At 36.2% G+C, this 72089-nt stretch overlaps 1 protein-coding gene across 1 annotated transcript; it reads left to right on the plus strand.

The window, feature by feature from the left end:
- The first annotated feature begins 21689 nt into the window (after positions 1-21689).
- Positions 21690-27364, plus strand: LOC149242390 (inactive leucine-rich repeat receptor-like serine/threonine-protein kinase At1g60630). The gene is made up of 2 exons (XM_089374233.1): positions 21690-24835; positions 26280-27364. The coding sequence occupies exons 1-2, from the start codon at positions 23482-23484 to the stop codon at positions 26843-26845; spliced, it is 1920 nt and encodes a 639-aa protein (XP_089230359.1). The 5' UTR covers positions 21690-23481; the 3' UTR covers positions 26846-27364.
- The last annotated feature ends 44725 nt before the right edge of the window (positions 27365-72089 follow it).

The following is a 72089-nucleotide window of genomic DNA, read 5'->3' on the forward strand; positions in this document are numbered from 1 at the left end:
TATTGGTGCAGTTATTACTCAGCAGGGCCATCCAGTGGCATATCACAGTGAGACACTTTCAGACACAGCCCAAAAGTATCCCACTTATGACAAAGAGATGTATTCCATTATGTATACCTGCCAACAATGGAAGCATTACTTTTTGGGGAAGTAAATGATCATCCACACAAACTACTGTCCCTTGCAGTTCACACAGACACAGGGGAAGTTGCAGAATGATCGCCATTAGAAATGGTCCACATACCTACAACAGTTCCATTTTAACATTAAGTACAAGAAGGGAAGAACCAATAATTTTGTAGACTACCTCATCCAACCATCGATCATGGCGATGACCACTGTGCTTGACTCTTGTGGGCACGAGGCGATGGAGTGACCACATCTTTACAAGAGTGATACAAAATTCAAAATAACATACAAGACGCTCCTGGAAGGAAAGCAAGTTCTATAATTTCACCTCCAGGATGCACTGTTATGCCACCTAGGACACCTTTGTGTTCCTTTAAGCGAGTGTTCCAAGATGATTTAGGAGGCACACTGCAGTCGGGTAACTGGACATTTTGTGGTAGAGAAAATAGTGGCAGTGTTGCAGGAGTATTTTTATCGGCCGAACCTTCGACGGGATGTTGGGAAGTACTTCAAATTCTGCACTGCCTGTTCCATTTCCAAACCAACCATTAAGAACCAAGGCTTATATACTCCTCTTCATACTCCTAGTCGACCTTCGTAATCCATATCCATGGATTACATGTAGGGCCTTCCTTCTACTAATCATGTAAACGACTGTGTTTTTATGTTCATCAACAAATTCTCTAAGATGGCCATTCTAGTAGCCTGCAAGAAGAGTATCACAACAAAATCCACTACTAAGCTCTTCTTTGAATGAGTGTGGGTACATTTTAGGATCCCACAGTCCATTATCTCATATTGGGACAGTAGGTTCTTATGTACATTTTGGTCAAGTCTCTGGTCGATGTTGGATACCAAGCTCACTAAGTCCACGACTTTCCACCCCCAAACTAATGGTCGAATAAAGCTCATCAACTGGATGATCATACACATTTTGCGTATATACAAATCGAAGCATCCACGCACATGGGATGAAATCCTCTCCTATCTCTAGCACATCTACAACAGAGCTCTCCATAGCTCAACTTGCCACATCCCCTTTTAGGTGGGGTTGGGATTCCACCCACTATGTCCCATTGATGTGGTCATACCATTTGCATCTACTAAGGAAAATTCAGCTCATGTCCAGCCTGAAGCTGAAAGGGATAACAACTTCATTAAACACATTGAGCACATTCACCAAAGGTCCATGACATATTGGACAAAGCCAATGCTAAGTACAACCAATGTCATGATCATCATCAGGTGCCACACAAGTTCTAGGTGGGCGACAAAGTTTGGTTACATTTGCAGAAGGAGTGACTAGTTGGGCCCCATCGAAATCTTTGTATGCTCTGATATGGGCATTACACCATCACTAAGGTTGTAGGGGACAATGCTTTTGAGCACAACATTCCACCATTCCTTGGCTTGTACCCAGTGTTCAATGTGGACCGCCTTTGACTATACTTTCCACCATTATTGAACACATCAAACATTGCAAAATAACTCACACCAACAAAGTTAACCCAGACTGCATGGAACATGCCAAAACTGACTGTATCATGGTGTTGAAGCCCCGAAAATCGGGTCGACAACAAGGGGGATACCCACCCGGTCCGGACCTTGGTTGGCAGCTCCTTATCCGTTTGGTATAGCGGGTCCGACTGGGGATAATGGGACCAGTTTCCCAATTTAAGGGTGTGTGTGTGTGTGTAGTTGGATGATGTTGATCTAAGAGTACTTAAAGCTAATTTAATTCAAACTTTTAAACTAACTCTATGCTATTGTAATCTAATGAGAAACAACAGACCTAATCTACGCTAACCCGGGGTGTATTTCTTCTATTATGCGATCTAAAGAGATTTCAAACAATAACTGGTAATAAAGATCATTCAGCTATCATAAGAATAGAAATCAATTAAGATAAACCACTTTGCATAAAAAGTTAGGCAAAACAGTTGTGAACAACATATCGCATAATAAGTTATTCATATATCAAACATAAATAAATGACTCCACCGTACAAAAGTGCCAAATGGTAACTCACACATTCATGCAGTAACATATAAACAACTAAAAACTGTATATCACTTTAAGAATATAAATAGAAACGGTCAAGAGATAAAAGTACCATTTATGACTGGTTCCACTCATAAGCTTCAAGCAACAATGATTTATCTCTCCTTGCTCTAACATCTACTAAGAGTACAGAAGTGCAACATCAGTAGCAGATATCAAATGCAAACATTAATAAACCGTGATCCATCCATTCATCAAAACCCCCTCCGAGGGTGCAAAAGTGCATGTTCTGAGGACAAGTTTTTTGACAAATTTCTGGACCCTTCTCCTAATGCCTAAGAAGGGTTTAAATACTGCTAACTAATTAACTTAATTACATAAATTTAGGATACGGTTTTAAATGACCGCCCTTCTGCTAAAGCAAAACCATTTCTAAAAATTGAATCTAATTCCTAACCATTTCTGTATTTTCTCCTTAGTGCTGCAAGCATGCAACATTCGCCTGGGAAGAGTCAACTGGTCGCCTTCTGCTTTCGTTTGAGCTATGAAAATAGAAATAACAAGCGCTGGCACCAATTTTTGGTAAACTAGAAGATATTTTCGAGAATCTTCCTCTGGCTGGGTGTATTCACTGCGTGTATACTTGGTAATAACCCAAATTTCTCTCAAACTGATTCTGCTTTTGCTATTTCGGTTTCTGGCCTTGCGAATGACTGAATAAGTCAGGGACTTTGCTCTCTAAACAATTTTCTGCATCGAAAACTGCCTCCGTTCTTTGTTCCGGGCTTTTCTAGTGCGTTTTCCTTCTTTAGCGCCTTTTTCCCTTTACCGGGCATAAGCTTCAGGATCTTTTGTAAACATGCTACTTTTGTGCACCTTTGACTCTGAGCTTTGGATGGCCTATTGACATCAGCATCTGTTGAGCGATACTCTGGAATCTGTGGTCTTGTTGCATGTGGCATCCGTTTATGAAGGCATCTCTTCTCTGTTCTCCGAGCATTGACGCTTTCCCCTTTTCCTTAGATGTTTCCTGCACATTGCTTTATGTTATTTCCTGTCTTACAGTTTACGCAAAGGAAAAGAGTAATGATAATAAAGATTGACATGAAAGCTTTAAGCTCTTATGAATGCATAATCATGACACCCATAACGAACTGACTCTTCGAAAAACACAAAATTTTCCTTCTTGAATACTTTGGCGTACATTCATTAATTTCTTTTAAGGCGCGCGTCCACTTTTGGTTTACGGACAGCTTTCCTTGAATACTGCGCCGAGGAAAATTTGTGATGGGTGATTTCTGCGACTCGCATCGCAGCATCGCGGATCGCGTCGTCAAGATGTGTCATCGCAGAAATTTATGATCGCATTTATCGCAAATCGCATTCATCGCAGATCGCAGATCGCGCATAGTTATTCAATCATTGTGTGCTGCTTACGCGATGTTGCGATATGCGACGTCACATATCGGCCGTCGGAGATTTCTTAAGTTTTTTCATTTAAGAGCGCTTCATAATGTATGCGATGCATGAATTTCGCAGCTTATTATGCTCATAGGAAAACGTTTCATTCTCTTCTCACGATGCGATACAGTTTTAGGGAGTTGAATACAAAAATTTTCATAAAATGTTTTTTGGATTTTTTATTAAGGGTCCCCATTTTCTTGGTGTTATTGCTAAAACCAAACAAAGAGGGGGGTTGTTGGTGGCCACAACACATGGACACGTAGATCAAGAACACTCGCCAACAGAATATCTAACTGTATCGGGTTGTCAAAGCTGGCCAACTCCTGCACCAAGGAAAATTGCTCACCAGGGACCAAGTTCAGCAGAAGTTTCCCAATCTCATGGAGGCACTCAACATAATGGGAACCATTGCTTTCTAAGAGGGGAGGAATGATCTAGGTGGATATTGGTGGCCACCCGCCTATTCCACTTAGACCCCCATCATTGTTTCTTTTCAGTTTCCTTAATTGTAGCATAACTTACTATTTTTGGCAGTTTTTCGAGTCCTAAACTTCCAAAGCCATTTTGATGGAACAAAAGATGTTTTTAATGGAAACGAAAACACCGAAAATTTACCAAACTAGTTTACCACTTTTTTTTGGCCTTCTCTTCGAGATCTTCAAAACGAGGTATTATGACAGCGAAATAGAGATCGTATGCCAAAGTTACGACCCTGGAAAGTTGATGTACCAATTTACCCCAATGGGGCCCACAATTTTGGCACTTCATCTACTAGGGTTAGGTTTTTGGATGTTTAGGGTTTTCCATTGTTTCTAAATAATAAATAGGTCTTTGAGCCTCATTGTAACACATTTCAGAGGCATGTAGCTACCACATCTCTTCTTAGAGATAAGCTACTATCGCCTGAGCTAGTTTATTTCCATTTCTGTATGTAAGCACATTTCAGTTCTTTGACATTAATGAAACAAAGTTTTATTTCTGTTGTATCTTTGTGGTTATGTGTATATCTATAATTTTTTTGTTAATGCATAAGTCTGGATCAACCTACAACAAAAGAAGCATGAATATTAAATGCAGGAAGAAGGGATGCAAGTGAAAAAGACATTCAAAGGAAATAAAGAGATTGTACAAGAGGGCTCTGAAGCTCCTTGGATGGCCAAGCCCAAGGAAACTCAGAGTCCTAAGAAGGAAACCAAGCTTTAGAAGCTAAAATTGGCACCAAACTTCATTATTTGAGTCAATCCAAGTACATCCTTGCTAGAAATAAAAGTGGAGCTACTAAATAAGAATTTTTCTCCATAAGAAGACTAAGAAATACACGCCCCTAGAGGAAAATCCAAATTGGTACTTATACAAAGTGATGAGGAAACATTCTCCTTTAAAGGAAACAAACTTCCCCTCCAAAATCCCTCAAAAGGTGGATCTAGTTCCTAACACCATGAATTTGCATTAAATTACAGGGAACACTTTCCTAAATTTTCTCAATCACCGGAGCTCCAGAATTTGTACAATAATTTCATAATATCATGTTCATTCATTATCCAATCTTGGTCCATCCTATAATAGGGAGAAAGTCCCTATATTATCTCATTCATAATTTACTTCATATTCTCTCAATATTCTGCAAAAATAAATAATATTAGGCACATAATACGAAATTATCTCTAAACCTTCCTAAGAACATATTAAAGCTAAAAAAACATTATTAAGTGTAGAAAGATAGATTTAATATAGCCTTCATGTGCCTAAGAAAGGTTAAATGGGCCCTAATTTGTGTCTAATTTGGAGGGCCATTAAGCACCTTCATCTCTATCTCCTTATATAGATTTTGCCTTAGCCAATACCTTAGATAAATCCTTTGGTAATGTCGTTAGTATTCCTTGACGAGATAAAATGAATGTTGTCTCTCCCATTACTATGGGCCAATACCATGTTAATGACCCCATGGAATCCATAATTCCATGGTTTAGATTCTGTACACGACTTTTACTCACAGGACCTGCTTATGTACGCGACCCTTCTTCACATAAACCACATATACTTTCTCAAACTTCACTTAACTATCATCCATCTGCCATTTCTCTATCCACATCATCTGTAACATCTATACCAATCTACATTAGTTCCACAGTAATCAATGTTTACATCAAGTACACCTTTATCAAGTAGATTTCCATCAAGGTCAACACATTAGTCATAATGCCGACAATATCCCCCTTTGGACTTGGTGGCAATCACTTTGGTGTTTGGACAACATCTGCAAACACCTGCAAACACACCTGCAAATACCATGTCTTTTCTCCAAATGCCAAACTTCTCTCCAAACATTCTTCTCCAAACACCAAGCTTATCTCCCCCTTTGACATCAAGGGCAAATGGTTGTTCCAAGCTGAGTGAAGTGCTTCCCTTGCAGTGTTGATCATTGTAGGTTTGATCAGTTGATCGTTGTGTATAGATCATGCTCTCCTTGAGCATATGCTGGATCTTTTGAAGATATATAATGAAAATACAAGGCTTTATGACTAAAAAAAATATGACCTTTCCTATCACCAATGACTCATGATTACATCAGACACCCAACATATTGGGTTTATATATTGGACCCAAATATGTCTAGCACAGCTACAACAAATTTCTCCATAGCTCAATTGGCCACAACCCCTTTCATGTGGGGTTGGGATTCTAGCCACTATGTCCCATTGATGTGGTCATACCATTTGCAGCTACTAAGGCAGATTCGGCTCATGTCCAGTCCGAAGTTAACAAGGCTAACAACTTCATTGAGCGCATTCAACACATCCGCCAATAGGTCCATGATATATTGGACAAAGCCAATTCTAAGTACAAGCAGCGTCATGATCAACATCGGGTGACACACAAGTTCTAGGTGGGCGACAAAGTCTGGTTACATTTGCAAAAGGAGTGTCTCACTAGGCCCTGCCGCAAGCTTCGCATGCTCCAATATGGGCCTTACACCATCACTAAGGATGTAGGGGACAATTCTTTCGAGCTTGTCATTCTACCATTCCTTGGCATGCACCCAATTTTCATTGTGGACCTCCTTCGACCATACTTTCCACCATTATTGGGCACATAAGACATTGCAAAACAACTCACACCAATAGAGTTAAACCCAGACTACATGGAACATACCACAACGGATCGATCATGGAAACATAGATCAAGAACACTCACCAGTAGAAGATCCAACTGTATTGGGTTGTCAAAGCTGGCCAACTCATGCACTAAGGCAAGTGGCTCACCAGGGACCAAGTTCAGCAGAAGTTTCCCCATCTCATGGAGGCACTCAACGCAATGGGGACCATTGCTTCCTAAGGGGGGAGGACTAATCTAGGTGGATATTGGTGGCCACCCACCTATTCCACTTGGACCCCCACTGTTGTTTCTTTTCAGTTTCCTTAATTGTAGCACAACTTACTATTTTTGGCAATTTTTTGGGTCCTAAACTTCTGAAACCGTTTTGAGGGACTAAAAGTCATTTTTAAAGAAAATTGAGAGATTGGAAAAATCCAAAACTAATTAATGATTTTTTTTTGGCCTCCTCTTCAATATCTTTGAAATGAGGTATTATGTTAGCGAAACATAGATTGTATGCCAAAGTTATGACCTCGGGAAGTTGATGTACCAATTTACCCAAACAAGGCCCACAGTTTTGGCGCTTCATCTCCTAGGGTTAGGTTTTCTAGATGTTTAGGATTTTCAATTGTTTCTCAATAATAAACAGGCCTTTGGGCCTCATTGTAACATAGTTCAGAGGCATGTAGCCACCACATCTCCTCTCGAATATAAGCTACCATCGCCCGAGCTAGTTTATCTCCATTTCTTTATGTAAGCATATTTTAGTTCTTTAACATTAATGAAACGAAGTTTTATTTCTGTTGTATCTCTTTGTTTATGTGTATCTTTGTTTTTTTGCGTTCTTGCATAAGTCTGGATCAACTTACAACAAACGAAGCATCAATAGTAAACGTAGAAATAAGAGATGCAAGTGAAAAAGACATTCAAAGGAAATAAAGAGATTGTACAAGAGGGCTTTGGAGCTCCTGGGATGGCCAAGCCCAAGGAAAATCGGAGTCCTGTGAAGGAAACCAATCTTTAGAAGCTAAAAATGGCACCAAACTTCATTATTTGAATCAATCCAAGTACATCCCTACTAGAAATGAAAGTGGAGCTACTAAATAACAAGTTTTCTACACAAGAAGACTAAGAAATACATGCCCCTAGAGGAAAATTCGAATTGGTACTTATACAAAGTGATGAGGAAACATTTTCCTTGAAAGGAAGCAACTTTCCCCTCCAAAATCCCTCAAAAAGTGGATCTAGTTCCCAACACCATGAATTTGCATTAAATTATAGGGAACACTTTCCTAGATTTTCTTAATCACTCGAGCTCCAGAATTTGTACGATAATTTTGTAATATAATGTTCATTCCTTATCCAATCTTGGTCCATCCTGTAGTAGGGAGAAAATCCCTATATTATCTCATTCAAAATTTATTCCGCGTTCTCTCAATATTATGCAAAAATGAATAATATTAAGCACATAATATGCCATTATCTCTAAACCTTACTAAGAACATATTAAAGCTAGAAAAACATTATTAAGTGTAGAAAGAGAGATTTAATATAGCTTTCATGTGCCTAAGAAAAGTTAGATGGGCCGTAAGTTGTGTCTAATTTAGAGGCCCATCAAACACCTTGATCTCCATCTCCTTATATAGATTTTTGCCTTAGCCAATACCTTAGGTAAATCCTTTGGTAATGTCGTTAGTATTTCTTGACGATATCGAATGAATGTTGCCTCTCCCATTACTATGGGCCAATACCATGGTAATGACCCCTAGTATCCATAATTCCATGGTTCAAATTCTGTACATGACTTTTACTCACAGGCCCTGATTATGTACGTGACCCTTCTTCACAGAAACCGCGTATACTTTCCCAAACTTCACTAAACTATCATCCATCTACCATTTCTCTATCCACGTCATCTGTAACATCTATACCAATCTGCGTTAGTTCCACAGTCATCAATTTTTACATCAAGTACATCTTTATCAAGTAGGTTTCCATCAAGGACACCACATTAGTCATAATGCCAACAATCTCCCCCATTGGACTTGATGGAAACCACTTTGTTGTTTGGAAAACACCTGCAAATACCATGTCTTTTCTCCAAACACTAAGCTTCTCTCCAAGTACTCTTCTCTAAACACCAAGCTTCGCTCCCCCTTTGACATCAAGGGCAACGGGTTGTTCTAGGCTGAGTGAAGTGCTTCCCTTGTAGTGCTAATTGTTGTAGGTTTGATCGGCTGAAAAGTTGTATAATGAAAATACAAGGCTTTATGAATCAACAAAATATGACCTTTCCTATCACAAATGACTCATGATTACATCAGACACCCAACATATTGGGTTTACATATTGGACCCAAATTTTACATCAATGTCCCAAAATAATGGGATTACAAACATGTCATGACTTGACCCCAATAGCCCATACATGACTAAATTTTACAATGATTCACAACATGGGTCTTTTCATGACCTTTACATCAAGAGACATATAATACACCTATAACTAGAAACAAGGACCTCAACAATGAGGTGGCAGGACCATGATAGTCACTGAAAACCACCATGCACCATATAGGAATATGCACCTTAAACATCTTATAACAACAACATAGATAGCAACATCAACATCCTCAATATGTAATATAAGACAATGTAGCATCAATATTTACAATGTCATCAACATGTGACCAAATGTGCAATGCTCCAAGCATCATCAAGCAAATATAACAGAAGCATAAGATAGTGTAATAAAGTTGTACCAACAACTCATCACCTTGACCTCATGTCATCAAGGTCAACATGCTCTTTCTAAATATATGAAGAGACATAATCCACAAGCAAAAATATCAATATTTTAAACCGTAACATCATAGGTAGCATATGCATCAGCAACATGTGAGTAATCAAAGAGTACCTCTAGTATTACAAGAATGGATCAACATAATAACCAACATGTTTAAAGGACATAACATATGTATAATTATTTATCAAGATAATAACGAGCATAAGACTTCATCAACAGCTTCACCAAATTGCAAATAAAGTAGCATATAGGCATCATCCATAACTTCTCCACATGAAATCCAAACATCATTGATAACCCATGACATAGTGACAGTGGCATAAGTATCTTCAGTACTAAGAGTAGTAACAACCATAGATGTACTCATCATAAACCCATCACACAACAAGAAGTATTCAATAAATCATAATGCCAATAATGAACCATTTGAAGCATAGAATATGCTCCCCCTAAATTTGTGCCAACTCTATACCATAAATTATGATCACATTATATCCATCTCATCAATCAACAAAACAGTGAAAGGACCATTTCATCAATAGCAATATAGGATTTTCAACAACAACTCATAAACTTATCATGAGACAATACCCTAAGAAGCATAAGGGCATCCCCAACAGTCTGCAATAAATCAATATCAGAACCAGAATGCCAGTAATAACTAATGGAAGCATATGAGAGGCTCCCCCTTAATCTGTGGCATTCCTCTTTCATTACCGAGAGGCATACATGACTTTCTAGATCAAAACTCGCGTATACATGTGACTGTGTTTTATAAGATCCACATATAGAAAGTAAACTGCTAATTTCTCAGCTCCCCCTGAACTTGTCTTGTCTTCTCTTGTTCACTGTTACTTCATCAAATGCATTGTCAGTAATATACACATAATAGGGAATCATCATTAAGATACATATGCATAACTCCCGCTGAGATCATACATTAGTGATCTTGTGGACTTAACAATCATCACTTGTTCTCCATGAGGTTATGTACCTCACATTCACTTCTGGAGTCACTATTAGAAGAACAAATTCAACAAAAATAGACTACAACAAGGACCATATTCTTTTGATATAAATTTGAAGAAGAAAAGGAACTATACCTCTTATATTTGTCTGAATTCTTCTTTATTAACACATATAATTTGTCTGCATTTATAAATCCTCTTGCTATAACCTTTCCAGTCTCTTCTTCTATAACCATGAATTTAGATGATGTAAACACAATTATATGTTCTTTATCAGCTATTTTAGCTACACTTGGAATATTTTTCTTTAGCTACAAAACTAATAATGCATTAGCTTCTTTTGTATACTTGTCAAGTTTGGCTCTACCTTTTACTAGAACCTTTGTTGGAGCAGTATTTCCAAGAAAAACTTTATCGTCTTTGTTTTTCTTGAGAGATTCAAAATTGTTATTATCTCCATACATGTGATGGGAACATCTATTGTCTATGTACCATTAATATTCATCTTCAAATGAACATAGAGAAAGGCCACACTTAATTTGTTCTCCTTCTTTTTGTCGAGTAGTGTTGGTGGATTCATATTTCTCAGGTCTTTTGTAACAATATTCTTGTCTGGTTTCTTGCCTTGGAGGAAATCAACTTGTCGTCTGTGTGAATCCATTGACTTGTTCCTGCATTCTTTTGCTACATGCCCAAACTTGTTACAAGTATAACATCTTACATGACCAAAAAATGGAGTAGAGGAATTATAATATTTATGTTTCATATTCCTCCTATTGCAATCAATAACTTTGTGACCAAATATGTTGCAAGAAAAACAATATCCCTTAAAGAAACCTGAGTACATGGGAGTTGATGATCTTCCTGTGATTGGCTTTTGTTATTAGCTACAAAGTGTCCAAAGTTATGACAAATAAAACATTCAACATCATTGTCTAGAGGAGAGAATCAATTGATACTTCTATAGTTAGGAGCAAATGTTTTCCTTTGAAAATTCACTTTCCTTGGTTGTTGGTCTGGTTGACTTCTTATCTCTTTATCAAGAATTTCATATTTTGCATTGTTATCCTGAAAGTTCCTTGCACAAGCCTTTGAAATCGATTCTCCTTTAATAGTTTCATGAAAGACAAGACCAGATTTAATAGAGGGAGATCTTTAACTACTAAGAATGTTATCCAAAATATTAGTACTGCCTTGAAATCTCAATTTCTTATCCTTTTCTGCTAGCTTACCTTTTAGAATACTTACCTCAACCTCTTTTTCACTTCTAGTCTTTTCCAATTGAGTTCCCAACTCAATGAATTCCTTCTTAAGCCTATTTTAATGTTCTTCAAATAATTGAAGAATCTCCTCATATCTTTTGTTTGACTTCTCAAGATTAGATTTGAGAGAGATGATTTCTGCTTCAAGTCCTTCACAATAACTGGTTCTTTCTTTAAGCTCCTTGGTTGTTGTATCCTCTTCATTTACTTTATTTCTAAGTTTATTTCCTAATGACACTACTTCATCTTCCAGTATTTGAAATTGATCTTCCTTTTCCTTATACTACTTCCTCATTACTTCTTCAATTTTACATCCTTCTTCCAGCTGATTCTTTAACCCGATAATCTCTTCTTTGTAGGTATAGTCCCTTTCATCAAATAGTTGTAGTATCTTTTGATGATCTATATTCGCAACTATGAGATTTTTAATCTCTGTTTCTAGGGCCATTATAATTGAGTCTGATTTTTCTACATAATGATTATCTTCACTTTTACCTAAGAGGGAAATATCAATTGATTAATCATCATCACTACATAATATGGAACATGTGCAATCATTTGTACAATGGTTATTATGCCCATAATTAAGATAAGAATCAGTACCTGGTAATTCCTTATCATTATCTTCACTATCTTCTTCATTCTTGATCAACAGAAAGTGGGGTGTTCCTGTAGCTGAATATTTTCTTGTGTCTATAATCGTCACCACATCTGATATATCACTTTCACTGCCACACATTTCTTGAACTAACTTCTTCCTTTGAGTTTCCTTCTTCTTTTGTTTCTTTCCCATTATCCCTGATCCACTCTCGAGCAGTTAAGCTTCTGCTAGAGTGACCTGCTCTGATACCAATTGTTAGTAAAAATACTAAGGCAGGGTGGGGGGGTGGGGAGGTGAATAGGTCTTTTTAATTCATTCACATTATGAATTATGTACGCTATTGTTCTTTATGCAACCAGCATATGTACACGACTTCAGTGAATGCAAACAACATATATATAGTTAACTATATTTTCATATATTCCATCAATTGTTTATCACTATCTAGTGCATCATTCTTTCATTATTCATTTGTTAAGCAGAAACCATAAGCAGTAAAGAGCAGATACATCATCAACACACTTGAACACCAAGATTTTAGGTGGAAACCCAATGTGTGATAAAACCACCGCTATTTTTGTCTTTTTCTTCTTCTTTTATTATTAAGAAAACTTCGTTACATCTTGTGTTGGCATATACTCTTACCAGCACGCAGACACCCACTTGAAGAAGGCTACAACCTCCACTTGTTCTCCAGCACCCACTGGAAAGGAGCTACAACCCCTTGATCTCGTTTACCAACTCCTACCAGAAGGGAGCACCTACCCCTTGAACAAATTTACCAACTACTACTGGAAGGAAGCTCTAACTCCCTCACTGAAGGCTCCAACCCTCAACACCTCTTTATGGACCATGTTTCATAATATTTCATACTGGATCCACCTGACTCAAAACATCAAAACCTGTAGGCCACCTTTCATCATATTTTCAAACTGGACCCACACCCAACATTATGCTCAATACCAAACTGAACACTGAAACCGAACTAGAATCATAGAATCAACTGAATCATTGTAAACCAATCACTAAAATGATCCTAAACCAACAATTACAACCAAATCAAACCAATCCATATCATCATTACCAAATCATATCAATGCACAACCACTCATAAATATACCAAGCTATACATTGTTAACCATCATAGAAACAAGCGTTGTCACTGCAGACCTTGATCATATTTACTTGAAAATGTACACACTATTGTTCTAAAGCATGCCCGCATATATATGTGCTTCCTCTGTATCACACCTGCATACAGATTTTGGAATACTGAACATTAAATCACTGGATCACTGTAACACTAAATCAACCACTGAACCATACATAGATCATGGAACCAATCACAGATCACTGATACCACACTATAGCATCATTACCAATCAATATTCCATTCCACATCCAACCCAATCAACATTATCATACACAAATTATCAAGATAGAGACATCATTAACAGACAATAGCAAACAAAGCAGAACTCATCAAATGTCATCATCAAATCACACTGCAAACCCTAGGACATATATGCGACATCCATGAAAGATATCAACGTATGTACGTGACTACCATGCATAACACCCGCGTACAGATCCCAACATATTGAGTAAATTATCACAGAATTTATATGTTGTATTAATAAACCAGATCTGCATATATATGTGACAAACCAGAAGAAAACCTACGTATAGATCTTAAATCTTTCACTACAAGCATAACTTCACACTCCGTAACCTTTATTGTCAAATCTGTAGATTTATGAGTAATTCATTTAGATCACAACATCACTATAATCGCAGATTCATCATTGTTAGCTTACTTAGACATTTTCAACAAGTAAATCAATCAAGCATACATGTCAACATATCTTCGAATCTTTCGGACATGATTCTTCTCCTTTCTCCTTGGTACACACATATTCCATATGAGATCATTCATAAACAATTCATTACTTGCACGCCTAACACCTTGATCTCCATATCCTTATATAGCTTTTGCCTTAGCCAATACCTTAGGTAAATCCTTTCGTAATGTCATTAGTATTCCTTGACGGGATCAAATGAATGTTTTCGCTCCAATTACTATGGGCCAATATCATGGTAATGACCCCTCGTATCCATAATTCCATGGTTCAGATTCTGTATGCGACTTTTACTCACAAAACTTGCGTATGTACATGACCCGTCTTTAAAAGAACCATGTATACTTTCTCAAACTTCACTAAACTATCATCCATCTGTCATTTCTCTGTCCACATCATATGTAACATCTATGACATTCTGCATCAGTTCCACAATCATCAATGTTGACATCAAGTACATCTTTATCAAGCAAGTTTCCATCAAGGATAACACATTAGTCATGATTCCAACTCATGGTGAGTAACTTAATTAAAGAACAAAACTGGGAGTTACTCTAACCTGATAACAATCTTCCCATCTCTTCCATGAAATATGATTTTGACATCAACAAAGCTTTTCACTTTGGCTATAAATACCAAGATGGCTATAGTGTTACCAACATTGAAATAAAAACATTTTGGTTATGAGAATTGTCCTTGAACCTATGCCTATGTAATAACAACTCCAATCTAAAATAAGTTCCCACTTCTCAGTATATAGAATATTCAAATGGGTGAAATAGGAAAAAAAAAAATTAGCGATTCTGAATAGAATAAAATCTCATTACACAACGTTACACAATGAAATTTAATTTGCCAAAAATTTGTGCTAGTTTCATCTCTGAAATTACTCCATAAAATTTTAGCTTAAGATCTCCTGACTTGGCATGCTAAAATTAGTGCATGTAGCTTGTTACAGTGGATTCAAATGCATGATGTCCTACATATTTAAGGGAATTTTAATATGACGGGTCAAATTTTGTAACCACATTTACATTTCCACACCATGGGATACGAATGGTCTCCGTGTTTTGAAGTGTTGTGAATCTTTCAATGTGGAGATGTGGAGGTAATGAAGTGCGTAGAAGCACCTCTACACCTCCACAATGATTTTACGAGAAGATGTGAGAACATGTAATTTCTTAACTTTATTCAATTCCCTGTTTCATTTTATATAAGCAGAGCAACTGGATATAGTAGGTTCGGAGACAAGATAACCTCTGGAGTGGAAAGACTTTAAATGGATGAAGTACTCATGGAGAAATGTTCAGGAGACATTGAGAGTGCATCCTCCTTCTCAAAGAGGGTTTCGCAAGGCTATCGAAGACTTTACATAGGAGGGATACACAATCCCTAAAGGATGAAAGCTAAGACCCTACACGAACATGAAATCGGTATTTGGCAAGAAAATTTTATGAGATTAGCTTATTGTTGTTGCAAGGGGCATGTACACATGCTTTAGACTGTGAGCGCAACCCACCGAAAATCCAAGTATTTTAGCAATCCAAAGAAGTTTGATCCATTAAGGGCTAATTTTGTGTGATTACTAGAGCACATAGGGGATGCAATAACCTATAATATGTTGTGTGTGCGAAGGAAGGGACAAAGATGTGTGCAGAAGAAAGATTGTGTCATCATTCCCTGCAAACACTTTCTTTGGCACTTCCCGCACACCCTTTCTCCACACAACAAAATAGTAGCAGTTTGATATTGCCCCCCCCCCTCCTCCACCTCCCGCGCTTACGTAAGGGACCTTGAACCCCCATCAATTTTGGCATCATTGGACAAAGCAATATCAATGTCATGTATAACAATGTTAGAGCACTCACCAACAGAATGTCCACTCACAAAATTAGTCATTTTTTATTTTAAAATGATTTGTCAGGCATTGAAAAATACCAAAAATAAATCGCCCTCCACCAGAGAAATTATGCCACATCAAGGCTCGCTCAACCAATGGAAAATTAAAATTAAGATTTCCATAAATTAAAAAATATATATATTTTTTTAATTTATGGAAAAATAGAAATATTCAACATTTTCACAAAACTTTGATTAAAATACCCACAAACTAATCGAAAGTCAATAAAATGTCACAACAAAAAAAATGCAATATCCCTACCAGAAAAACTAATAACACAACTTTTTTTTTTTAATAATAACCTATAAAGGCTTTTCAAAATAACATTAGACTCATCATCGACAATTATAATTACGATGTTTTTGGGATAATCATCGCTTAAATATACAAATAGCAAGTACTAACAACACAGAAGATTCGTTTAAGTAAAATATCATAAATAAAGGACATTAATAACCAAAAAACTAAAATTATCTTAAGTAAAAAGTTATGTAAGGCCCTACTCAATGGTGACAATGTCATTTCACATAAAATGAAAAATGTGCATACAGATAACTTTAAACTTTTGATAAATGTCATAAAACACCCTTACTGTTTCATGTAACTCAATTTATAATTAGAAAAAGCAACTTTAATGTGACACGAATTGTAAAGTTACTTTACTCATTCTAATATAATTGGCTCTCAATTGCAAATTACGAATACTTATTATGAATAACATTTATAATTTATTTTTAATAAAAATATAAATAATATTTTTGCAATGGAGATATCATGTTATTCCAAACTTAATGAAGTTAGCATATACTTTTTTATGTAACTCAATTTATAATTATCTTTTAAGCAACAATTTATAAAATCACTTTCATCATTATGATAAAATTGAATCTTAATGGAAAATTTTGAATACTTATTATGAATAAAATTTATAATTTATTTTTAATAAAACTATAAATTATATAAATAACTTTTTTACAATAGAGATATTAAGTTAATTTAATTTCAAATGGAGCTAAAATAAAATAAAAGAATAATATTTATTCATTAGCATTTTTAATTGTGTAAAAAAGTGAATTTTGATTATAGGTACTTCATTATAGTTAGGTTATGCAATTAGGATTCCAAAATTGTTTTTTTTTGTAATTTTAATTTGGGTGTATTTATCGATTGTTTTTGTTTTAAAAGTAAAACATGACTATTTTATAGGAGATTAATAAGTTATTTGGTTTATTTCTTAAAATCGAGTTTCGTTAAGTTAAAAATCACATTGTTATTTTTGTTACAATATGTTTAAAGGTTGATATGAATGTTATGATCTTAAGATTTGGACTATGACTACATAGATTTTCATTATTGAATTTGCCAATGGACATGGTGTGTGAAATCTTTTTGTTCCACAAGTCTTTTAGGAAAAAGGTAACACTCATAAATCTAAAGGGTCACTACCGAGGGAGAAGATATACCTAGAAGCAATTACAAACAATCATGCAAGTGATTAGAACCTACCAACTGTAATGCCTCATCTTCCCTTTAAGCATTATGATGTAAAATTGTACTTTGTGTCACCCTCTTATACCATTGTAGTTTTGATTGAAAATCACACTCCAAGTTGTTTGAAGAGGAAGAATGAATTTTGATCATCTAGATTTAGAAAGTGAAATAGTTTCACCAATGATTGTCAAAGAATTAAGATGTTTGGAGCCCAAAAAAACTCCATTAGAGTGTCACCAATGATTGCTAAAGCATCAAGATGCTTGGAGTCCACAAAAAGGAACTCCATTATAGTGTCACCAATGATTGTCAAAGAATCAAGATGTTTGGAGTCCACAAAACCTTCATTAGTTTTAAACTAATAAATTCAATAGTGAGATATTAAAAAGAAAATAGAAACATATGAAAAACTAACATTTTTCTTCTTTGCAACCAAACATTTCATAGGAACAATTTCTATTCTTGGAAGTGGTAAAAGTAGCTATGTTTTTTATCGGTTAAGAAGATTTCATTATATTATCAGATAAAAATGACTTACATTACAATGGCCTTTAGCTCTCCCGCTTCACTCCAACCATATTTGTTAGCGAGGAGAGTCGAACAAAAACATAAGAGATGTGCCCATTCATTACATATATCCCATGGAAAAAATGGCCAAATGTTCCAAAACACATACAAAACTAGAAAACAACTTGCAATTTTCATATCAAGGAGGGGGATTCAGAGCTTGACCACCCAGAGCCGCTAGAGGGTCGTGACCTTCATGGACATGATAATCGATGTGAGAAAAACGCACCTCAATCTCATTCATTCACTCATTGTTGTGATGCTAGCTTCGTCTTACAAAAGCCAACTACTCTATAATTTCTCTCTAGTTGTAATACACATCGTTGATGTAGGTCATGATCTCATTCCGATCATCATACCTATGTTGGCGAAGGATGTCCAGGTTTGCTTGGATATCCCGTAGTTAATCAATTATTGTACCAAGGGAGGGTGGTTTTTCTACGTGGCCCGAAGAGTGGGCTTGAGCATGCGCTACCTCACCTCCCATATCCACACCTCCCACCTCTTCCTCATTCATCTCCCCTACCCTATCAGCCCAAGCACCCTGTTGTCCATGGAGGCCGCCACCTTATTGGGCATGCCCATGTTGGCATATCATCTCTGCCGCCTGCACCTGATGGACTCTCCACCAAGGCCTCACACTAAGGGAATTGCCCCACCCATGGACCACCCTATGCAAAGACACGTGTTCCAACCCTAGCACAAATACAAGCTCTCCCCAAGAGGCAAGACGAGCCCAAAAACCCTGATACTACCGTAATTGACAAAATTGACAACATAGACAACCAATAAAACTGGGTTTAAAAATACCTTGAAGTAAAGGACCGTCATCAAATTGCTTCGTTGTTGCCCACTCCTACCCCATACACCCACTGAAATTTTAGAATGCCAAGAGCTTAGCGAGCCCTTGAATTCCAACCATGCTAGGTCAAGAGAAATTATCCCTACTATATTGTCTTTCCTGAAAAAGACAGAGGCCTCCCTTACAAGTAGATCACCCACCAGCAGACCACAGGTTCAAAACTCACTACTCATATTTCTTCCAATGCCACACAAGGAAAACATTGACATGCAACACTAACAAAGTCCAAAATGAAGGAATTACCTCACGACAGTTACCTTCACGCAATAGAGCTGAGGTCACGAGCCTAGATGCCCGCTGGTTGAGCTGAGGGCAGCGACAAGATAGCCAAATCGAGTCAATCCTCGTTTAGACACCTAACCAGGATCCCATATGACTAAATGTTCGACTCTTACTTGTAGCGTTGTCTTCAAATGCTTGTCTCTATTAGCGTTTAAACCCCAACTTGGCTCTACAGAGAGGCCCTTCGAATGAATCGAGCAAGTGTTACCTTCCAAACTGCAATTTTTCATCTCCCAAGCAACATTTCTGCTCACTGCATCCATTGCCAGGGGAATAAGAATTAACACGAGCTCTAGAATGTTTGCCGACATGCCACCCGACCTCATGCACTTACCATACCCTATATTCATTGTAGCCATGTGGGAGGGTTTGAATTGCCCCGAATCAACGCACTTCTCAAACCAGTCACCCCGAGTGGGGAGTAAAAGTAGCTATGTTGTAATTGTAAATTTCATCTTATAAAATAGATTATAAAAATAAGTATCAAACCCTATTTTTTATGGAGTAGTAAAAATAAAATTATTCATATGATTTATTAGTCAAACATAATGGTTGATTAATTGTGATTCACTAATAAAATATAATGATTGATGAGCTAGATGTAAGACAAATATGTTTCCTTGCTAAATCTCACTATAATCTATAAAATAAAATATATTATTGAGCATTGTTCAATGTAAATGCCTTATTTTACTTTCAATGTCCACATCAAAGTATATGTATATAAAATAATAATGAAATATATCTATCTTATTACATTTTAAAATTGTTTGTGAGATTATAACATCTCCATTACCTTCTTTTCTCCTCTTCTAATACCTTATACATTTTTCATTCATATATATATTAAAATTAAATTTTACTAATTAAATATAAATTTATAAAATTAAACTTAATCTATTAATCTATTTAGATTTAAACAAAAGTATTAAATTTTACTAATTTCATATAAATTTTTAAAATTAAACTTAATCTATTAATCTATTTAGATTTAAACAAAAGTATTAAATTTTACTAATTAAATATAAATTTATAAAATTAAACTTAATTTATTAATCTATTTAGATTTTAAAAAAAATATGCATATAAAACCTTTGCGAAAATGTTTATTTATCAATAAAATTTTATAAAAAAAATAATATAAAAAACATCCATTTAATTTTATATATATATATAATTAATTATAATTTATAAAATAACATCATTTAATATTATGAAAGATAGTAAATACTTCAAAATACGTCATAAATATTAATCAATACAACAACAATAAATTTAATAAATAAGTAATCTAACAATAAATAAATACAACAACAATAAATTTAATAAATAAGTAATCTAACAATAAATAAATATAATATGTGTTATTATGTTACATTGCAGTTTAATTATAAGTAGTTTTTAAGTGTGATTTTTTGGAAAGTTTCCGGAATTATTTTGTTTCAAATTCAGGGATTTATTGAAATTATAAGTTTGACCTGTGAACTTTCACAAGAAAGGTTTTTGAGGGTGCTAAATCTATATATACAATCAACAAACTACTTTAAACAACATAAATCAAAATTTGGCCACAAAATTTTCTACAGGATTCCAAATAAAAATTCACTGGAAACTCCAAAAAATCACAATTAAAAACTAATCCAATTAATTATCACATTTTATTTTTTAATCCAATTAATTATCGCATTTTAATTTATTTTATTAATTAGTATTACTCAAAATTAAATAAAAACATTTTAAAATAATAAATATGAAATATATAATTTAAATCTAAAAACTTTTCAAAATACTAAATTTATTTATACAATTTTAAACAATGCCATTAAAATACAATATAAAATCCACAACCTCAAATCATGCCTCTGATGATGTTTTACATTTCATTTAAGATTGTACCAGTCAAAACATAATGTTGGTTACAGACTTTAAATTTCTATGTGGGTTTGGGCTGTGGTTTTGTGTACTTAGTTTTATTGTAATTTTGTAAATGTTAGCACATTTTCTTATTTATCTAAATATTATGCTGGTTACAGATTTTAAATTTCTGTATTTGTTTGGGCTGTGATTTTGTGTACTTAGTTTTATTATAATTTTGTAAATGCTTGCACATTTTCTTATTTTTTACCATGGTCTTAAAGATTTGTGTAGGGAATAACAGGGAATGTCCTTCTTAGTTGTGCCAATGAGAGAAGTTTGGTTCACTATAGGTACAATATGGATGAATCGTTGAAGACAAATTGAAACCGTAAGGAATATTTTTAAAAATTTAGAAAATGCAATCTTTATTTTGAAAGAATTCAGGGAGGCAAAACTGTCAGGGGCAGCAACAACATTTTTCGCTGAGTCCTGGCCGTTGATTTAACAATCATACACCCATCAAACTATACTAATTTGGCAAATTGTACACCAAGATTAGAATGGTACTGACTACCCTCTCAGGTTTTAGCGCCCGGATTATTTGCAGTGGGCATCTTAGCTTTTTCCCCGTTCTCACTCATGAGTATGACAAGTTGCCAGATCAGTGACCTGCATATAGCAGAGCATGGCCTGACTTGCCAGCCCACCCTTGAAGAATTCACCTGGCCAGCACTAGGTCTACCCAAGTCTGAGGAGAAGATGCACAGTGTATATATATCAATTTCCCATTGGTTTCTACGTCCTTGGAGGTACGAATTCTCTAGGGAAAGCCTGGCTTACTTTTGTCTCCAGATTCCCCTTCCCCTGGAATGTATGCACGTGACATCACCGTATGGTGCTATACACTTAGAGAGTTCTGTGTTCTGTGCAGTCCCCCCATCTGATTGATAGCTACAAAAGCGAGCTGCAAAATTGCTCAAAAGTTTGTAAAAGAATCTCTGGGTTGGCCCCAGTTGAGACCTAGTGATGATCAGGGTTTGCAGAGCTTTATCCTTTCTATGGGTGGAACTGCATCTAGTCTTCTGAATGTGTGTTGGATGCTCATCTATTATAATTAGCAATTTACCGCCCCAACAAATCTTTCATCAAATCCGTAGTACCAGATCAAAGCCCTGCTGTGTAATGCCAAGAGTTATTAAGGTCACACAATCCCAGATTGTACTTTAGTTTTTTGAATTTGTGCTGATTACCCAGTTGTTATAATCAACACTTTAGAACTGGATCAAATCTTTGATTAGTGTAATGCCAAGGTCAGACATCCCAGATTATATTTTTAGACTTCTAATTTGTGTGGGATAATCAGTTATAAATATGCTTGAGAGTTTATAAATATGCATGAGATTATGGTATACATAGCAGTGAAAATTTAATCCCCAATGTATATTGGGTTAGTTGCGAGAGGCCCAGTAAAAATGTTGAGATTGGTACTGCTAGGGATTTGATATCTCCTGACCCATAACAGTTTGAGGTGAAGATTGATCTGTGCTAACTTTTGAGGCGCAAATGCAGCGTACTTTGTTCTGAAATTTCAATATCGGTCGAACTTTCTGAATGATACAAATGAAATATAGTTGTATTGAAATCTGAATCTGAGTTGACTTTGAAGTTGGTGTGGCTCATAACAGTTTGAAGTTAAAAGGGCTCTGTGTTAGTTTGTGCTGAAATTTCAATGACAGTTGAACTTTCTGAATGGTACAAATGCAGCATTGTTTCTGAATGTAATCTTGAGATTGGTACCTTGAGGAATGTCTAAGGGTAACATATTCTAGGTGAAGATTGATTTGTGTTTGATGGAAATCACCCAATTTCTGGTTGTAAGACATGTCCTCAGGGGATTTTCAGGTAGAGTTCATGTTGAAATGAGTTGAGAATCAAATCTGTGGTAGCTGTGGTAAAGTCCCACTAATCTACTCCTGGACCATACCCTGTAGCTCTGGGGATTTTCAAGTAGAGCTTATACAGAAATGAGCTGAGACTCAAGTCTAGGCTAGTTGTGGAAAACTACCACCAGTCTACCACTAAATCACATCTCATCCAATGTTGCTTTGAGAATACTCACATAAAACTTCTACAGAAATGAACTGACGATAAAATCTAGGCTAGTTATGATCAACTCCCACCAATCTACCTCTAGATCACCACCCAACTGACTATTTGTGCAAACCATTGAGCCTTACAGCGTACAGATTCTAAACATTTTGTACTGGAAACTTACTTCAGTCATTTGAACCTACTTTGTACTGAAATCTCAGAGGCCAGCCCTACATTTGGGAAATCATGGAGTTCTACAAGCCAAAAACAATGTTAGAGCTCTTCTTGGTTTTGCTATTTCTATTGCAGCATTCCGTATTTATGTCTGCTGTTCATGTTAAAATGGCGCGAGACGCTGCTGCGCTTCTGAGATTCAAGGCATATGCAGATCCCGGGCACAGATTGGCTTCGAAGTGGAGATCCGGCATAGATTATTGCAGATGGAATGGAATCATGGGGTGCACGTCGGAGGGTCGAGTCACCAAGCTAATATTGGAATATATGAATCTGAACGGCACTTTTGCAGAGAACAGCTTGAATAGGCTGGACCAGCTGCGAGTCCTCAGTCTCAAGGGGAACTCACTCAGAGGACCTATTCCCGACTTGACAGGCCTAAGCAATCTGAAAAACTTGTTTTTGGATCATAACATGTTCACAGGTACGATTCCCAGGTCTCTTCCTGGTCTCCATCGTTTGAGGATCATTGCTCTCTCGGATAATTTCTTGAGTGGTGAAATACCTGATGACTTCGCTGGGCTTCAAAGATTGTATGCTCTTCTGTTGGAGAACAATCGTTTGGAGGGTCTTGTTCCTAGTTTTAATCAGTCTGGCATGAAAGTATTCAATGTTTCTAATAACCAGCTCTATGGAAGAATACCGGCTACTACAGTTCTGGCTATGTTCAATGCTTCTTCGTTCGCAGGAAATCCTGGGCTCTGTGGGAGCCCATTGCCCAGGCCCTGCGTGCTTAATGCAGTAGTGACCCCTTCTCCAAGTCCTATTATTACAAGCTTGCCAATGGAGCAATCTTTTAGGCCAACTGTTAAGAGGCATGAAAGGCTAAATCGGGGAAAAATAGCAGGAATTGTTGCGGGATCCATTGTTGGGGTGATTGCCATGCTGTTCCTTATTAGCTTTTATGGTAAGAGGTACAGACAGCAGAAGCCTGGGGATGAGGCTGAAAACGTTGCAGGTGAGAAGCTTTCGATCGAGGAAACTGGTTCTGATCTGTATTATGCTAATACTGATGCTAAGAGCCTTCAGTATGAGCAACAGCGGAGTGGGGTTCTTATGTTCTGCGGTGGGGAAGCTCAGATGTACACTTTGGAGGATCTGCTCCGCGCATCTGCTGAAATTATGGGTAGAGGCACGCTGGGGACTACTTATAAGGCTCTAATGGAGAACAAAACGACTGTAACTGTGAAGAGATTGAAGAATTCTAACAAGATGACTAGGGATGAATTTGAGAGGCATATGGAGATGGTGGGTAAGCTTCGACACCAGAATATAGTTTCTCTGAGAGCTTATTTCCAGGCCAAGGAGGAGAGGCTTCTTGTCTATGATCACTTTCCCAATGGAAGCCTGTTTTCTCTCATACACGGTATGTGCATAATTCCTTCTAAATGCCTTCTCTTCAAGCTGTAAAAATAGAAGTAGAGCATTTTTATTTGGTACATGGTTTTTGTTTCTTAGCCTGATAGCCACTCATGTCTTCCATGGGGTTTGAACATTGCTCTCATCTATTTGAACCCAAGATCTTTACTATTGCTTGCAATCCATGTTGACGAGTTGCAATTGTGTTGAATATACAAGCTCGGCATTGAATAGACCAGCATACAAATAGACTCTGGATAAAAATAAGTACCTTAGGAGTCTCCCTCTGTGCTCTGAGAACCCTTAGATCATAACAAACTCAAGGTCACAATACACATCACAGATATTAACAGATTATTTGTCCTCAGGAGCTGGGGTTTGGACCTCTTTGTATCCCATTCCCTTGACCATTTGGCAATCTCTATGGCTCTCTTTCTAGGTTTCATTTATACCTGAAGGGTTCTCTATGGCTTTCTTTCTGGGTATCATTTGGACTTGCTTGTTTATTTTATTTTCTTTTCCCTTCGAAGTCTACCAGAGATATTCCAGTCCCATTAACTTAGTTTGGTTACTGGGGGTCTCTGATATCAAAATTCCAATTTCGTATATAGACAATTTAATTAAATAATACAAACTTGCAGTGAATTTAAAAAAATTGGTTTGTAACTAGTTAATCAAATAAAGCTCAAAATCATCCCCCACCCTCAGCTTGCTTGTAGTCTGAATACTGATTCTCAGGATTTAAACCGTTGCCAATATGTTGAAACCCCATATGGTTGATAAATTGTTTCCAGATCCATTGCATAGGGTTTTTCTCTTTCTTCGATGTTTCGATCATCATCAGGATGAGACACATATGTTGGTTCCAAAGGTCGAAGAAAAAAGAATAACACTAATAACACTATGCAATGGATCCCAAGACAATTTATCAACAGAACTCATCTCGCAGAAGTCTCAAATCTGAAACCCTATATGGTGTTGTCATAAGTCATCCTTTTCTAATAACATGACTTTCAGACCACATATTTAGAAAACTGATATGAAACTACAATGAATATAGATGTTTCCAGAAAATCACCAGAAAACATAATTTGAGGTGATGAACTGAGAAGAGAGGTTTATAATGGCCCAAGATGGTTGTCTAAACTCAGCATATGCAATTCTCCAAGGAAATGGACTGCTTGTTATGTCACAATCAACCCAGAAAGTCTTCACTGGCACAACCTTAACTGGTTAAGGGGGATTAAACTTCTAGTCAGGACCAAGCCAGTAAGACTTGTCAAGGCCAACTTTTTGAAGAGTTACCCTTTCAATAAGGATTGCATGCAAAACTAACGGGGATCATTGAATTACACAGGGTTTATATAATTATATAATATCATCTAATTCAAAGAGACAACTTTGTATGTGGAATTCCATGTCTGATTTATGTAATTTGACTGGTTTCTCAGGCTCAAAATCAAAGGGGAAGCCTCTGCACTGGACGTCCTGCTTCAAGATTGCTGAAGATGTAGCCCGTGGCTTGGCCCACCTGCATCAAGCATCCAGATTAATTCATGGTAACCTCAAATCTAACAATGTTCTACTAGGAGGGGATTTTGAAGCTTGTATTACAGACTATGGCCTTACCGTGTTTGACACCGAGCAAGCTGAGGACACAGCCCTATTAGTCTACAAGGCTCCTGAATGCCTCAAATATAACAAGAGAATGGGACCCAAAGCAGATGTCTACAGTTTTGGAGTACTGTTACTTGAGCTTCTTACAGGCAAGATCCCATTGCAGTCCATCCTCAATGGAGAAGCCATGGATCTACAAAAATGGGTTCATTATGTTCGAGCAGAAGAACTTGAATCGGGTGTTATTGATGGCTCTGTCTCTTCCACTGACTGCCCTGAGGATAAGTTAATAATACTTCTAGATCTAACAGTTGCCTGTATAGCTCCAGCTCCAGAAAGAAGGCCAACAATGAGGCAGGTTTTGAAGATGATTGAGGAGGTCAAAGAAGGCCAACAATAAGGCAGGTTTTGAGGATGATTGAGGAGGTCAAGGAACATTCAGCTTCTTCATAGAGAGGTGGATCCCCAGTATATTATGTATCCATGGCTCAATGTCTTTATAGAATGCCATGTATTGAGGCTAGCTTATAGAAGTTCTATTATATCATGACTTCAGGTATTCAACTTATCCGTTGAACTCACTGAGGACAATTCATATTTCTGGTTGGAAGTATTGTGCACAGACTTCAAACTTCCATGTCTGGCTGATCAAACATGGTTATCACATCAACCACAACTTTAAATGTGGTTATATTGGTAATCACTGTATTTGGTGCAGGTTTGGCAGAAGATGATGGATATATCATCAACTTGTATTTGTGGTTTTCAGTAATTTATATTTATATAAAGCATAGTTTGATTTGCAAACAACCAGGAGCAGCTTTGCTATGAAGATCATAGAGCCTACTTACCACAGGCATAGAGACTTTGATTTATAAACAAAATTAGAAATAAAATATAAATGGGATTTTCCTGTGTATCAAGTTGAAAAATGGAATTCTATATTTCCATCTAGTACAAGTCCAACAAAAGTGCAATTGCCATCGCTGTTTGTTCTCTCTCTTACCATGATTTGAGGTGCTATACAATTCCGAAGGGTTTATAACTTTATATTGGTTAGATATATGCATGTTTTTATAGTTTTTCAACATACATATATATTTTAACATGTACATGTTGCTAAGGTTGTTTTGAAGGATTTTAAATGTTGATGTTGGGCTCATTGTTCACAGTATAATGACTATTTTGGTATGGTTAGTAAACTTGTTGGAGGTATGCCATTTTCTATAATTTAGTGGAAAGTTTTAAGTTCACTTCATTTATATGATATATTAGATGAATGTAATTGATAGTTAAGGTTTTTTTTAATATTTATAAAATGTAGTTTAACTAATAAATGTTTTGATTTTTTGATTTTATTTATTTTTTTAGTTAAATTTATTCAAAATTTTAGTGGAGATTTTTAAGAATTTTAAATTGAGTTGTGTAATCTCTAGAATTTTAGTGTCTTAAAAGATTTTCAGGATGTTGAATCCATTTATGTATTCAAAAATGTATTTTAATTAACAATAAATTGCAATCTCACACAATTGGATGGCCAATTAAAAAGGCTAAAACATTTTTCTTCTTCTTTTTTATTGAATAGTGGGGTAGTAATTCAGTTGTCAAACTAGCAATGGATATATCCATCACTAGTTACTATCTACGAATGCAGAGTGACTCACCACTATTATTCAAGAAAAACCATGTCCCTAGAATTATCCTGTTATGATCCATAAGGGGGTAGGTTGTCACTCCTACAATAAAAATAAATAAATAAACTTTTAGCCAACCAAAGCAATTTAAAAACATAATCAAACCTTTAAAAAAACTCAAACATCTATTAATTAAACTATACATATATATCTATATATATTTCTAATCTATTTATTTATTTTAGTATTTTCTATACATTGTTACGAGCTATATTGTTTTGGTATCAATGGTAACATTTGAAGTCTAGACTAAATCTTAAAAAAAGCTTAATGATATTATAATTTTTTAATAATTTTTAATTTACATTTATATAAATTATGTTATATTATTAACATTTATAAAGGGTAAGTTTAACAAATTTTTAATAAGAATCAGTTTCTTATTATTATTTTTAAATTTTAATATATATATATATATATATATATATAATTTAAACAATTTTTTTAATACCTAATATTTAGACCGTCTTTATATAAATGTTTTATCTTTTATGTAAAATTTAAAAATTTATGTTTTCATGAAAAAATTCCAAAAGAGCAGAAGCTATATTTATATATATGAGTTGGTTTCTAAGCTATATTTATATATCTATGAGTTGGTTTATAAAGAGAAAATGATTAACAAATAGGTTTTAATCAACAAAATTTATCCATTGATACTAATTAACTACAAAATTGGAAATCACAACAATAATATACTCGTTATAAATTCAATCTATCATTTAGACAAATTAAATTAAATTCAAATAAAAATAAAAATAATAATCAATTATTCCTAACTATTTTTAATAAATCTAATTAACACATTTTAATACCTCTTTTTATATAAATAATTAATTTTGAAAAACAACAAAAACACACTTAACTATTTTGCTCCAAAAATATCTTCTAACTTTTCAAGTTCCTAAATTAAACCTTTCGCCTAAAATATGATTTTTTAAAAATCCTCATACATACCTCAAATAACCTGCGATACGGAAACCTTTGAAATTTATATCTTCCTCTTCCAAAAATAGAGCTTTTATCTGACATCTCTGTGCTGCCCTTACTTTTACACATGCCCTAAAATATCATATATTGTTATGATCTCGAAATGCCTTTAAATATCATATATTGTTATCATCTCGAAAAGCATATCAAACATGGATATAAATATATAATATTGTCGAATCCTAATCCTAATGTATCTTTTCACCTCCACTAATGTGCCTTTTATGTGATCTCCCCCCCAATTTATCTTTAAAATGCTTATATCTAAGTTACTTCATATCCGATATGGGAGGGAATAAATGGATATATATATATATATATATATATATATATATATATATATATATATATATATATATATATATTCCATTGTAAAGAGTTATTCTTTCTTATTTATTTTAAATAAAAAAAATTACAAATTTTTAATAATACAGAAAATTCTAGATAGTTATTAGATTTGGTTATGTGATAAATCATAGATGTACGAGAAAAACTAATATCCATCACAGTAACATAACTTTGAACTCCTTATGAAATTGAATTGACTGAAATAAGACAAATATACCTTAGCTAATTATGTTCTACTAATTTGAAAAATACAACCATTTAACATAGATACTTAAATAACAACATTTTTACTTCTTGTTGTCCAAGTTTGTCTTGTAGATTATTGATCATATTTGTTGAAAATTTACTAGCCTAGTACTGTGCTTTATGACAAGTGATCAATTGAAATGTTAAAAGAGCTCTGAATCTTGTTGTCCATGAGCTCATCAAAGATAATTAATCCTGGCTCCAATTCTAAAGCTCTCTTTGAGAGAATATCTGTTGTGGAATTGAACTCTCTATATATGTGTTGAAAACTAATAGTCCAAACTTCAATATAATTTCTCTTATTTTAAGTTTCCATACTTCTAAATTTAACACCTCCAGACGAGCCTCTTCTTTCAGCCAATTGATAACACATTTTGAGTCTCCAAGTATATGCAGATGATTAATGTTTTTTTGTTTTGCAATCATCAAAAGAGTCCATGCAGCAATCAATTCAACCTTGGTATTTGTTCCGAAACCAATTCCAATTTTATATTAGATGAACCTATTTTCTGTCAACTTAATCATCCCTCCGCCTCCACACACATTTGCTTGTGCTGCCCCATCAAAGAAGCCTATCGACAGATATTGTGATATTTGTGGGAATTGAACTCTTCTTTGTGATAATGATTTTTGAAGGGGAAGAAATTCCCGAAATTGTGAAACAATTTTGGAGATTAGAGCCAGAATATATATCTTATCATCTCTGAATATTATCTTGTTTCTCAATAGCCAAATGTTCCAAGCAACAAATATAGGCAGAGTACTAAGATGATTGTACTTCTTTGCCCAAGAAAAAAGGATTTCTTCAAATGAAGACTTCTTCATATCTTCCTTAATGCCTAAAAATTGCATAACAGAAGACCAAATATCTTGTGTGAAATTAGACTTGTTCAAAAGATGTTCAATGGTTTCTTGTTGTTTTTTGCATAAAACATATCCACTGGGTCCATGGAAGCCTCTTTTTTGAAGGTTTTCCTAGGTCAAGGGTTTGTTGTGAAGTACTAGCCAAATGAAACATCTTAACTAGGTAGGAATATGCCATTTCTAGATATATCTATACCACCATCTATCAGTGGTTTCCATCTCTGAGTGAACAATCTCATCGTATGTTGAGCTGGATTTGATTTTTCCAGTAGAGAACTCCTAGCTCCAAACCAAAGAGTCCCTGCAGTTATTTAATCTTACTTTGTTAAGATTTTGCTCTTTTTTGAAATAGCTCCATTCCTATGCTAAAGCATCCCTCAATCCCAAACCAACAGTTTTCATCCAACAATTTTGATGTTGTTGGGAATAGAGAGGATTTTTTATATCATGAAGATAGTTAAAATTCCTTGTTGTCAGAGCTTGCCTTAACTCTGAAGACAAATTGTATACTTTGCCCCACCAATAAAGGGATCCTTGCCAATAATGACTTACTTCCCTTCCATCCCCTACTTTCCAAGCTAACCAATTGAAGAGATGGGGATATGATGTCATAAGAGCTTTCCAAACAATGGAACCTTTTTTGTGGAAAGAATATGATTGTTTTCTGATCCAGTCTACAACCTTTTGTCTGTTTATATATTTTCCTCTACTGACATGACTCCACAAACCAATCCCAAATAGACTTCTCCACATATTTTTCAGAGTTAATGCTTTGTTAAACCAGGAAAGATTTTTAAAACCCCATCCTCCTAGCCTTTTAGGGATCGAAAGGATGGACCAATTTGCAAGATGTATATTCTTTTTGTTACTTTTCCCAACCCACAAAAAATAAAAAATCATATGTCTGATCACAACAAGAATAGAAGCAGGGATTTGTGATAATTATTAGGTTTAAGATAGAAACCAAGGTATTTAAATCCCGACTCCAAAGTTCACGACTGCAATGGGAGGAATGACTAAATATCAGCAAGAATATCAGGCTTGACATCCTGGTGATGGAATGAAGATTTATTGAGATTAAACTCCATACCAATGGCCTTACAAAAGAGTAATACACATCTGTGGAAATCTCTCCATTCAGCGACAATGCTTATTCCCATAAGCAAAACATCATCCACATATAATAAATGAGAAATATAAATACTTCTGGAAATATTTATGCTTCTAATGTTACCAACCTGCTTTTACTCCAACAATAGACAACTTAGACCTTCCATCACAAGTATAAACAGGAGCGAAGATAACGAGCAACCCTGTATAAGTCCCCGGGAGGCAGAGAAATTTTTTGAGGGTGACCCATTGATTAGGACAGAATAATTAGTTGAAGTAACACATCCCATAATCCAATTTGTCTCTTCCAGCCCTAAACCAATTTGAAGAAGAATAAGTCTAAGAAAACTCAGTTGACTTTATCGTAAGCTTTGTTCAGATCCATTTTGAGCACCATCGCCCTCTGCGTTTTTGTTTTGATAGAGTGAATGGCTTCCTGAGAAATGCCAATAGCATCATGAATCCGCCTATTTGAAAGAAAGCCAAATTGGTTGGGAGACATCTTCTTAGCAAGAAAACATTTGATTCTGCTGGAGATAATCTTGGAGATAAGTTTGTAGACCAAGTTACACAAAGAAATAGGTCTGAAGTCCAAGAAGGAGTTAGGGTTAGAACCTTTAGGAATTAAAGTAATATAGGTAGCATTGATATCAACATAAACTTTCCTAATCCTTCTTGATTCTTCCACCATTTGACTTAACTCAGCTCCCATAAGATTGAAGAAGGAGAGGAATAGCTCCACTGTCCAACCATCATGACCCGAGATTTTTTCCTTTGAAAATTATTTAAGAAATCCTTTTATTTCCTCTAGAGATATTGGACCTCCAATTTGTTTCGCTTCCTCTTGACCGAAAAAGCAAGGACATAATTTAATAAGCTGTAGTTGAGAGCAGATATCGGAATTCCTAGGATCTGAAAAGAGGGAATAGAAAGAGGATGTTGCAGATTCTTTTAATTCTATGGGGGATGTGATCGACCTTCCCTCTTCCAACTCCAGCTCCCAAATGGAGTTGATGTTCCTTCTATGGCTTGCATAGTTATGGAAACATTTAGTGTTTCCATCTCCCTTTTTTATCCAAGTAGCCCTTCTTTTTAATCTCCAAGCCTCTACCTCCCTTTTTAGGATCTATCTTTTTTTATCTTCCAGATAGCTAATTTTTTGTGCTACATCGACTGAGAAAGAATAAGAGAAATTTTGGGAAATGTGTTCATATTGTGCTTTAATATCTAGGAGATCCTTTTGTTGATTTACTTTCCAGTTTCTCCCCCAGTTGATAGTAGCCTTCTTTAGACTCCTAATCTTGCTGACCATAGAGGTCATGGCCTAGGTGGACGAGTTGAGAGGGTAATTTTTCTAGACCTCTGCCACCATTCTCCTAAAATACTCTTCTTCCAACCAAGAGTGGTTGAATTTGAAGGGATATTTTTGATGATGAAGCTCAAATTCAATATCCAAAAAGATAGCCATATGATCATAAATCTTATCTTGTGCTATCCATAATCTAGTCCTCCCCACTTTTTCAGTTAAATAATTTTCCAACAGAAATCTATCCAGACGCTTGGCTATGCCATCCATGCTCGATCTGTCATTTCTCCAGGTCGGAGAGAGAGGAAAGGGGGTAATATCACAGAGATTATGGCTTTGTAGCATATCCAAGAAGTAAGAACACATAGGATCTAGACGAGTTCGATGTCCCCATGACTCACCAACAGAGATAGTAAATTTTAGATCCCCAGTAAGAATAAGTGCTTGGTCTGATAGAATTCCACTAAGTTGTACCTGGTCCCAGAATGATTGTCTATCATAATAAGGACCATAACAATTAATCAACTTTATGGGAATAGGACAACCGCTAAGAGAGCCTTCTAGAAAAATACCCATGGATGAGGAATAAGCTGCGATGATGCAACAATATGATCCCATATAGTAATCAGGTCTCCCGACAATCCATTTGCGTCCATAGTACAGGATACCCAACCTGGACACAATTTCTGAATGCTCTCTCTAGCTTTGTCACCAAAGACCATAGTTTCTTGAAGAAAGATGATGGAAGGACGGTGAGTACTAATCAGTTGCTTGAGGGTAGAAAATTTTGAGGCCCCCAAATCCCATAAATGTTGAGAGATAAATTAATCATTATTTGGGCGTGATTATGGGTGTCAAAGCTCTAAGTACCCTAGTATCATTTTCAATATCTGAAGGTGAAGTGAGACCTAAACCTCCCTGAATAGCCTCTGATAGATATGTCTCTCTAGCTAGAGATTTTTTGTTTACCTTTTTATTTCTAATAGTAACATTTTGGAAGGTGAAAGAAGGCTCAAACGAAATATTACCCATAGGAGTAACCCCTATAAAGGTAGAGATCGGCGACAACTTCAAAATATATGCAAATATCTTAGTTACTTCAAAGAGTATGAGACAAAATATATATATACATGTATAAATATATAATATTATCATGTCTTAATGTATTTTTCATCTCTCATAAATTAGCTTGGTATGTGATCTCCCTTCCTATTTATGGGTAAAAATTTAACGAAAGAACTTTTTTATGATGGGTGCGCTGTTACAACCATATTTCACATGACCTTTGATATTTATCTTTAGCATCGTTTGTTTAAATATCATGTATTATATGTCTTTTTGATAGTTTTATTATTGCAAATATAAAATTAATTTTTTTGTTAATATAATTTTTGTGTTCTATCTTCTCACTAAATTTTCCATTCTAACTTGACCATATGTTAAAATACAGTTCAACAAAGTAATATCATAGATATAAATATTACTTGGTAAATATCAATAATATTTGATAGTGCTTATTGCTAGTGTTAAACTACCCAACGACTTGGTGCAACTATGTGTATTCACTACATATGTAATTACAAAGATTTTCAAATGATATTGAACTATTCTCAAAAGGTTATCAAGTAACTTGGTCAAACCTATTAACTATAATGTATATTGAAGAGGAAAAATCAATCTCAACTTTCAACATGATGAGTTGGACTACAAAATGACCTTAAAACAATAAAACAAGATTGAACCAACTTTTGAATAGGAATTTGGAAGGATTCTAACATTTTAAGCACTAGCAATATATAGGGCATACATTTTGAAGAAATTCATAATCTTTGAACTAGTAAGAAGTACAAAGCACCCCTACACACACTCCCAACACCGTAAAGGCCCAAACCTAGTTGCTTGAGATTTAAGTATGAATGTGTCAAATGCATGAAAGGCATGATAACCACACATTTGACATTTAATCAAAGTAATAAATAGACCAATTTTATAAAAATGGGGATCTATCGCCAATGTACCAATACTAAATAAACTTCATAAAAATTCTCAAAATCAAACAGAAAATTGTTACTTACCCATACAAACAAGAAAGTTAGTATTATTTCTATTAGGCCACTAAAAAACTCTTCAATTTGATTACTCTAACCTCATAAGTTAGTAGTTCATATACCATATGGATGACCCATGGTTGTCGACATGTCACTTGAATCTAACCTTTAAGTTTTGGGCTTCAATGTGTACAATGCATGATTGCATGATGTAAGTGGAGATAGAGACGAGTTTTTCTATCACATCTAATAACTTACTATAAATAATTATATACTTATTTTGAAATTTTATCTTGAAATCTTAATATTAGAAACATCATATTATTTCATACATATCTTGAGATTTCAACCAACATTACTATTACTTTCTTTCTTACAAATTATTTTCTACCATCCTATTTAGAATTGCTTGTATATATATATATATATGAATATAGGTACTTACATATTAAAATGACACTTTTTAAAATAAAGTAAATGTCACCCTTAACGTGCACATTTTACGAAATTAATATATACATATATATTATTTATTTTCAAGATTACAAGAGATTATATATATATATATATATATAATTTGATATTTTTAGAAATATATTGTAATTTTTTTTAATTCCCTTTTATATGATTGGTCACTTGGAAGTGTATATGAGATTTTGTTTAAATGAGTTTGTAATGATAAGAAGAGTTTTAATAAATTTTTATGTGGGTTTATATATAATATTAGAAATATGTTTGTAATTTTTTTTATCTTTTATATAATTGGTAAGCTAAGTTTACTTCGAGGTATATATAAGATTGGAATTGTATATGTGATTTTGTTTAAATGAGTTTTTAATGATAAGAAGAGTTTTAGTAAATTTTGATTATATAAAATTGATTTAAAAATAATGAGTATATTATTTTATATTAATATGTAAGTTTGTTATTGGATAACAATAAATATATTGGTATATCTTAAAAAAATATTTGAGTTTTTTAATCTAATAACCCCACCTGTCTTTCTTGTTGGATATTGCTCCCCCTTTCCTGTCCTGTATCCCCTTCAGTCTTCTCTCTCGGTGTTGTTGTTTTCGAAAGAGGCCCTTCTATTGTAGGGTTATTGGAAAAAGTAGACCATTTGGATGTTAACATGAAAAAAAATTTAGAGACTCCAAATTAAACAATAAAAAAGAAGTTTTGTAGGCTTTATACCTTACAAAACGGACCTACCAAAAAACAAAATTTGCATGTCATAGTATAATTGATTGTTAATGTAATCTTTCATAATTGTACAATGTCAATCTATTTAGCTCTAAAGAATAGTAGAGAACTTGATCTGGCCATTGGCTTTTAATTCTCTCAATCTTAATTTATAGCCTTCATTAGCACATAAGTCCACATCTTTATTGAGATCACATAGAACATGAAAATATACTTTTGAAGAGAACCCTTCCAGTTCTTTCCTAATTCTTTTCATAAGACTTTCTAATGTTTTGTCCCTAGGAGAGGAGCTCTTCACCAAATGTTGAATAAGAAGGAAGATGTCTCCCAAAACAATGAGAGAGGCTACATGATTTTCTTTAGCTAACTGAATCCCCTCGTAGAGGGCATAAGCTTCAACTTGATTGTTTGTCATGCATCCTAAACTTGATAAATACTCTACAACTTTAACTCCTATAGTGCCATAAAACACCCCTCCTCATCATGTTACCCCTCATTAAATTGATATTTATACTAAATTAATATATAGTTTGAATACATTTTTTAACTATCCAATCAAAAAAAAATTATACTTTCTTTTCCAAATAGCTATCAAATTTAATTATAAATAATTAGTTGAATTAATTTTCATTTGAACTATTTTAATTAAATTTCTTTTCATGCTACACTTCTTTTAACTATTTCACAAATCTAACATTATTATATTTTTAAATTTGGTAATTTTCCTATAGAGCTTTTTATTTAAGAATGTGTATTAAAATGTATAATTTTTTAATACTAAATTTGTAGAAAATATATAATTTTTTCATGAAAATTAAATATGAAAAAATCAACATTAAAATAGTATAAAAAAGAAAGAAAGACAGTTATGTTAGATGTGGGATTGGGTAGATTACTTTGTTTTAAAATCTTTCGTTAAGAAAATTGATTTTGTTATAATAAAATGTTTTAATTGAGTCGAGAGACTTATTCTATAACCCAGCGTGAAGGTTATTTGTAAGTATGTCTGTGCTCAATTTGGAGTTGATACATGTTTTTCTTAAAATAAAAATAAAATATTCTCTAAATAGAAAAGAAATATCACCTATAATAAAAAAACAAAAAAATATATATATATTATACATGTTGAACAATTTAAACAATGAAAAATTACACATTATTTTTTGCACTATTAAAATAAATTTACACCTAAAAAATTTGATCCCTCTCGATTCATATTAAATCCGTGATTAAAATAACTCTATACTAATTATTCTTCTAATATCTCTATATAATATAAACATGTAATGGATTTTCAATTGTGATTTTGCTACTTATTTATATATACTATGTCTCAAGGTTTTTATGAGACAACGAGGATATAACTCAGGGGAAGTTTATGTGCATTTACAAGATAATGACTAATTCAACTTGCTGTGAATTCATATTGGACATGAGATTTCATTGCGACATCATAGAGATTAAAAAATTACATTGTAAATTTAATATATTATATTATTATAAAATATTAAATTTATTTATTAATATATAAATTGGTATGGTTATAAACTATTTTTATAATGAATTAAAAGAGACATATAGATTGAATAAAGGGAATGTAGTTTAAAAGAGACATAAATCTTATAAGGAGAATGTGGTGGATTGCAGTCAATAGGAGATTAGGTGAAATGAGATATATTTAATGGGTTATATTTTATGGAGGAGGAAGGATTGGTTATGTGATAATAAATATTTTGGATATTTTTTTATATTTATGTTAATATATGTTTTTGGATGTTTTCTTTAATAGTATTGAGTTTTTGTTTTTATTTTTACTATATAGTTATATGTTAATTAGAGGAAATTTGAGAAATAAGTGTTTATTAAGAAGTAGTTTATGGACTAAAATTTAAATGAAGGAAAAAAGGACATGTTCTTATTTTCTTTTATTAATTTCTATATAGAGTTACTAAAAGTTTTAGGTATGGATAGATCTAACAAGTCTCACATTACATGTATGGAATTTTAATTTTACATCAATTGAATATTTATATTTAATTATTTGACTAACAAACACTCCCCCTTAATATATTTAGTAGTCGTAGAGAGAAAGTTGAAAATAAGTGAAATATGTTTCTTTTTTCTTTCTCTTAAAAATATACAACACAAGCCTCAATTAAAATCTAGAGCATTTCTATTGGCTCTTATAATATGACATATCGGTGGCTACAATGATCTATGTTAACTTTGTTTTCTTAGTTTTCCTATAATTACTTTATTGCTACTCTCTTTGAGATTTATTTTCAATTTTAAACAAGCATTATCTCTTTTAATTTCAAATCTATAATCAATGCTTATTTCTCTAGATATCCATCCTTATAACCTTAGCCCTCATTTCTAGTAATGCAAATCTATTCTCAATAGCTAAGGATGGAAGTTGGACATCACATATCTAGTGGATAACACATATGTGAGCTATATAACGTGAAGCTTGAATTATAACTACATTTCATTTTTTTATGAGTAGTTTATTATGAAATCCATGGTATATATTGCATCTATTTAGAGATTGTTATACCTTTAGATCATATAATGAATATGAATACTAGAAGTGTGTTTCATTTCTCATTATGAAGTTTACTAAGATGGAAGAAGTTGTCACATATCCCATATCCAAGTCCATCTAAGTCCCACTTTCTCTCTACCCTAGTGTTTAGCAAATCAAATGAGATACATGGATCCCATGACTTTTAAAAGTATAGTGGCCCATCGCTCATTTTTCCAACCTCAAATGACCAGTCAAATAACTTTTCCCGTAATCATTTCGTGGCTTGGAAAAACTCATATTATATATTTGTATTTCTTCTTCCCTATTTTTTCTCTAACTCCTCCTCAAGTAAAGTCTTAATGTATTCACTTGCCTCTCAATTAAAATGACATTATCGAGGCCCTTTCTCCTTTTATACATGGGGGATATTCTTCCCATCATGATTATATCATCCACACTCTAATGATCCTTAGTGTTGCAGATGTAAAAAAAACATTTAGGAAATCCTTATAATTCTTAATAAAAACCCTTAGGATCCTTTTATGGAACAATCAACTCCTATTCACTTGCCTCTTCTAGGTGGCAACCTCCCATTGAGTTTGGCTCTAATACAATAATATACCAAGACATGATTACATAAAATAATTCCTTTCTTATTTATAACTATCTAGTAAACTCTAACTCTAACAAAATGAAAAGAACCTAGTCTACATTACCTAGTATGGATTACCTAAATACCTAGTCCAAACTACTATGACATTATTTTCTGAAGTCGTAGTACATTTATTCAATGCTAACTTCTTACTGGGCATTATTGAATAGTGGGCTTAGTCCACATTACCTATTTTATTAATGGGTTTGTAGGCTTCTATTACACCCCTAGGGAGGATCCCACCATTCCATCCACCTTCAAGATGCATTAGTTTCAATGCTTGCAGTGATGATGTATAACCATAAATCAAGATCCCATGTATGGGTAGTAACCACAACATTAAAGTAGTCTCAGAAACCAAAGTTCCATATAAAAGCATTGACATCAACATTGTCTAAGAAGCACGTCGAAATCAAAGTGCCATGTACAAGCATTCCCCTCAATGTTGAAGTAGCGTTGCAAGCTTGTTAATAAGCTAAGGTCCCACATGCAATGTTTATGTTGACTCCCAACTAAAGACACATGAATGACTAAGGATGATGCTCAAAAGGCTCACCACGATAATGTGCACCCAAATATAGAGAACCCTCCATAACATAAATATTCTCTACGTAGTAGGAAAATGATAGCACGGAAATAACACTATCATTATAAAAAAAACTCATATTGGAAACTAGTAGGTATGAGTTACTCATTTGTTCCCTTAATGATGTGCTCTTCATATGAAGGGGCATGTGCATCAAAGCGAAGTTGGAGCTAGATGTCTTCGTGTAAATGACAATTATCCTTAAATCATTCTACACAAATCTCCTATAAATCACACCATTTATATAGATCGTTTGTATACCCCATATTTGTAATAGGATTTAAAGACAACAACTAGTAAGCATTGTAAGATGTAGAATATTGTTCAAAAATATATTATATAATATATCAAATTGAAGCCACAAAACCCTTAAAAGATGATGATAATCTAAGTAAAATCTAAGCACCATGGAAAAATATATTGTACAATATTCTCAGTCACCAGCAAAAGGCCTTATAAAAGAACATATTTTCAAATTGCAGTATTTGAGTCCTTCATGTGACATTTGATTTGAGTAATTTTTTTAAGTAATCACTTATTTTTGGTAGAAGACATATATACGATTGTTTTTTTTATATTATATAATAAAAAAATATTGAAAATATAATTGAGTGTTGTAACCATAACAAAAAGAGTTATGAAACAATATATTTTCTATCTTCTTCACCCAATATTTAATTTAAGTGATTTTATTTTGAAATATTTTATTTTTTCCCCAAGAAGCGAGAACTACAATTGGTTTTTAAAATTTTTACTTAAGAAGCTTCAGCGATATGCCTGAATGTTTTGGTTATAAATTTGCAAAAGAATATAAGATAAATTCAGCCCTTTTTGCCTTGGAAATTTCTCTAATACCACTTGTAACAATCCTGGGTGGTTAAGATGCTCACAAAATAAATATTCATGAAAACCTCATACTTACAAGCATAAGGTAAAAATTTGGGATGAACCATGCAAGTGAATCTTCTAATTGTTAAATAAAAGTCCAAATAAGGGCTGCTCAACAATGAACAAATCCTTAAGGTATGGCAAGACCATATAATGATCCTTTTATGAAAGGATCAACTCTTGTTCAATTACCTCTTTAAGGGGCCAACCTTGTAGTGAGTTAGGATCCAATATAATATTATTCCAATGTATGATTAGATAAGGAGCACATCCTTATTTATAAACCACCTTATGACCCTTACCATAAATGAATTCTTAATTACCTAGCGAAACTTCATTGATGGGGTCACATTATATTTATTCACTACTAATTACTTAGTTAACCGAGCCTGCATTACATTAATTGACCATAACACCTATCCTATTAATGGGCCCATATGCCCCTATTACACCCCTACGGAGGACCCCACCATTTGATACGACTTGTCATGTTCCTTAATAGATATAATAATGATATATAACAATATATCATAAATGTTCAATACTTTATTTAATATCAAATCCTTTGAGGTAGGATACACCACATAATGGTCCTTTATGGATTGATCAATTCTTGTTGTATGTGCATCTTTAGGAGGAAACCACCTAATGAGCTAGGCTCCAATATGATACCATCTCAATACATCACATAAAGAGCACTCTATCTTTCATTATATCTATTGGACAAACCCTAATAAAGTGCTACCTACCTAATCGATATTTTTTAAAGAATCCACTTTACATTTATTCAACATTAACTACCTAATAGGACTTGTTTCATAATGGATTCACACAACTACCAGACCAGTGATATCAAGACTCACATAATACATTACCTAATAAAAGAAAAAAAAATTCAAATTGAATAATTTATAAATTTGAATACTTCAAAATTAAATTACTAAACTTATTTATCCAATAACTAATACATTTTAAATAATTAAAAATTACAATCTTATTAAAACTTATATAACTATATTAAAAAAACAATAATAATAAAATTTATTTATATTATCAAAAACATATTTTAAATAATTTTTTTTACACAACAATAATAATAAAATTTATTTATATTATTAAAAAAAATTTACACAGTGGAAAACTTAATATAATTCAGTGATCAAACTGGCAGTGAGGACAACCATCTGACAGTGAGGACAACCATCACTGACTACTATCCACCAATGCAGGTTGGCTCACCATTCTTATTCAAAAAAAACCACGTCACCTGAAATAACCAGTTAATAATCCGTAATGAAACAGACTTTCACTTTTATTAAAGAAAAACCACGTCACCTAAAATAACCAGCTAATAATCCGAAATGAAACAACCTTTCACTCTGAATTTTGGGCCGCCCGTCATGCTGATCTGTCGAATGTATTAGAGGATCCACGCACATGGACGTCGTGAATTATTCCAAAAATTCTCAAAACTATTTTGAATACTGAACCAGATGTAACGGACGTTAAAGTCTGATGGAAAATCCAGGCAATCCACGCACATGGACGTCATGAACAACGTCAGGTGACGCAGAAATAGGATGAAGGGACGCTAGTTTCAATCCCCAAATTTCAATGGTAGTGAGCGTCTCCTTAAAAGGCGTGCCTGTCCAAAAAGCTGATAATGAGATATGGACAGTTCCAATATCAATGCAAGGCCTCGCGCTGTGTGCAGGCCGTAGCGTCTGTACAGCCTGGCCCGCTCACATGAATGAAATGATTAAGTTCATTGGGAGTCAACAGGTCACATGAAGACCGCTGCACCATTAAGTGTTTCCATATTTAAATTTAAAAATGGTCGTGATCGATTGAATGCAGGGAATATTTTTTTGAAATGGCTGGGACCAGCACAGCACAGCACAGCACAGGACAGGGAGTATCACATTATAATTAAAAGCGTAAGGTAAACGTTCGATTTTTTTGTTGGGTGTGGCCTCTTTTTTTGTTATTTTAAATATGGTTAGAAATGGAGTTGTTTTTAGTGTGGTTTTTGGAGATTCGGTGACCAAATCCGGAAAAAATTGAGGTTAAATCTTGATTTGTATTATTTAAAATGGTTTTTTAACTGCAAATTTGGATTCAGCACCCTGAAAAACCCCTGGAACGCTTTGTTTGTGCAGAAATTAGCTATCAAACTTGCAATTTCAATAAATTTCTGCCAGATTTTGACCGGAAAAACCCACCGGAAAAGCTTCCAAAAAGTCTCTTTAAAGACAACTCCGTTAGAAATTGGTGCACTTGATTTGAGGGATTTTATTAGAGTTTTTAAAGTTGGAATTTGGTAGTATGAGTTTTTTTAGATTAAGAAGATTTGTTTTGGGGTTTGTTTAGTAGTTCAAGTGGTATTATATTATATTGATATGAAGTGTGGGTAACATTTTAATAAGAATATGGAGACAACTAAAAAGACAACAAAAGTATTTAATTATAAATAGTTCTAAAATTAAACTAATTATTTTATCTGAGATTGTTTGGGCCAATGTTGATGTTAACTTATCTAAGAAAATTAGATAACATGGAGACTCATACGTTACATCAAAGAGAGCACTTAGATGAAACGAAACATCAAATGGATGAATAAGTGGGATATTAGTATAAGCTAATGTCTAATAAGAAAGGGGAAATAAAAAAATATGTGCAAAGAAAATTCAGAAAAAGCATGTGGAAAGAACCCCTTGAGAGGAAAAATGAATACTATTTCACTCATTTCAATCCTACTTATGACCATACTGAAAAGATCTATATAGGAATGGAAATAAAGTGGAAATCAAAACTCTTAATAGCTATAAGAACAAGCTCATGTGAACTTAGATGTAAAACATGAAGTTGGATGATACCTAAAGAGGAGTGAGTAGACATAAGGTGTAGTTATTGCACCCAAGAAGTGGTAGACACAGAATGGCATCACATCATGGAATATTCACCTTACAAGAGTATTGAGATACTAAAAGTGAACAAAGTGAGTAATTTGTTTGAAGAACAGAAAATAATAAAAATTGCGATTTCCTGATCAAGATACATAGTAAAAGATCCAAGATGCAAAAAAAGAAGAAAAAGAAATTTATGTGCAGAGTTTTGAATTATACATGCTTTTCTTTACTAGCTACCTCTAAATTCCATAAATTGCTTGGCCTTAGTATTTAAAAAAACCCAAATATTCACATTATATAATTCAACAATTTAAAATTATATTATATTTTGAAATTATTTTCTTACTATATAAATTTAAAATTTAAAATTATAATTTCCTTCCCATTTTAACCCAATTTCAAATAAAATTAACTTAAAAAAAACTTGCAAAACATAATCATTAAAATATTACATTGTATTTACATAATATAGATGTCTCAAAAGTTCTCCACAACATTAAATTTATTTTTACATTAAAAAAATATATTATAATTTAAATAAAAATTTGCAATTTTATCAAAAATCATACCACTAAATATAATTAAAGAACCCAAAAAATCGAAACATTAAAACTCCACCTAATCATATATATTCTTTTACACCATCATAGCTTTTCGTCGATTACTTTAACGGTCACTGAAGCCAACTCCGTGCTGTCCACTTTACAACGTCGTATAAGGTCTTACCTACGCCAGCAATATGATGATTTTTAAAATATTTTAATTTATATTTAAATTAACATAGATGTATTTTAAAGGAGTCGTTTTTTGAGGTGAAATCTTAATTTGGGTTATTTAAACTAATATTTTCGTTGTATATATGGATTCAACTCATGTTTTTTTTTGAATGGTTCCCAAGTTCAACGTCTTTGCTCTCTTATGGGAAAAATTTGGTGTCTTCCCCTCTACGACACTATCAATTCTCAAATTAGTATGACTTGTCTTAGCGTAGCCTCTTGTGGTTTGAATCCTTTTTAAATTTTCTTGCGAGGCCATACTCTTTATCCCTTTATCCCTCCAAGGTAGAGCCTCTCTTAATTGGTTTGCTGTAAGCCCCAAGAAGATAAAATCTCGAAAGTCGCTCTCAGGATGCAACTCAGGACTCTTTGTTGTTCATGGTCGGTCGCAGTTCATGGCTCATAGTGGTTAGAGGCTCCCCGTTGTTTGGGGACAGTCGTGGTTCATGATTAAGAGTGGTCAGAGGCTCGCTACTATTTGTGGATGGCTATGGTCAGTGGCCCAACATAGTCTGTGGTTTGTCAGTGGCTCGTTAGGGAAGGTCTGCGATCGTGGTCGAGGGCTTAACATGGCTAGTGGTCTCTTCATGGAAATTAATGTCAACGTGAATGGCCTTCTTCGCTGGTCCATCATATTTGACTCTAAGTATATGATTATCATACCTATTTGCTAAGTCAACTTATTTCAGAATGTTGATTTGATTTTATGTGTATGAGACTTCTCTTTTCAATTAGTTGTAGCTCGTTTGGAGGATTTAGTAATAGGAAGAACCTGGGTAGAGTCCACTTTTTGATCGTGGCAATGATCAAGCATAACATTTGTAATCTTAAATTTGTTGAACTTGTGATACTAGTGGTTTCTCTACGGGCAAACCAATTGCACAACAATTCACTATTTGTAATGCCGAGTAAAATTAAAAAAAGAAAAAGAAAATAAGTTAAATATTTTATTTTTAAATAATTTATATTTAAAAAAATTTGATTATTTTTAATATTTTATAAATTTAAAATTAAGATGAATAAAATGAATAAAATAAAATAAATTGAATTACACAAATGTATTATTCCTATATTAAAAATGTCAGTAATAAATATATTAGGTAAATTATATAATCATCTTTGTCCTAATTAATTTATATATATATATATATATATAATTCACCATCAAATTATTGTATATAAATAAAATAAATATACATATTTAATGTAATATAATACAATATACCTATTTTTAAAATTTTCGAAATATAATAATTAAAATTAAATTTTAATAGTTTTAAAGTGTATCTCGATGTTTAATAGAGATGAATATATGCTATTATAGATCGCACTTTCATGTAATTGTTGTGAATATATGCTGTTATAGAGCGCACTTTCATGTAATTATTGTGCTTCCTATGATGTTGATCTATGCATTACTATTTATTTTGAATGATGGAATTTTGAATTTGTAGGTAAAAGTAAACGAAAAATGTAGATAATTAAACTATTTATCTATAGTGATGAAATTGTTTAATATGGGTAAAAGTCAATAAAAACGGTGAATAATTAAACTAATTCAAACCAAATGTGAAATACATGATAAAAAGTAATGATAAATGACATTTCACATATATAAATAAAATCTTTTATATTTATTATTTCGATTGGGATGCGGGTCATTAGTTGGGACAGTCTGTGTCACGTTTTTATTTTGGCGGTAGTCTTTCAATTGCACGAAGGGGGTGCGGCACCACTATTTGTTTTCTTTTTAACAATACTTACAAATGTGGACTACGCCTAACATTCCATAATTAGTTTATTTTTCACTTTCTAAGTATAACATTCATATACACAATGGAAACATTCAATTAGTCTTCTTTCATCATTATTACCATTTACACATATGCACAACGAAAATATTTAACGGGAGGGGCAACTCCCTGAATATGAGTCTGCCCACAATGATAACAATAATCTTTTATAAAATACAATTACAGTCTTTGTGAGGGAACTCCAACTTCCCTTCAACAATTTATGTCAAAATGTGCAACTCGGACTCTACCGTGCAGCCTTGCCCGAACCACCGTTCAGGAGTGCCCACCGGTTCTACCATCCATCACATCGTTCAACAAAACTCGTTAAGGAACTCGTTCACCCAGTCATTCAGAAAAGTCATTCACTCAGTCGTTCAGAACAGTCGTTCACCCGGTTGTTCAGAACAGCCGTTCAAAACAATCGTTCAAAACAGTCATTCACCCGGTCGTTCAAAACAATCATTTAGGACCTCGTTCAAGAACCCGTTCAGAATAATGGTTCAGGTATCCGTTCAGAAACTCATTCAAGAATCCGTTTAGGAACCCATTCAGAAACTCGTTCAGGAACCCATTCAGAAACTCGTTCAGGAACCCATTCAGAATAGTTGTTCAGCCCAGCTCGCCCGTCGTTCAACGAAGCCCTGCGCAGTTCTCCCGCCGCAGCTCGCTTGGGCAGGGGCACCCGCCGAACCTGAATTTATGCGTTTTATTTTTTTCGGCTTGGTGCTTCGGTCTAGAGCCGCCTGCACCTTGCCCTAACTCAGTTCGCCCACTCCTTGCTCACCCATTCACTTATGAACTCACCCTTGAATGTTAGAACTCAAAACTTGATGCTTTCTCCATCCAAACGTCCGCCTATATATATGCCCCGCTGTGGATAGTTCATGGGTCGGCCTGCCCAGGATGACCTCCCAATTCAACCAACCGTACCCCTAGCTCACGTCGATTCACACATGTCGCCACTCCGCTGAGTCCACATTTTCGATATAAGTTCATCGTCGTAAGTTCGCACACTTAGCCAAATTTCAGTTTTTTGACTCTCCGTTCGTTCATCGCACTCGTGCCCTGAGCGCCTTTAACTGACCGCCCCAGCTCGTCGCACTTCTCCAACTCGTCTCATAGTCGCAACCGACTCGCCCGCTCACCGACTCGTCGCACATGACCGAGAGTGCTCACCCAACTCGTCGTACATCGCAACTACGACTCGTGGGCTTGACATACTCCCCACTCTAAATGGTTGTCTTCCTCGACAACACCCTCATATGACATCGCAAAGTGTCGCTAGCTCCAACATCCAAAATGTCCATGCTGCCCACCTCCGCTCTGCCATCACACAAACCATAAAGGCTCATGTCCCCCTGAATCAAAATGTCTCCTCAATTCATGACCATCAACCACCTCCGTCACAATCCCCACATGCTACCCCACCGTGGAAGTTTGGCCCCTCCAACTCAAGCTACATGCTCACTGCAACATATTGTGTCGACTCCATCATGTATCGTCATCGTGTGAACTGCTGCCATGATACTCCAACAAAACTCTAACACATCTCGGTACATTGTCAATCCCCATGATTCGAACTAGTCGGGTGATCAGTCCAACTATCACACTCAAAACATAAGAATGCACCTCCTCATGCCATCATCGGTCATTTCTCTCAGCATCCTGTCACAACATCAACTCGATCAAGAATCCATCTCCATCTCCATCAAAATGTAAGTAAGCCATGCCTAGGTCCATGAAGTAGTCCTCATCTCATCTGCAACATGTTATCCATGATGTTGGTGTCAATGTGCTGCAAATCATCTGCATATATCCCAACATCATCACCCATATGTGTAAAATCCATCTCCTCAAAATGAAGAGATCCTTTTATCAAACCGACTCTCGATGTGCCACATCCAGGCCCATGAATCAACCCTCATCATATCTGTAATGTGCCATCCGTTAAGCCTGCCAAAGAAACAAGTATGCACCTGTCTCATCATCCATGTGTTTCCCATGGTCAAAAACCAATCAACTTCAATGTATCAAAAGTGGTTAAGTCTCAGCTCAACCCATGCCCAAGTGTTGTCACCAAGGCATCATCATCGCTACAACTCCATCAACTCCAAAGTGTCTCATATCGATCCTCCACATTGAGTTACTCTCTCAAGTATGCCCTTAAATGTACTCAAAAGTATGCACCCCATACTGCATCAAAGTCCTTGACCTCAACTCCTTAATGCATCAGATCCTCTAAGTCCACTATCATATGAAGTCCCCAAAAGTTACAACCTCATGTCATCATGAGCTCCATGAGTCATCTCCAACCAACATCCTAGCAAGCATACATGTCTTAGCCCCCAAAGGTCTCTGCAATATGCCTCAGCTCCCCATGTAGTAGGAATACTCCATAGTCTGCTCATAACTCCACCAAGTCCATGGCCTTGTTGTACATAAGTGTACAACATCCCCATCGGCTCATAATTAAAAGTCTCCATGTCACACTAGTAAATCCATCCACACAACATCCCTGCCTTCAGCACTCCTCATTGGATGCCCATAAGTGACATCTCTACAAGTGCTCCTACATAATGTCCCTGCATAAGACTGCCATGCTCCATTTATCCAACTCGATGCCCATGACTCAAGTTTCCCATGTTGTCCAACTAAGTAGACCCATCACAACATCGGTCATCTTCATCCAAGTCTCAACCAGGTCTAGTGCCCATAGTCACCCAAACCACATATATCATCAAGTCATATAGGTCCCTTCCACCATAGCTCCCCCACTAAAGGTTCCACCAAGACTTCCTCTTGGTCTCGGCCATGAGAAGTCCACCCAAGTATCATCAAACTCAAGTGTGTGCCCTTCTCCAATCTGTCCATGAGTCATGCTGGGAACTTAGCCAGTTCTCCATATGGCTAAATCATGACCCATTCCTCTACAATGATCATCACGTTCCTCCCTTGTCACGGGAATTTTCACCTTTTGCCATAAGGTCTCGTAGTAGACATCCATGGTAAGATCTTCCTCTACATCAGCAAACTGACTTTGTCCTTCCCTGCATACGGCCCATCCTCAAAAATCTCCAATGAAACACAAGTAATAATAGGAATGCTTACTTCATCACAAGGCTCCTCCATGTGAGTATCCTCATCCACCAATGTCTGGAAACTGCACGATCCTGGTCCAACTTGAGCAATTTCAGTTCCTCCTCCATCGTTGTCATGTCTGCAACATCCTCAAACATCATGACTTCCACTTCTTCATCATCACAATCTGCAGCTACATCCTGCTCCATTGCCCAACCAAGTCGAAAAAGTTTGTCTTCAACATTTCTTTCCAAGACTTCAAGTTCATCTTGAACCCGTGGGTTCTCTTCTTTCATCCGCTTCAACCTGTACAAGGTCTACAAGAGCTTCCCTTGGCATTCTTCCAAACCTGCCATGTATTGTTGTTCAGCTTGGCCCAAGCACAATGCTTAACCCCCGCTAAACATGTCACGAAGTATAACACTTCACCTGTAAGCCTGGTTCAACTGAATCAACCTCTGATACCAACTGTCACGCCCCTACCCTGGTGGTAGTCTTTCAACCACATGAAGGGGGGTGTGACACCACCACCCATTTTCTTTTTAACAATACTTACAAGTGTGGACTACACCTAACATTCCATACTTATTTTATTTTTCACTTTCTAAGTATAACATTCATATACACAACGAAAACATTCAATTAGTCTTCTTTCATCATTATTACCATTTACACATATGCACAATGGAGATGTTTATGGGAGGGGCAACTCCCTGAATATGAGTCTGCCCACAATGATAACAATAATCTTTTATAAAATACAATTACAGTCTTTGTGAGGGAACTCCAACTTCCCTTCAACAATTTATGTCAAAATGTGCAACTCGGCTTGCACCGTGCAGCCTTGCCCGAACCACCGTTCAGGAGCGCCCGCCTGTTTTACCGCCTGTCACACCATTCAACAAAACTCGTTTAGGAACTCCTTCACCCAGTTGCTCAGAAAAGTCATTCACTCGGTCTTTTATAACAGTCATTCACCCGGTCGTTCAGAATAATCATTCACCCAGTTGTTCAAAACAGTGGTTCACCTGGTCATTTAGAATAGTCGTTCAGGAACCTGTTCAGAAACTCGTTCAGGAACCCGTTCAAAATAGTCGTTCAAGAACCCGTTCAGAAACTCATTCAAGAATCCATTTAGAATAGTCGTTTAACCCAGCTCGCCCGTTGTGTAGTGACGCCCTGGGCGGTTTGCGCACCGTAGCTCGCCTGGGCAGGGTCGCCTACCGAACCCAAATTTCTACGTTCTATTTTTTTCGGCTTGGTGCTTCAGTCTAGAGGCGTCGGTACCTCATCCTAACTCAATTCACCCACTTATTGCTCACCTATTAACTTATGAACTTGCCCTTGAATGTTAGGACTCAAAACTTGATGCTTTCTCCATCCAAACGTTTGCCTATATATATGCCCTGTTGTTGATAATTCATGGGTTGGCCTGCCCAGACCAGCCTCCCAATTCAACCAACTGTATCGCCAACTCACGTCGGCTCGCCCATGTTTCTGCCTCGCTGGCTCCACATGTGCGATATAAGTTCACGGTTGTAAGTTCACACACTTAGCCAAATTTCGGTTTTTTGACTCTTCGTTGGCTCGTCGCGCTTGTGCCCCGGGCGCCTTTAACCGACCACCCCAGCTTGTCGCAATTCTCCAACTCGTCATGTTGTCACAACCTTTTGTTACAACTGACTCACCCACTCACCGACTCGTCGCACCACGACTCGTCACTCGCCCGACTCGTCACACATAACCGGGAGCGCTCACCCAACTCATCGCACATCGCAACTGCAACTCATGGGCTAGACAACCTCGGTGCAGTCAAGCATAATACTAGGGTACTTATTACCGCCATCCCCCATATGCTCAAGGCAGGGAGTGCGGTGACCCTTGGCATGAATGCATGTTGGGGAAGTGGGCAAGGTGGCAGGATAGGAGATAAGGTTGGGTATGTGGGTAGAAGAGGGTATTCAAAGTGTAGAGTTAGAAAGAAAGCTTGGGATGAAGGGTGGTGATACAGTGCAATGGGAGGATGCCGGACCGGGAAGAACGAAGGTTGACGATGAACAACTGCACACTCCGGGTATGTAATTCGGCTTCGATTCACCATTGCAATTATGTTCTGGTTGGGGTTATGCTGGGGCGAAAGGAGGGGAATTAGGCAGAAAATTTGGGGCATAGAAAACTATTGGTGGCAATGGGGGAGGCAATTGCTTGCCATGGCCTGGTTTTGTGTCTATACCTTCTGCCAAATGGGTAAAACCCATGACTGCTAGGGGGGGAAACACTTGTTGTGGAGTTGGGAAGCTTGACACGCTGTAGATAAAGATGGGGGGAAGCTTGGTAGTGGCACCGAAATGCATGAGAGGTAGAGGTTTGTAGAGAGGGGCAAGGGGAAGTTGATGGTAGGGGGATGGGGATGTAGCCACGACCTTGGCTCGCAAAGCAACCGTTGGGGTAGCTAGAAACCTTACGGGAATGATGGCAAGGCCAAAAATCCTGAGTGGAAACCTAGTCAGGGGGACCTGAGAGGCAAAGCCACTCCTCCCTGGACCGAGGGGGCAAGGGATTGGAACTATCGCAGGCATGCTGCTAGAATCAAGGAGGGGTTGTAGGCTTGGCTTGGGCTGGGAAGGGATGACCTATATACAAACATTGGTAAGGGGGATGGGAACAAAGGCGATCCAAGGGGTAAGGGACAAGGACCTTCCCTTTGGGCATTGCGGGCTTCAACCCAACCCAGCATGAATACGATGAGGAATGGAGGAGAGAAGAATCATGTAATGGCAATGTGGTGTATAACGAAAAGTCTTTGTTTTATTCTAATTTATTCTGGGTGTCATCAGTGTTCTGGAAAACAGGTTATGGCACGAGCTGCGAGAGGTCAGGGGCGTGGCAGGAGAGGCCCGACACCCAGGAAAGATAAGGGGCCGAGCACATTGGAAACATGCAAGGGTTGGAAATCAGTATAAAACCTGATCACCGAAGTTACGGAGGCTTACCACAAGGGGACTAATGTTGGCATCCGAAATTTGTTGGAAGAATAGGAAGAGGAGGTAAAACAAGGAAGTGAGACAGAGGAAGAGATGGATAACTGGAGGACTCTAGTTCCAGATCCTGGTAACACTCGTGGAGGAATCACATAGTTCAAGAAAACACTGTACTTGTACTGGCTAATGAAGAGATTACTAGGCAAGACGATGGAGCAGATATCCTGGGCATGGCGACGACTCTACAAGGAATGATAGACTATAAGAAGGATATGGAGAAAATACTCTTCCAGCTTCATAAACAAGATATCAGGATGGATAGAATCGATCGCCACATCCCTTTCATTCTGGAGCTGTATGGTATGCCAGAGGCAACCGCTGAGGACCCAACTCCTGTCGCATCTGCCTCAGAGGATCAGAAAGATTAGACTCCTAACCATGCATAATTTTGTTTCATGCGGTTAGCTTTTACTTTTCATGTTGCAAATGTTAGTTTTTTCAGTTATGTAGTGTATGGACATGAGATAGAGACATATCTAGCCTGGTTGGAAAGGTTAAGACAATATTGTTTTTGGATGGCTTATAACGCTGACCGGTGGCCAACAGACTTGGTTTCCCTTCGGGGCAAGTTGAGGCCACCTGGTTAATCTGTGTGGTGTAAACTTGCTAATTATATAATAGAAAATGGAATGGACCTGCCAAGCTTAACAAAAAAAATATATTATATTTATTATATTTTTATTAAAATATTAATGATGAATGACATTTCATATATAAATATAATGCTATGTTGATTATATTTTTATTAAAAATATTGTTTTAGAAATTTAATATAATTTTTAAATAATAAAATAAGTTAACATATATTATTTATACTTATTAGATTGTCTAAAAGTTAAAAAGTTTTAAATGAGTTTATTAAATGAGATATTTATTATTAAATTAATAATAAAAAATTTGATTTATTTTCTGTCTTTTTTAGATTTAGAGTTTTTTTTCATTTACTTTTTTGGCTTGATGAGATTTTCTTCATTCTTTTGTCTTTAAGATGAAATTGTTCAAAAAGTCAACATTAAAATTACTTGTATGCTGAATCCGAAGAAGCTTATCATAACTACTTGTGTAATGGATCCATTGAAAGAATAAGGTTATCATAATTCAACTCACAAAAGCCTCAATTCTGAAATGCTTTAAAGGTTCACAGGATTACATTATTAAGTGTGTGAATGCCAAAGAATGTGCATGAAGTTTTTAGTAAAATGAGTAGTTATAAATGATATGGCTATGGTAGAAGTAGAGATAATAGATTTAAATAAAGAGTAGCAACGTTTAAAAATATTATTATGACAATCATAGAATATAATATTGTTATTTGCATATTATTATTATTATTATTATAAATCAAAGGTTTTCTATTATTACATTTCACCATATAACAAGTCAAAATCTTACTGGCCCTACTCTTACTAGATTTGTTGGCTAGTGTATACATGCCCAAATATATAGAGACATACCAAAATACTAGAGACAAACATAAGCTAACTGCCAGTAGTGCCAAAAAACCAGCAAAACGAAAAGACAACCAATTAACATTAGAAGAGACAACCAAGCTCACACAACCAAACTATAGCTTACAACCAATTAACAATATAGACCCATGAGCTTGTTATAAGAGACAACCAAACTAAACTCACACAAGCTATAGACCCATTGTGACCCATTAGACAAGCTTACAACCCCACATCAAACAGACCCTCTACCAACCAGTGAATGATCCAAAGGGAATAAAATGCATACACCTACTCAAACCACACCCCAACTCGTAAATGCTTTCTAGAGTCTCTATGCATTATCCAGAGCCTAAAATGTATCCCGATAAATCAACCACTTAACTGGTGAAAGTGAACTCCTTTCCCCATGAACCCAGCCACCACACTGAAATTAGTACAAATTAATAATATGCAATGCCTCACTTTCACCACACCTCTCAAAATACAACTTGGTTCCCCTCTAACCAAAGATCATGCTCGAAATACAGGCTAGAAATAACTTGAATGAGAAAACCTCCAAGGCAAAAAAAGGCTATGAAACTAAGGGCTATAAGAATAAAAGCAACATGCAACCGATAAACAAGCTCTAGGAGCAAGATAAAATAACTCACGAAGTACTTGACAAAGGGAGTGATCCTTTGTGTCGTCTCTCCATTGTGCTAGACCCAAGTCCCTCTAGTTTCTCCCCCGCCTAGCTCCAACTAGATTTTCAGGAATTTCGCATGGTATCCCATTGCAATTTCCTTGACTTACGTCTTATAGGACTTCTCTGTATGCCTCTGGAGTGATTTAGCAACCGTCTCCATCGGTTGACTAAACAAAATCCCCTCTCCAAAAACATTGTGTTTAATGCCAAAATGACATCCCTTGCCTAGATTGAATGCCACTCTGTGGTGGCTTTTAGCTTCGCACGAGGCTGCATGAAATTTTCCTGCCACGCTAACATGTTAACCTTGATCGATGGTGTCCGTGGGATGGAGTAATCCCTCTGCAATCTTAATGCCACTAGCATTTGACACCCCCATCGGGGATCATCATTCTTATTATTACTATCATGTCAATTTATAAACTATTTATTTTCTACAATGTATAATTAATCTCCTCAAAACAAGGTTGATATGTTCAAATTTAATCACTTAAGGTGGTCTCAAATGTTTAGGTGGATCTATATTTATTGTGCCTATTTGGTCCTAGCTTGATAATCTTAAATTGCAAATCTTTTTGGGCACTAGTTAAAGGGCCTACAATGAATTAGCATGCTTTTAGCACACTATCCAATGATGTTCCAACTAGAGTGCCAAGAATAGATTAAGGTATTGGCCACAATGAACTCAAGTTGGGTTTACACATTCCAATATTCCTCTCTATACACAACCCAAAGGATTCAAGTGGTGGCATTATATTAACACTCTATAATCACAACTTTTTGAACCCAAGAAAATATGAAAGTTCAAGGAACTTTGAATATGTTAATGAATTAATAAAATTGTTAACAACATGATATTCTATATTACAATAAACAAAAGATACCACATTCTCCTATAACATCGCCCTTAGATAAGGTACATGGAGCTCAATTTGTTTCATCTTACGTGTGTAACATGGTTATGAGCCACTTCCATTGTACTCTAGTTGTCACACTACGTTGTAGTGAATTCATTATGAGGAAGTTTAAAGTCACTCATTAGGTTGTAAATCTATACTACCTTAAAGTTCTAACATTCAACACTCCTTTATATTTAGGTTTCATGGTATATAAGGAAACAATTTATTTCTTCTTACATGACCAAATGATTGAACCATCTCCAAGATGAAATACATATCTAAAACCTGACTTCTGACCATGCCCATATACAACCTAACTAAATATTCTATATCTTACCAACAAATTTGAATATGTACTAAAATACTTAATCCCATGTTTATACATGGCTTTAACATACCAGACAATCTTCTTTATGGCCTAAATATGTTTCATGTCCCCATCTTAATCCTTTGACTAACTGTATCTAATTACGGTAGTGAAGTTTTATTTTAGCATTAACATTTCATCATTGTGCTAAGTTGAATTGGATAAATAAATGCCAATGTATATGCATCTTTTATTTTAATTAATGAAGGTGCCAAAATAGCTAATTGAGGCATGAGTGCTTATATGGACTGTTGAGGTCTTGAATTGTCCTCCTTTTGACATTGTTTTACCATCACCTATATCTTTTCCATACATAGTTTTGCTACATTTCCAAACTATATGGTCATTTAAGACATGCTCAGGCATAATAAAAAGGTATCATTCATTCATAGCTTGTAATCTATAGTTTATTTTTGAAAATTAATTAAAGCATTACTATGGCTATCGGAAAGCGCATATTCCATAGCTAATCAATGTTTCTGCATCTAAGTCTAAGGTTAAGTAGGTTCCAACAAGCTTGAAGGTGAACAAGATACATGGGTGGATGCCAAATGTCGAGTACATGGATATCCACCTATTATGCCTATCTAGAAGATCACTGAGTTCGAGAATTTGCCTAGTTAAAGTGAAAGTAAATTCTTGTTTATTCTCATGCAGGGTTTCAAGGAAAATGATTTCATCATCAAGTGAGTGTGGAATCAAGCGAGCGAGGCTTGGATTTAAAATTGATGATGTGTTGATATGGATTCTTCTCATGAATTTCTCTTATCATAGAAAATCATGAGAAGCACATTTCCTATTTCAATTAGAACATTTATTTTTCAATCGAAGAACTAGTTTCTCGACTTGTAATTCTTTGAAGCCGTTAGTTTAGAAATTTTATGAATAGTTTTGATAGCAAATATAATAGGCAATTGTTTTAGTTTGGAATTATCGTTATTAGGGACTCTATTCTAGTAATATGATTACTCTGTTCTTGACAATATTACGAATGTGTTGGTGAATTGATTCGTTGATCCGAGTTGAATCTCACTCGCACTCAATAGGAGGGCCCACTGAAGATTTGTGAGATCATATCATTTTGTTAATTTCGTTCTTTCTAAGTAGCTGTTTACTCTGTTTTTTTCCTTTTCCTAGTTCTAATCTTTATACATTTATGCTTGGTTTATTTCATTGTCGATTTGATAGAATAGGATGATCAATCAATTAAGGTAAAAAACAACAAAAATATTTCCTTCATTAGTTGAATTCCTTCCTAGCTTAGTCTCATATTTATATTTCACGCTTAGATTAACTCTCATTAAGACTGCACACATCAGTAATTTGTTAAGATTATCCATTCACTACTTTTCAAGTTGATCTTGTTTCTATTTTAATTTCTTATGTGATGGTAGAATAGTGGTTATTTTAATTTGATTAGATTATATATGTTTCCTTTCAAGATCGTTAAAATATAATTCCTTTACTTGTTCAATATAGACTTTCAATTCTGCAAAGTAGCATAGATTTTCAATTCTGCAAAATAGCATAGACTTTTAATTCTACTCCTTAGTGTAGTATTTCAATTCTACTCAATTAGAATAGACTTTTAATTTCAGTTTGGTAAAATAGTCATTTCAATTCCTAGATTAATGTGCTTTAATTTCTTGCATTTTAGTTTAATTGGTTGATCTTACAAAAAGAACATGTGTGTAACTTGATAAGAGCTAGTCTTGAATAGTTGAACTTTACACTTTGCCTTTAAATTTGAAATCCTTAATAAAAAATAAACCTCCTAGCATATATAGTGCACATACACTTCACAATGATATGAACCCCGTGTTTGACAATTTAATGAAGTAATTTAACTAACAATTGAATTACCCAATTTTTTTGGTGCCGTTGTCCGGAAAGTGTATATAGGACTTGATTTTTTATTTTAATTTGCATATCATACTCGATGCATTAATTTTCTAGATGCATAGTTAAATCATATTAAAATAATTTAGAATGCATGTATAGAAAACTAGATTCTAAAGGTAGATTTGTACGTAGAGGTAGAGGACACAGTTCATTCCCAACATCACCCACCACCCCTGCTAGACCATGTAGTGCCACACCATCCACTAACATTCACATTCCATCTTAGTAGGTAGTCATAGACTCCCTGAAGTACATATATATGAAATTCAACTTAGGAATTCACTAACCTGATCTAAAAAAGCTGTAGTTGAAGAACCTACATCCCGTATTGAAGGAGTCAAATTTCTTTCTTCAACAAGTGAACAACTCTTAGGACAGGAGTTAGAAGTACCTAGTGAAGAGGAGGAGGAATTTTTTTTTTTTCTCTAACATACCTTTAGTAGAAGAACCAAAGGAAGAAGAATTAGACAACCCTATTTGTAATACCCCTCTATTTCTATGTAATTATCTTTTTGTTTTTAGACTGAATTATTTTTAGATGTGATGGTTGGAAAGCCATGATGGACTTGACTAAAGGGAACAATAAAGTATGATGATGTAATAAATGAATTTTATTAATACAAAGAAAATCTGGAAATTACTCAGGAAAGAAACACTAGAGTTAAGAGATTTTTGCCAATAGCTGGAAACTGGTGTTGGTGGATGAGATCAAAATAATCTTCCCTTAAATAACTCCTAAAAATCCCTAGGAGTTGATTAGCAAGATTTAATATGATGGGAGAGAAAATCTATTAAATCACTCAATTGCAGAAAAACACTAAGTAAAGGGTGGAATAAAGCACCGCCGGGAGAGAAAGGCAGGCTTTAAGGAAAAAGGAAAGAAATCCTAGGCTAGTGGGTTGGAAGACCCATAAAATCAGAAAGCTGCTAACAAAAAAGCTGCCAGGGAAGTAATGTATAAAAGTACATTGTCTGGAATCACAAGAGGTTGTTGATTCCTTTGGCAACAGATCTTAGCTTGGGGGTAATTGGAGGATTATTTCATGGTTGGGAGGATAGTGTTTCTTCCCAGTACAGTTCTAGCAGCGTTGTACGAAAGTAGCTACAGTGGTATTCTCAAGTGGATAAATTTGAGCAACTAATACAACTAGCGTTTGAGTTCGATTTTTATTGTTGGAACTATGGTTGTGCTTAAAAATTTAGTTCTATGCTTATTATATTAATATTGTGCATGTTATTAATTTCTGGTTATGTTGGAGACTTTAAGTTCATCAAGTAAAAAAATAAAAATAAATATATATATATATATATATATATATATATATATATATATAGATATATATACCTTATGATATATATATATTTTCTTTTCTAGTGGATCATTGATTATTTATGAATTCTGAAACAAATATTTATGTAACTTACGATATTTATATGGTGTATCGCGGAATTATTCATGAATTCTGAAACGATATGAGGTGAATATGCAGTATTAGAGGACACCACTATTGGAGCTATTTTTTTATTAAGCCAACAAATTATTAAGATATAAATACAGGTATATTTTTCAGATAACAAAGTACTAAGGGGGGAAATATTTTAATATAGGACTAAAATGTTCGCATAAACCGAGGGAGTGTTGGGTTGTGTTATATTCTTTCCATGACTACCCCACACACGGGGGGGGATCCCTCCTTGTACGTTGTGCTGGGTGCTGTCGGGGGGTCATAGGGGTCGCGGCTGCCCCCCTTGTCAAGGGGTACGCAGGGGGGGTGGTAGCCTCCCTGCATGGGGTCCAGGGTAGTGCCTCTAGAATTTTTTTTTTGGACCCTATATTAGGTGGGCGGACTTACCTATGGTTTTGTGCATGGATTTCACACATGGTTTTGGGAATGATGGTTTTCTGTCCATGGTATTTTGTAGATCTAGTCAAGGGAACTACAATTTTGTTCTAATCCAGGGTTAATGGATTGAGGTTTATGGATGCTTCGACATGTATATATATGTATTGTAACATTGAAAGGAACATAATGAAAAATCAATCTGGTAGTCCCGGTTTTAGGATCCAGGGGAAAATATTTGTGTATATCTATTTTATGTTTTATGCTTTCACCATTGTTTATTTTCTGTTTTTAGAATTCGTATGCAGGTAATTTTTGTACAGGGTTAAAACCTACATTTGATATCAGAGTTTTTGGCTTCAAGGGGACACCTTTGCTTCTAAGGGGTTTTTGCTCGGGCCTGTGGTAGACCCTATTTAGTGGGAGATCTGCAGGATCGATTCTCGTGGTGAAAGGAGATGGCGAGCAGTGGAAAGATAAAGATCGAGAAAATTAATGGTCAGAGTTTTGATTTGTGGAAACTCAAGATGAAGGATCTACTGGTGGATAAAGATCAGTGGATCACATTAGATCTAGGTACTAAACCAACAACAATGTTAGCTGAAGAATGGGCGAAGTTGGATCAGAAGGTAAAGAGCACAATACAATTGTGTGTCTCAGATTCAATATTGTTGAATGTATCAGGGGAAGCTTCGGTGAAGGCTTTGTGGGACAAGTTAGGGACTTTGTACCAATATAAGTCTTTGGTGAATAAACTGTTCCTACGGAAAAAGCTATATAACCTGAGGATGAAAGATGGAGACTCGGTGGTAAGCCAGTTATTATCTGTTGATATTAAAATTTCAGATGAAGATAAGTGCATCAGTTTGTTGTGTTCTCTATTAGATTTGTGGGATAGTCTGGTTGTTGCAATAGGTAGCAATGAAATTGCCTTACAGTTTGATGAAATATTCTCATCCTTTTTGTCGGAGGAGATGAGATGGAAAAATATGGAGGGCCAGAATTGTGATTCCTTGTTTGTACAAGGATGGTCCCATAACAGAAACAAAAATGAGTCCTCGAGTGGGAGATCTAAATCTAGAGGGAGATCTAAATCTCTAGGAAAACATGTAAAGGTGTGCTAGAAATGCGTAAAGGAAGAGCACTTCAAAAGGGATTGTAAGTCTAAAGCTCCTGAGAAAGGAAAGGGATCTGATGATTCTCCTTCTATAGAGGCGAAAACCACCTTAGATGAAGGTGGGGATGTGTACTTGGCTTCATCTTCAAGTACACATGTAGATCATTAGGCATGGTTGATTGAATCAGGTGCATCCTTTCACTTCACTACCCATAGAGAGTGGTTCTGTGAGTATGAGAAATATGATGGTGGTGATGTCTTCTTAGGGGATGACAGGAAGGCTAGAATCGTTGGTTGCGGGAAAGTCAAGTTGAAGTTGCAAGGTGGAAGGATTAGAACACTTCCGGGTGTTCAGCATATGCTAGAAATATAATTTTTGTAAGCAAGCTAGATGATGCAGGTGTAAAAACAGTGTTCGAGAAATATGCTTGCAAGATGGTTAGGGGAGCACTGATATTGATACGGGGAGTTTGGATTGGAACTCTGTAAAAGATTCAAGGTAACACTGTTATTGATGGGTGCAATAGTTCTGTGGTTCCTCCAAGTGGAACAAGAAATCTAGTGGTCTTTGGAGAAAAGACGATGTTATGGCACATATATATATGGATGCATCATCATGTATATATATGTATTGTAACATTGAAAGGAACATAATGAAAAATCAGCCTGGTAGTCTCGGTTTTGGGATCTAGGGGAAAATATTTGTGTATATCTATTTTATGTTTTATGCTCTCACCATTGTTTATTTTTTGTTTTTAGAATTCATATGCAGGTAATTTCTATATAGGGTTAAAACCTACAGGGAGAGAAGTGCACTTATTCCCTTGCGACTATATTGGAATTAGGGATATTACACTCAATAATCTGGTTACTAGTTAACGAGTTGTAATCTAGACATAGGCATTAAAATTAAGCTAGTAATCAATGGACATCAAGTTAATACATATATTTGTATCCATTTGATTTTTGGGGTCGAGAGGTAGATGCATACGAAACTACAAGCTAGCACAGTGTGGAGTGCAGAGAAAAACAAAATAAGTTAGTTAAATTTTGTTACCTTGTCTTCTCACATAGTGCACTAATGGTACTAGGATGATTCTATAACAAAGATAAAAAAAAAATGTGCTCCTACTTAGAACACTGAAGACTAGCTATGAGACAAGTGTTGGACTAGAATTAATTCCAGGAACAAAGTGTACCGGGAAATTAATTACTAATAGGGGTAAATTGGTCAATAATTGTATTGGGAGTGTGTATTGATCTTCTCATTTATAATTGGTGTGCTCTACATATGATTACAGAGAAGACCGAGAACATAACAACTTGGGACAGGGGAGAAAAGGAAATTACAAGCAACTGCCTAAGTATAGAAAATTTAATTAAATGTGTACTTAATATTATGAGCATATCAGTTACTAAACTATTAATTCACTAGTTAATAAGTGCTGTAAGAGATTTCCTGAAATATACATATATGGAAATACACAATGAAAAAAAAAGGAATTCGAAATTCAATTAACCCCAACCCTTGCACAAAGGCAAATCGTCGATAGTGACATCAAAACAATAGAACCACACTTATAGTCATATGACAATTTCAAAAAAACAATTATAGATCACAATTTGGCAATATATTAATTCGTATTAAAGTAACCACGTTGAAATATCTGTATATAAACATTCCTTTCTAGGAGCTATAACTTTACAAATAAAAAATGTAGCCAATAAGTAAGGAGAAATTATAAAGTAGCTCCCCAAAGGGTTACTGTAAGTATATTGTTAATTTGTCTCCTAGAAAACTATAAATCCCCTCTCAGGGTTACAAACACGATGCAGAGAATAATCTGAGGGTATAAGCCCAACAACATTTATTCATCTATCATCAATTACAATAATATACAGGGAAAAACAAATAAAAGAGAAGAATTCTCCATTCGTTGGATAACTAGAGACAACGGTTTTGCCTCTACTTCAACTAACGACATCATCCATGAACCAGAAGGAAAATCCCTCTAGGAGCATGCGTAGATCATCAACCTAGAAAGGAGAGAGGAGTAGTGGTCAAACGTCGAGATTTAGTTGTGTCGGCCAGGAAATAAACAAATGAGTAACTATTGTAGCTGTTATCACCCCAAGAAACTCTCCTAGGTTGTATCTCGGAGATGCTCGGGAACATTACAAAACTCAAAAAAATGTTGGAAATGGATGAATGGAGGGAATGATGCTTGTTCAAGCCAGATAACCACTTCTACTATGCTTAACTCTAGACATGGTTGAACACCCCCAGACTACAAGGCTTTAGACCACCAATTACTCACAGTTTGAGGATTAGGTGAACATGGAGAATACTGACCACACCAACAGATGCACAAGACCATGTGATGGCTGGTTGCAACCAGTAAAGAGGTCTGCAAATATATTTCCTAATGCACAGACAGGATGACAACTCTCTGGCATTAAGTAAACAGAAACCTGCATAACACATTCAATGATACATACTAGACTTCAACACAGAGGTGGGATGACAGCCCCTCTAATGCTAAATATCAAGAGCACATGAACAAATGCATAACAGGCACAGCCTAGAACAGAGCAGAAATGGAAAGTGAGCAATTAACAACAAAAGAAGCTTGTATTAGCTGAAAATGAAGACCAGATGCTGCAAGTATCAAAGTAGTTACAGTCTCCAGAAGTTGAACCTTACATCAAAACTACAACCATCAACCCATTTCCTAGATTACATCTGTTTTTAGGGTATATATAGAGTTTTCTTTACAAAGATATTCTGTTGTTCTATGCGTGGAGGGGTCATAATGGACCACCGACTGCTTTAACTCTCTGATTGCGTCTCTACTACAATTTGTTTGCTTCAGTGAACAAAATTGATCTTCTCGGATGCTCTGTTGTACTTATCGAGCAGGTGGAGTGTAAGATGGATGAAATTCCATAACTGATAAATGCTTTGCTCTGCTCGAGGCTGGTCCTTCTCGTTCTCGGCCATTCTATTTCTTGAATGCAGTGGTTGGAGATGAAATGCGCCGGGTACTAACACTGGCCCCCTTCTTCCTTCGGATGCACGGGACAGGCTATGGACGCGGACAGTATGGCGGAGGCATGAGTATGACGGGAACAAATATCAGCCGTTGGATTGCGCAGATGAACGATGCATATGACTCGGTAGGAGATATCAGGAGGAAATGGGAGCAGGTAAACGTGAGCCGTTAGATCTCTAGCGGACAGATCTGACAACCATCGGGCAGGAAAGATACACGGGAGATAACGAGTGGGGGTGGGCGAATGGGCGGTAAGCGGTATGTATCGCACTGCTTTTGGTGGGTGAGTGGTAAAGGTACGAGGGTGAGCGATGCGAGTTATCGGGCGACGCGTGGCAGATAGGAATGAGTGGAAACCGCTTTATTGCGAGCTAACGTACGGGCGGTTTTTGAATGCGGGAGGAGCAGATGCTGTTGGATCGAATGAATAAATGAAGAAGATCTCTCGGCAGGAGGTATTGGGAGACATGAGAGCGAAAAGGGCGTGGGCCGTTGGATCTTGTCAAGATTGATCGGACAGCAGAGGAGCGATTGCAATATCACATCGGCGGAAGTCAAGGGGTTTGGGCCTTATACACACATGGATGCGATTGCGATCAGCGACTAAACCTGGACCCGATGCTACATTACAATATGGCTTAACCTGTCATCGCATCCGTCACAGATCGCAAGCCGAGAAGTCTTGCCATATGAAAGTGCCGATTGCGATTGCGACGTGGCATGTGGGACCTGAGGGAAAGCGGGTTTATCCAAGGTTTTTGGAAGAAAATGGAGATAGCGGGGCTATGGGAGTATAAGGAAAATGAAGGAGGAGAAGGAAATAGACTGCTGCGAGCTCCCTTTTTACATAAACACATGGCCAAGCTAGTATTTGGTGCTCCAAATGCTGAAGTACGTAGCAGAGCTAACACTGGCTCCTTCTGGGGATGAGATCCTCCCTGTGAGGTCTCAAGAACTGCAGACCAATGCCTTCATACAAAACAAGCTTAAAAACATTGCATAGTATTCCATTGGGCATGGAGTCTAATTAAGTCTACACTAAAACCTGTAAAAGAAAATGCTTACAATCATTAAGGCTTGAAAACCTTAAACAACATAAATCTTCAAAAACTGGCCATCTACTAGACCATCAAAACTGTTTCTCCTCCTCTCGGCCGGCTCATCAAAGATCTGCAAAATTGGGTTGATTTGATCCTCTACCTCAAAGAGTTTAGAGCATTTGATCTTATTAGGTAGAGATAGTTTATACTTCAACCCCTCTTTGTCTGTTCTCATCTGGACTGTATGGGATGCTATCTTTGGACTAAGATCCAAATGGGAACTAAACGAATAAGGAGCTTTATGAATCTCTGCAGCTGATTCTTCACTAGCAGTCCTCGGCCGTATATCTTCAAATTGTATATTCTCAACTATAACCTTCTCTTGCAGAGATTCATAAGATTTCTTGGGCTTACCTGATCCTGATGCTCCTTTCTGCGATGTTTTCTTCGATTTGACAATCTTCTCAGGGTCAGGCACTGGGTCAGTTGGTGATTTATGAGGATTTCTTCGAGTATGTCTCACAAACTGAGCCAGGACTGTGATGTGGAGTTGCCAAAGGTTGGCCTTCCTCCAGTGGAGTCGCCAGATAGATGATTACAACCAGAAATGTGTTCAGACCTTGTCTATCATCAAAACTAGAACTGTGTCATCTCCCAGGGAATCTGTGCTTCAATCTCCTCTCCCCAGCAACGACGCCAATTAATGTTATCACCCAAAGAAACTCTCCTAGGTTGTATCTCGGAGATGCTCGGGAACATTACAAAACTCAACAAAATGTTGGAAATGGATGAATGGAGGGAATGATGCTTGTTCAAGCCAGATAACCACTTCTACTATGCTTAACTCCAGACATGGGTGAACACCCCTAGACTATAAGGCTTTAGACCACCAATTACTCACAGTTTGAGGATTAGGTGAACATGGAGAATACTCACCACACCAGCAGATGCACAAGACCATGTGATGGCCGGCTGCAACCTGTAAAGAGGTCTGCAAATCTATTTCCTAATGCACAGACAGGATGATAGCTCTCTAGAATTAAGTAAATAGAAACCTGCATAACGCATTCAATGATACATACTAGACTTCAACACAGAGGTGGGATGACAGCCCCTCTAATGCTAAATATCAAGAGCACACGAACAAATGCATAACAGGCACAACCTAGAACAGAGCAGAAATGGAAAGTGAGAAATAAACAGAAAAAGAAGCTTGTATTAGCTGAAAATGAAGACCAAACACTGCAAGTATCAAAGTAGTTACAGTCTCCAGAAGTTGAACCTTACATCAAAACTACAACCATCAACCCATTTCCCAGATTACATCTGTTTTCTGGGTATATATAGAGTTTTCTTTACAAAGATATTCTGTTGTTCTATGCGTGGAGGGGTCATAATGGACCACCAACCGCTTTAACTCTCTGATGGCGTCTCTGCTACAATCTGCTTGCTTCAGTGAACGAAATTGATCTTCTCGGATGCTCTGTTGTACTTATCGAGTAGGTGGAGTGTAAGATGGATGAAATTCCATACCTGATAAATGCTCTGCTTTGCTCGAGGCTGGTCCTTCTCGTTCTTGGCCATTCTGTTTCTTGAATGCAGTGGTTGGAGATGAAATGTGCCGGGTACTAACATTGGCCCCCTTCTTCCTTCGGATGCACATGATAGGCTATGGACGTGGAAAATATGGTGGAGGCATGAGTATGACGGGAACAAATATCAGCCGTTGGATCGCGTAGATGAACGGTGGATATGACTCGGTGAGAGATATCAGGAGGAAATGGGAGCGGACAAACGTGAGCTGTCAGATCTCCAGTGGACAGATCCGACAACCATCGGGCAGGAAAGATACACGGGAGATAACGAGTGGTGGTGGGCGAATGACGTGTGGCAGGCGAGAACGAGCGAAAACCACTTTATTGCGGGCTAACGCGCTGGCGGTTTGTGAACGTGGGAGGAGCGGATGCCATTGGATCGAATGAATAGATGGTGGAGATCTCTCGGCAGGAGGTATCGGGAGACATGAGAGCGAAAAGGGCGTGGGCCGTTGGATCTTGTTGGGATCGATCGGACGGTGGAGGAGCGATCGCAATATCGCATCGGCAGAAGTCAAGGGGTTTGGGCCTTATACACACATGGATGCGATTGCGATCAAATACTAAACTCGGACCCGATGCTACATTACATTATGGCTCAACCTGTCATCGCATCCATCGCAGATCGCAAGCCAAGAAGTCTTGCCATATGAAAGTGCCAATTGCGATTACGACGTGGCATGTGGGACCTGAGGGAAAGCGGGTTTATCCAAGGTTTTTGGAAGAAAACGAAGATAGCGGGGCTATGGGAGTATAAGGAAAATGAAGGAGGAGAAGGAAATAGACTGCTGTGAGCTCCCTTTTTACATAAACAAACGACCAAGCTAGTATTTGATGCTCCAAATGCTGAAGTACATAGTAGAGCTAACAGTAATTGCAGCTAGAAAAAAATGAATAACAACGGGAAAATTTATGGTATGAGTATTTGGATGCGGCAAGCACATTACAAAACACTCGATGTTTAGTGTGAAAGGTAACTCTAGAAGATTAACCTTACCTGGGTAGGGTCGAAAGGTGGTTTTTCCTACTCCTGCAAGCAGGATATGAGGATTTAGCACTACTGGTAGAACAAAAATAAAACAAACATAAGATATCTAAAGACAACCCCTAGAGTATTAAAAACCCCAAGGGAAAATGAACCTTGGAATTGTCACTGTAAGCAAATGAAATTTGTTATAAGGGTAAAGATTTATTCTTCCATCATCGACTCACTTAACATGGTAGCTTCCAAAAGTATATGTTTCCACAACGAGATGAAACCCTTATCTATAATCGATTATCTAAAAGCCAAGGAGCCATTAGGGGTTGTTTAATTCAAAAAAAAAACAATGAAATGGAGAACCATGGAAAAATCCCATTAATAGTGGGGAAGGGGGTTATTCAAAAATATTACCTGAGTAGAATCATCTATAGCAGCCAAATAACCTTATTATCAACTCCATCGTTGGTTCACTTATTTGTACATGCAACAGAAGAAAAGAGATGAGCACAAAGTAAATGCATGAAGAAGAAAAGGAATTTTATGGAGTCGAAAGGTTTCGGTATAAAAATTATGCATTAACCCTCTTACCACAAGGCCTGTGTTCATATCATGGTAACGACTAGCTGCAAGTAGGCGAGGAGGTGGTTCGGTGGAAACTGCAAGCATGCGAGGTGTTGGTTCGATGGTGGGCTCTCAAGAGGACACCTCTAGAATGCTCAGAGATTAAATGAGTTCGAAAAGGGAGCCAATAAGGGATTATGGTTGCAAAAGTAAATCAAAATCATTGGATCATGGAGGATCATCTCGGCTACCCACCTATCCATAGTACACACCACCTCTGTGACAATCACGTGGCCTTGGCGAGTTGGAGAAATTTGGTTGGGTCACTTTATTCAAGGAAAAATGCCTTGGGGTTGGAAATATATGACTCAACTCGTCCAAAATTATTATTCTCACTTGCACAAGTAATTAAATCCTATAGAATTTGTCACTGTAAAATTATTTCCAACAAAAAATTCCTTTTTTATAGTTTTAGATGATAAAAGAAACAATTGTCCTACCAAAATTTTCTCTATTTCCACTTCATCGACATTATTAAATTCATTTTCACATTCATACAAAAATTTGTAGATGTCGGAAGTTATATCTATTGAAATTTCTAGTGCATAAAAACTACAATCATTAAGACATAAAATCTAACTATTTATGTGCATAAAAACTACAACCATTGAGGACTTTGACAAACACGTTGCAAGCATGCAATCTACAGCCATTGAGGAATTTTGTCAATGATTTGGTGGATCAAAATAATGCTCAAAATTGAAAGTGTGTGACAGAGATTGAAACCTATACGACTGGATAGATCTCGACGATCGAAATCCAACACAACTTGTTTCACTGAAATATGACATCGGATGCTCCCAGAATCGCCTCCTAATCAATTTGGGAAACAACTAAAAAATTTGGAAAACAAGTTGCAGGTACACCCAATTATTTGTTCGTACGCTGACTGGGCCATGACTTGGCATGTTGAATTTTCCTCCATCGGCTAATGAATTGTCAACACTTGGCGTAGCATGATTGGTTGAAGAGTGGTTTGTTTTTATTGGTTAATTGGTATTTATTGTGGTGGCCCAATGAGGGAGTGCCTCGTGGGCCAACCAGTTGCTACCATGTGGCCTCCTCATGGAGGCCAAAATTTGTTTGGAGGTCGAACAACACCCCCGGGGTTCGAAACCGAGACCACATACCAAGCAACCAAGGCCTACACCAACACACCAACATATTACTTATTAAAACATCGTTGAATGGTTATATATAACAATTGTTAAATGCGCATATGGGGGAGTGGTTGGGCTAAACCCTAGCCCTTGGCCACCCTTGTACCACAGAACTGTGGGCGTGGGGCCAAGGGCTAGGGCCTAGCCCAAATCTCACTGCCCTTAGCATAGTGTGTGCCCACAACCAAGAACCGAGTGCAAACAGAGATGGGGGCCAACCTCGGGTTGTATGACCCCTCATGTGACCAGAAGTGCAGGAAAGGTGAAGTTTAGAGGGCCCAACCCCTAGGGGGCCTAACCCTGGTCATATGCGTTGCATGGAACCTAGGGTGCATGCCAATGATGGGGCCAAACAACAACCCTGTAAAATCGCCCCCTATGTGGTTGCATGGTGTTATCACCAAAACAGGAGTTTAATTTTTCTTTTGCATGGTCTTAGATGAGTGTGTCAAGTCATCTTATGCTTAGTGGGTAGGTGTTAGGTTAGGAGTCTCAAAGGTTTAGTTCTGCTTTTGTGTCCAAATAAAGTCTAACATCCCTTTCTTTTGTTTCATGAGTCCCATAACCCTGTTTAGAAACTCATAGCTCAAGGAAAATTTTAAAATTTTGAAATTAGTTCTGAAACTACGTTTCCACAGCGCAGACAGTGTTGCGCTACGAAAACATTGCTCTTTTTGCAACGCTTTTCGTAGCGCGCTACGAAAGCGCAGATTCATAAAAACAGTCTTGTCAAACATCAATCCGGTAAAAACCCGTTAGAATTTTCATGATTAGGTGTCAGTTACAAGTTAGTCCACGAGCATGCCACCACTCCAAACTCATCATTTTGAATTTAGGGGTCATTATGAATGATAATTTCAAAATTCAAAGAAGCTGGCCAGTCTCATCGTCTTAGTTTGCATGCAAACCCTTGAAACAAAGTTGTGTTCGACAAAAAGCTTTGGGAATCATTCACCAAGGATTTCTTCATCCATCATTTAGGCGAGGCTGATCATCATCGACAAGCGAGGTTGATCAATTGAATTTCAAAACAAGCTGGTTTTGTTACAGGAACTCAAAAGAAAATATGACAGAGGAAAAGAAACACCACAGGTCTGGCCATTGTTTGAGAACCGAGCCAGAAAACACTGAGGTCCTAAATAGAGACAAAGCAGTTGTAGAGGCCTTCAACAAAGTAGGGTGCTGGAATTTTTGTAAACAATTGCAAGAAGGGCATACCCAAGTAACAAAGGAGTTTGCACTTCATTTTGATGGTTTAAAGACAAAGGTTGGAATGCTTGATATGCAAGTTTCTCCAGAGGTTATAGCATTGGTGACCGAAATTCCTAGGGGACAAGAGGCCTGGTTCAAGACCTTTAGATTCAACATGGAACTGTGCAAGGTGTTCTTGAAGCCACAGTTTTTAGAAGAAGACTTAACCAAAGCAGTTCCCAAAGACTACATCAAGGACAGCTACACCAACCTGTTCTTCAACATTCAGCGTTATTTCACCAGTGAAGGCAGATACCATAAGATCTATTCATATCATTTTAAACTTCTTTTACATTTTACTGGTATGATTTCTCTAGATTTGCCTTACTTCCTATTTTGAAGTATAGCTAAGATGGCAGATAAAGTTCAGCTAAAGTCCCAAGGGTGTGAGACTTCCCTGTTTCATCATGGCCTAATTAAATTGATAGTGTTACATGAACTCAAAAGGGTCAAAAAAGATTGGTCTTCGTTTTTGTTTGTATGTGACTTTGGAACAGAAAAACAAGGTGAAGGTACTAGCTCTGGGGTCAAAGAAACTTCATCAGTAGAAGCTAGCAGGTCTGCAATGACCAGGGCAAAAAGGTTTGCTAAATTAAAACCCAGGAAGCAGGTGAAGGAAAAAGCAAACAAAACCTCAGCAGCTAAAAGTCTAGTAGTCATTCTTGAAACTCCTATGTCTGCCAAGGGAAAGATATCTGAGCTTAAAGGAGAAACACCAAAACAATCATCCAACAAACTAGTTCAAAGGAGACTTACTAGGAGCCCGATTACAAAGGAAAAGGGGAAAACAATGATTTCATGAGAAGGTTCAAGCTTGAAGGGTGACTTAAGTGATATCTTAAGGGCCATTGACATTACAGAATCCCCTTTGGTGCAGGTAGATGTGAAAGAGGTTGATCAAAGGAAGTCAAAGAAAGTGAAATCCTCCAAAAAACTGGAATTTAAGGATGAGGTTGCAGCTTTTGTTTTCAAACCCAGAAAACTCTTAACCCAACAATCCAAGAAACTGCAGGATTCCAATGTTGAATTGGAGAGAACAGAAGAGGCCTTTGTTGTTGTGCAAGAAAAGTTATAATTACCATCTTCAAGACCTGAAGGAGACAAAAGCACGGTTCCTGCTACTCAAATGCAAAATGCCAGTTATGAAGTCATGGAAACAAGGTTAGAAGCTGCCAACAATGAGATTGCTAAGCTAAGGGCAAGAGCAAGAGAACATGCAGCTGAAAAGACAAACTTCAAAAGGATGAAGGCTCTCTGGGAGGCTGAAAGAGTGCCTAAATCAGAAATAGTTAGTAGTGAACACATAGTTTTCAAAACAGGCCTTGCTAACTGGTTACTGGTCTAACCGGCCAGTTAGCAGGCCCACCGGTCGAAACTAGCCAAAAAACCCGATCAGGGGGGGAATTTGTCCATTTTTTTTTGTAAAAAACCGGTCCTAACCGGGCTGGTTAGGACCGGTTAGGAGGCACACCCACCGTCAATTGAAAAAGCGACTTTTTGACTGTGTTTTAGGGGTTTTGGAGGGAAACTAAGGGTGCTTTCCCTCCAAAAACACCCTCTCCAAGCCTTTAAGAGGCCCCTCTCCCTCTCATTTGTCTCACACATCTCATTTGGAGTG

This window comes from Pinus tabuliformis, chromosome 8, assembly GCF_031772625.1.
Source record: "Pinus tabuliformis cultivar Carrire ecotype Pingquan chromosome 8, CPIR1, whole genome shotgun sequence".
In the NCBI taxonomy this organism is placed as follows: domain Eukaryota; kingdom Viridiplantae; phylum Streptophyta; class Pinopsida; order Pinales; family Pinaceae; genus Pinus; species Pinus tabuliformis.

Excerpts from the sequence above, each read along its gene's own strand:
- LOC149242390 (XM_089374233.1), top strand. The coding sequence starts at position 23,482 with ATGGAGTTCTACAAGCCAAAAACAATGTTAGAGCTCTTCTTGGTTTTG. Across the intron at positions 24,836-26,279 it reads CCTGTTTTCTCTCATACACG|GCTCAAAATCAAAGGGGAAG; the intron begins GTATGTGCATAA and ends CTGGTTTCTCAG.